Source organism: Spinacia oleracea, chromosome 5 (assembly GCF_020520425.1).
Source record: "Spinacia oleracea cultivar Varoflay chromosome 5, BTI_SOV_V1, whole genome shotgun sequence".
In the NCBI taxonomy this organism is placed as follows: domain Eukaryota; kingdom Viridiplantae; phylum Streptophyta; class Magnoliopsida; order Caryophyllales; family Amaranthaceae; genus Spinacia; species Spinacia oleracea.
The window spans coordinates 99,267,758-99,339,846 of record NC_079491.1 but is presented as its reverse complement, the minus strand read 5'-3'; the positions used below and the strand labels follow the sequence as shown (position 1 = coordinate 99,339,846).

The 72,089-nt window shown below is 40.4% G+C and overlaps 3 protein-coding genes and 1 long non-coding RNA gene across 4 annotated transcripts; 2 read left to right on the top strand and 2 right to left on the bottom strand.

Moving 5' to 3' along the window:
• The first annotated feature begins 16,852 nt into the window (after positions 1-16,852).
• Positions 16,853-17,988, top strand: LOC130460710 (uncharacterized). Its single transcript, XM_056828174.1, has 2 exons — positions 16,853-17,379; positions 17,472-17,988. The coding sequence occupies exons 1-2, from the start codon at positions 16,899-16,901 to the stop codon at positions 17,741-17,743; spliced, it is 753 nt and encodes a 250-aa protein (XP_056684152.1). The 5' UTR covers positions 16,853-16,898; the 3' UTR covers positions 17,744-17,988.
• A 16-nt stretch (positions 17,989-18,004) lies between these two features.
• Positions 18,005-22,003, top strand: LOC130461732 (uncharacterized). The gene is made up of 4 exons (XM_056829915.1): positions 18,005-18,060; positions 18,139-18,837; positions 18,919-19,444; positions 21,987-22,003. Exons 2-4 carry the CDS (start codon positions 18,157-18,159, stop codon positions 22,001-22,003), a joined length of 1,224 nt encoding a protein of 407 aa, XP_056685893.1. The 5' UTR covers positions 18,005-18,060; positions 18,139-18,156.
• Positions 22,004-27,660: 5,657 nt separating this feature from the next.
• LOC110790606 (probable alpha-amylase 2) lies at positions 27,661-35,781 on the bottom strand. Its single transcript, XM_021995391.2, has 13 exons — positions 35,408-35,781; positions 34,699-34,764; positions 34,495-34,528; positions 33,867-33,904; positions 33,202-33,328; positions 32,873-33,099; positions 31,976-32,121; positions 31,775-31,887; positions 29,833-29,921; positions 29,453-29,575; positions 28,665-28,700; positions 28,133-28,231; positions 27,661-28,053 (listed from the first exon to the last, which is right to left on the bottom strand). The coding sequence occupies exons 2-13, from the start codon at positions 34,711-34,713 to the stop codon at positions 27,859-27,861; spliced, it is 1,242 nt and encodes a 413-aa protein (XP_021851083.2). The 5' UTR covers positions 34,714-34,764; positions 35,408-35,781; the 3' UTR covers positions 27,661-27,858.
• Positions 35,782-49,634: 13,853 nt separating this feature from the next.
• On the bottom strand, positions 49,635-51,480 carry LOC130460709 (uncharacterized). Its single transcript, XR_008920774.1, has 3 exons — positions 51,259-51,480; positions 51,094-51,150; positions 49,635-49,899 (listed from the first exon to the last, which is right to left on the bottom strand). It is a non-coding gene; the product is annotated as an uncharacterized lncRNA (long non-coding RNA).
• Between the last annotated feature and the right edge of the window lie 20,609 nt (positions 51,481-72,089).

Sequence of the window (72,089 nt, the reverse complement as noted above, 5' to 3'; positions counted from 1 at the left end):
ATGGCAGATGGATGTCAAAACTGCTTTCTTAAACGGCGTTTTAACAGAAACTGTGTTTATGACACAGCCTGAAGGTTTTGAGGATCCAAAGAATGCTAAAAAGGTATGCAAGCTAAAGAAGTCAATCTACGGATTGAAGCAGGCATCCAGGAGCTGGAATATACGTTTTGATGAAGCAGTCAGTGACTTTGGTTTCATCAAGAACGCAGACGAATCTTGTGTATACAAGAAAGTCAGTGGGAGCAAAATTGCTTTCCTAGTATTATATGTCGACGACATATTACTTATCGGAAATGACATTCCTATGTTGAACTCTGTCAAGATTTGGCTTGGGAAATGTTTTTCGATGAAGGATCTAGGAGAAGCACAGTACATATTGGGCATCAAGATTTACAGAGATAGATCTAAAAGGATGATTGGACTTAGTCAAAGCACTTATATCAATAAGGTGCTTGATAGGTTCAAGATGGCGGACTCCAAGCGAGGCTACCTACCCATGTCTCATGGAATGACTCTAAGCAAGACTCAGTGCCCAAAAACACTTGATGAGCGTAGACGAATGAATGGGATTCCATATGCATCATTGATTGGTTCAATAATGTATGCTATGATATGTACACGCCCGGATGTTGCGTACGCACTCAGTGCTACCAGCAGATACCAGTCAGACCCAGGAGAGGCGCATTGGACTGCTGCCAAGAATATTCTGAAGTACCTGAAAAGGCACAAAGATGACTTCCTGGTCTATGGTGGAGATGATGAATTAATTGTTAAAGGCTATACGGACGCAAGTTTCCAAACCGACAAAGATGATTTCAGATCACAGTCTGGGTTTGTCTTCTGCCTCAACGGAGGAGCAGTAAGCTGGAAAAGTGCTAAGCAAAGCACCATTGCGGATTCTACAACTGAAGCGGAGTACATTGCTGCACATGAAGCAGCAAAGGAAGCTATATGGCTAAGGAAGTTCATAGGTGAACTTGGTGTAGTCCCCTCCATTAAAGGACCAATAGCCCTGTATTGTGATAATAACGGAGCTATTGCACAGGCAAAAGAGCCTAGACACCACCAGAGAGTCAAGCATGTACTTCGTAGATTTCACCTTCTACGAGAGTTCGTTGAAAGAAAAGAAGTCGAGATAAGCAAAATTGGAACTGATGACAACATATCAGATCCATTAACTAAACCTCTGCCGCAAGCGAAGCACAACTCGCACACTGCAGCTATGGGAATCAAGCATATTGGAGAATGACTTTGATGTCTCTGTTTAATGTTTTAAAGTTTTAGAGTTTAAATCTTTGTAAAACATTATTGGTTAATCATTCACAATAAATGAAAAGAATTCATTTTTCCATTTAATTTGTGGTTTATTAAATGATGAGTCCCTTCAATTTGACGATATATTCAAGATAGACTGTCAGGACCAGTCCTGTGACTAAGAAATGTCTATCAAGTGAACTTGAATGTCAAAGGTTGAAAATGGTCCCTAATCGGAGTTTTCTATAAAATTGGACGCATAGAAAACGTTAGACGATTAGAATGCAAGATGACTAGTAGTTCTGTTTCTTGAACTATGTGGACATGGCAATGTCATAATCATTTGCATAGATACTTACTTTGTGAAGACTAGTATCGGACAAGACCTATGAAACTTTACTGTAAGAGATGAAAATCTGTCATAAGTAAATTTCATTAAAATTATTAGACACTAAATCCTCAAATACCTGAGTGATTTGAGATTACTTGTTTGAGAACTGGTTTCTTTGACGTTGACCAACCGTCGCACCGTAAAAGGAGGCTATAAAGGCAACGCTCAGGTAATCACCTATCAAACGAAGTCTAATCTCAAGATCGCAAGATTGGGATTGTCCTCCCATAAATCGGGATGAGATGCTTAAAAGTTGTACAAGGCCACTCGGAGAGCTAGAAACTGTGAAATGCATGGCCGTGCTCGGATGAATCATAGGCTATGATTATCTGTTTATTTGATCAGTTGAACTCTGAAACCGAGAAACACCTCCGGACATAATAAGGATGACAACTCTTACCTTATGTTCAAGAGCAAGCATCGAGCGACAAAGGAATTAGGAAATGCACACTTGTCCCTAAGGACAAGTGGGAGACTGAAGGAAATAATGCCCTTGGTCCAAGTATGCATATAATATTAAGTCTAATAAATGCGGTTCAGTATTAATTAACAAGTTAATAATTCAGTGAGATCAAGTGAGCTGAATGCCTAGCTAGAGGCCGCTTTAGTTCAAGTGGAATTAATGATATTAATCCACAGCTTACTCTTGACTGAACCCGTAGGGTCACACAAATAGTACGTAAACGGATCAAGTATTTAATGGCATTAAATACTCCATCTATGGATATTCGGAATCGACGGATCTTGGTTTCAGTGGGAGCTGAGATCGTCACAAGCAAGAAATGAATACTCCGGAAACGATGATATTGCCGGAAACGGAAATATGGATCGTATCGGAAATATAAATATTATCCAAGTCGTAGATGTTGCCGGAAACGGAAACATGGTACGTATCGGAAAATATTATCGGAAATGGAAATATTGCCGGAATCGGAAATATTGCCGGAAACGGAAATATTGTCAGAATCGGAAATATTATCGTAATCGGAAAATAATTCCGGAAACGGAAATATTAAATATTTGTTCGAAACGGAAATTAATTCCGGAATCGGAAATGTTAAATATTGTTCGTATCGGAAATGAATTCCGGAATCGGAAATTTAATCGGAAGCGTATCGTACGAATAAGCATCGGACTAGGCCTGCCGGACGAGGCCCAGCACGAAGCCAGGCCATCGCCCAGCAAGCCAAGCGCGCCGCACAAACAGCCACGCCAGGCCCAGCGCAAGGCCAGGCCCAGCAGGCCGTGGCAGCGCGCACAGCGCGCGCGGGAGCTGCGTGGGCTTGCAGCTCGCGCAGGCCTCGCTGCGTGGGCTGCTGCTCGTGCGCACGCATGGGCGCCCCATCGTGGCTGCCGTGTGTGCGTGTGTAAGTGTTTGTGTTCGTGCACGTTTCCTAAAACGTGCAGAGTTCGGTTAATGATTAAATTCCTAATTCTATTTGATAAATTAATTAAATTAGAGTTCTTGTAGGATTCTAGGTTTAATCAATTTGTATCTGAATAGGATTCCAATTCCCTTTCCATACCCCTATAAATATGTGGCCTAGGTTCACAATTTATAACGAGTTTAAAAGTATTCAAAGTGAGTTTTTGAGAGAAAAATTCAGCCACACATCTTGCTCAAAAGTGCCGAAAATTCTAGTACCTTAAGGGCGATTCTAGTTGGTCAATCTTAAGGCGGATCCGGACGTGCTGTGGACTATCTACGGAGGGACGACACTTGGAGTCCTAAAGACTTGTTCTTGTTCGGTTCGGGCGCAGCTAGGGAGGGCACGCAACAAAGAGTATGCATCTAAATTATGCTATATGATTATGTGTAAATAATATGTAATCCTGGGTTAATGGTTGTTTCCGCATGATTTATGTAATATCATATGTATCATAACCTAACACTCACTGCGGCCATGACCATCATGCAAAACTTCCTCTTCAATGAGAAGCAGCAAGGATTGGCAAAAGACCGCAGAGAAGAGAGGAGGACCAGGCGAAGGCTGAACGAGCAGCCCAGTGTAGAAGTGTCCAGACCCGAACGAGAGCTCCTTCCCTTGACAGGAACACACATGACGTCGAGATGGATGGAAAGCACGTGGGACACCCAAAAAAGGGCACAACAACAACCAGATTGGTTTGCAAAACCATCGCCTACTCCAACAACTCTCCAAAGCGAATCGACTACTCATAATACTCGGATCCGAAGCTCGGTGCTCAGCAGGTTGAGGCCCTCGGTCCACTCAAGGTTAAGACCCTCGATCCATACGAGACTCGGGGTAGGCGAATCAAGCAGATCTGGCGAACGACCCGAGGTCAGTAGCCGAGAAAGAAGAAGAGACAGGAGGCATGATCGAACCCCTAGCCCCCATCGTACGCCCGAACGTTCTAATCACAGAACCTCGGCGAACGAAGGCATCAGGGCTAGACTCGGGAAAAGAATCATGACTCCCACGTCATCCCCTTTCTCGGACGAACTGATCAGGGAAGAGATACCAAAGGTAAGACTGCCAGCACACCTGACATATAGCGGAATCACGGATCCGAGGGATCATGTCATCTCCTACGAGCAGCAAATGTTCTTGAGTCCCTACTCCGAAGCATGTTGGTGTAAATATTTCCCAACCACGCTAACCGGTGTGGCGGGAGAGTGGTTTAGATCGCTGCCGAAGGGATCGATCAAAAGCTGGAAGAAGCTGAAAAAGAGATTCTGCACACAGTTCGTGAGCAACAATCGCCCCGAGCGAACCACGGCAGAACTGACCTCAATCCAACAAGAAAGAGACGAAAGTCTAAGAGAGTTCATGGCCAGATTCATGAAGGAATCAACAAACATACCAAACTTGCAGCCAGATGTGGCCATCTTCGCCTTGAAGCACGCGCTCCAGGAAGGGAAATTCCGTGATAAGCTCTCGATGAAAAACCCCTCCAAAATAGCCGACGTGCTCCAAATGGCTGATGCGTTCATCAGAACCGAAGAGTTCAACAAAGCCGCTGCAAGGTTGAAAGGATCGTCGGATCCGAGAGACACAAAAAATGCCCAGAGCAAGCCCGAGGGCGGCTCAAGGAAAGGGAAGGAGAAAGTAGGAGTTAGAGAGATGAGCCCGAAGAAAGACGGGAGAAGGGGTGAACTTCAACCCAGATACACTAACTACACTCCACTAACTCTGCCCCGAAAAGAAATCTTTAGCCTCAACAGAAATGATGAAAAGTGGAAACTACCTGGGAAGCTCAAGTCCAACCCAGCTCGGAGAAACAAGAACAAATGGTGCGAGTTTCATAATGACTTCGGTCACCACACCGAAGAATGCAACTCGCTGAAAGACAACGAGGACCTCGTTCGTCGAGGCTACCTGAAACAATACTTGTTAGACCGAAGGGAGGAAAAAGAAAAGGCCGCAAGTGGCAAACAACACGAGCAACCCCAGAAAAGGGTCTACGAAGCAACAGGGCACAAGAAGAATGACATCCTAGTGGTGTTCGGGGGACAGAAGTCTGGCCAGGCCAGCAAGAAACACCTAACAGCTCTCACCCATCGAGTCAACTTCAGCGCAGTGGGAGACAACCAACCACACCCCCCGAACATGACCTTCACTGCCGATGATTGCTTCGGAGTCCAGTACAAACATGACGATCCTCTAGTCATTTCCATGGACCTCAATAACCACAACGTACACCGAGTGTTGGTCGACGGAGGAAGTGCCGTCAACATCATCTTCAGAAACTGCTTCGAGCAACTGATCCTCGAAGAGTCAGAGGAAGCATTGACGAAAGTCAGTTACCCCCTGATCGGATTCAACGGATCCGCAGCTATCCCTCGAGGAAAGATCACCGTGCCAGTCACAGTGGGCGAAGGCCAAGCAGCAAAAACCCTTCGGGACGAATTTCTGGTGATGGACTGCGACTCCGTATACAACGTAATCATGGGAAGAACCATGATTCACAAGATGCAGGCAGTCCCCTCCACATACCATCAGCTGATGATATACGTCTCGGACGCAGGATTCGCCGAACGAATTAGAGGTGATCAAGAGGTTGCAAGAAGAACCTGCCACACCGCCGTCCGAAAGCCCAAATTAGGAGACGGTTCGGAGGCGGAGAAAGATGCTCCAGGAGAGGAGAGTGAGGCAAAAAGGAGAAAAGCAGGCACGAGCAGCTTATCTCCCGCAGAGGTCGATGCCCGCCCCGAAACCCTGTCTCCTGAACCAGATCAGGAAATGGAGGATATCTTCCTCGAAGAAGGTTCAGACAGGAGCGTCCGAATAGGCAAGGGCCTAAGCTCGGGGCTCCGAATCGATTTGATCCAACTGCTCAGGGATCACAAAGACATTTTTGCATGGTCAGCAGCAGATATGCCAGGGATAAATCCGAAGCTGATTTGTCACAAGCTGGACGTCAACGTTGAAGCTCGGCCAATCAAACAAAAGAAGAGGAATTACTCCTCGGAGAAAAACAGAGCCATCGCCGAAGAGGTGAAAAAGTTGCAGGAGGCCGGATTCATCGAGCCATGCATGTACCCAAAATGGTTGGCCAACGTGGTGATGGTCAAGAAAGCGAACGGCTCTTGGCGAATGTGCGTGGATTTCACAGATCTGAACCGAGCCTGCCCCAAGGACTGCTATCCCTTGCCGAGGATAGATCAATTGGTTGACTCCACCAGCGGCCATGCACTGCTCAGCTTCATGGATGCCTTTTCAGGCTACCATCAAGTGTTCATGCACCCCGACGACAGAGCAAAGACAACATTCATCACGAGCGCAGGAGTGTTCAACTACAAAATGATGCCCTTCGGCTTGAAAAATGCCGGCGCTACATACCAGAGGCTAGTTGATCACGTATTCGCCGACCAGAAAGGGAGGAACGTCGAGGTCTATGTGGATGACTCCATCGTAAAAAGCATTAAGGAGGAAGACCATGTCAAAGACTTGGCAAAGACCTTCGAAAATCTGAGGAAATACAGCATGAAGCTGAACCCAAAAAAATGTGTCTTCGGGGTGAAGTCAGGGAAGTTCCTCGGATTCATGGTGAGCGAAAGAGGAATCGATGCGAACCTGGACAAAGTCCAAGCAGCGTTGGATTTACCCGAGCCGAGGACCAAGAGAGACGTGCAGAGGCTAACCGGCAGGTTAGCCGCACTAACAAGATTCATATCAAAAGCCTCGGACAAGGGAGCCCCTTTCTTCAAAGCACTAAAACCAAAGAGCCTCCCCGGGGGAGAAGCAGAACCAGTCAAGAAAAAGGGGGTCCCGAGGAAAGTGGATCCCGAACTTATATGGGAGCAGGAGCAAAAAGAGGCTTTTCAGCAACTCAGAGCCCACCTAGCTCAACTGCCGACACTGGCCAGACCAAAGGAGGGGGAAACCCTGTACCTATATGTCGCAGTCAGCCCTGGAACCGTCAGCGCAGTGCTTCTTCGGGAAGAAGAGAAGAAGCAACAGCCAATCTACTTCACCAGCCGAACACTCACAGGGGCCGAAACTCGGTACCCGCTCATCGAGAAAGTTGCATATGCAGTGGTGGTAGCTGCACGAAAACTGAGGCCATACTTCGACTCCCACCAGATCACAGTACTAACTGACCAACCGCTCGAGAAAGTACTCGACAAAATAGAGAGGTCAGGAAGATTGGCTGCCTGGGCCTTCGAACTATCAGAGTTCGGCATCAAATATCAGCCGAGGACCGCCATCAAAGCACAGGCGTTGGCAGACTTCTTGGCCGAGTGCTCATACCAGGAAATGCTGGATGATACGAAAAGCACTTGGGAGGTCTTCACTGACGGATCTTCCACAGTAAACGGCTCAGGAGCAGGAGTTGTACTAATCCCCCCAACGGGGAAAAGCATAGAGTATGCATTGAAGTTCGGATTCAAAGCAACTAACAACGAGGCCGAATATGAGGCCGCAATCGCAGGGATAGAGCTTTGCTTATCCCTAGAGGCCGAGCATGTTTGCCTCAAAACTGATTCCCAGCTTGTAGCCAACCAAATCCGAGGGGAGTATGAGGCCAAGTGGCCCAGCATGACAGCTTACTTAGCAAAAATTAAATCCTTAACGTCAAAGTTAAGATCTTTTGAAGTCATTCTCATCCCCCGAGGACAAAACACGCAAGCAGACGCACTGTCAAAACTCGCAAGCTCAACACTCATCGACTTAAACAGGTCGGTCCACGTGGAAGTTCACCAAGAGAGAAGCATTGACTTGCTACCCACCACAGTATGCAGTTTACCTACCGAACCCAGCTGGATGGACGCAGTAATTGCATACAAAGAAAGGGGAGAACTTCCCGAAGATAAGCTACAGGCGAGAAAGCTGAAAAGATTCAACAAGTGGTTCATCATCAGCGCCGAGGGAGAGCTCACGAGGAAATCATTCTCCGCTCCACTGCTAAAATGTGTGGGTCCAACAGACGCTGACTATATCCTAAGAGAAATCCATCTCGGGATATGCGGAAACCACATCGGAGGCAGAACATTGGCACACAAAGCCCTTCGGGCCGGATACTGGTGGCCCACTATGGTTTCCGAGGCAAAGCAGATGGCAAGGAAATGCGAGAAATGCCAAAAGTTCGCACCAGCTATCCATCAACCAGCTCAAACCTTACAATCAACACTGTATCCCTTACCATTCGCACAGTGGGGGTTAGACATCATTGGTCCCTTCCCCTCAGCTACGAACCAGAAGAAGTGGTTGATTGTAGGAGTCGACTATTTTAGCAAATGGATCGAAGCTGAAGCTGTCTCCTCCATCCCCGAACCTCAGGTCCGCAAGTTCATATGGAAGAACATCATCACAAGGTTCGGCATACCAAGACTGATGGTCTTCGACCACGGGAAACAGTTCGACAACACCCCACTACAAAAGTGGTGCAAACAGTTCGGCATACACCTAGCTTACTCGGCAGTTTGCCACCCACAAAGCAACGGGCAAGCCGAAGCTGCTAACAAACTCATCCTCAACGCACTCAAGAAAAGAGTCGAGGATAACAAAAACAAGTGGTTAGAAGAGCTACCCAGAACGCTATGGTCCCTTCGGACCACCGAGAAAGAAGCTACTGGGCAAACACCGTTCCACCTTGTATACGGATCCGAAGCTGTCATCCCTGTGGAAATCGGAACAGAAAGCTTGAGGATCGAGGCATACAACAGGTATGATGGACTCCAAGGAGAAAGCAACAACCAACTTCTGTCCGAAGCTCTCGACCTACTAGACGAAGCTCGGAACGATGCGAGGACACTCAACGCAGCTTATTTGCAGAGGGTCAACAAGCATTACAATCGAAGAGTCAACGCCAGACCCCTAAAAGTCGGTGATCTAGTACTCAGAAACGCCGCCTCGGTTCAGAAAGGACGGATCCATGGCAAACTCTCAGCCACCTGGGAAGGACCATACATCATCCATTCCGAAAAAAGGCCAGGCACGTTTATGCTGAAACAGTTGGATGGAACAATCTTGAAGAACCATTGGAATACCGATGTTCTCAAGAAATATTTTGTATGATCTCTGTCTGTAAACCAAGTAAGTTGTTTAATGAGAAGAGGAAAGCCGTTTGGCACCATGTGTTTCATTAAACCTATCTCTATATTTCATTGTCCCTTTATATATATACATGCAGCCTCGGATCTGATCAATCCGAGACTAAAAGCAGGTTGACTTTGCCCATTCCTTGATAAAATGCAAGAAATGACCAAATCATACACTTCGGGGAATCGTCCAGAATCCTCGGATTCGCGATACCCAGATAAACCTTGTTCGCAACAACCAGTCGCTCGAATCAAGTTATAAAACTTCGGCTCAGATCCACGGATCGCCAAAGTCATAACTAAGAGGCAGACTAGCGATCTCTTGCCCAGGTTTCCGAACCACAAGAGATCGGAAGAACAATCCAGACCTCTGAGCAGATCGACGGATTTGAAGAGTCTGGAAATTAAAGAGTCTCTTAGCAGATCTACGGATTTGAAGAACTCGCAAAATTAAAGAGTCTCTTAGCAGATCTACGGATTTGAAGAACTCGCAAAATTAAAGAGTCTCTTAGCAGATCTACGGATTTGAAGAACTCGCAAAATTAAAGAGTCTCTTAGCAGATCTACGGATTTGAAGAACTCGCAAAATTAAAGAGTCTCTTAGCAGATCTACGGATTTGAAGAACTCGCAAAATTAAAGAGTCTCTTAGCAGATCTACGGATTTGAAGAACTCGCAAAATTAAAGAGTCTCTTAACAGATCTACGGATTTGAAGAACTCGCAAAATCAAAGGGTTTCTTAGCAAGTCTACAAAAAGAAGAGCTCGAAAATCTACGGATTCAAAGACTTAAAACTTCGGAAGTGCAAAAAATTGAAAAGAGGCAGCCAAGTAACAAACATTCATTTTTCATTCAATATTTGGGGGAAGTACAAATACATCAAACAGCTCGGTACATACCCGAGGACCCTCAAAAATTGAAAACAAAATGAAACAGTTAAAATCGGCAGCCATCAACAGACAATACCGGCCTACCGAAGTACTAAGAAAGCAAAAAGAAACAAGTACAACGCAGCGCCGAGGCAAAAGGGGGAAAGGCAAGCACACATTCGGAAGTCCTCAACTGGAACCGACCGACTCTGAAGAAGACGACTGCCCGAATCCCTAACTCTTGGGAGTCTCAGGAGCAGCCCCTAGGGGAGCATCCTTCGAAGAACCCCCAGCAGTAGTGTCACCTTCGGAATTCGCCTTCTGGGCCCGAGCCTCTGCAAGAGCAGCTTGGCGTTCAGCTTCAGCTTCGTCTCGATCAGCTTGGCACTCCACCAAGTGATCCTGGGCCTGCATCCAGAGAGGAACTTTCTCATTCCAAGGGAAATGAGGCATATGCTTCGCAAACATGCGCCGAGCACCCAGGATGCCATTCCAATACTGCTCTCTACACTGATCAGCAGTGTAGAGGTCAACTCGCTCTTGCTCCAACTTCCGAATGGCCGCATCCTTCTCTCGGATCTTCAGCTGGAGAACAGGCACCTTGTCGGCTTGGTTCTGAATAATCTCCCGATGCTTGACAAACTGCTGAAGCCTCGCCTCCGCATCCTGGCTCTGCTTAACGGCCGCCTCAAATTTAGACGTCATCTCCTTGAGAAGTCTGTCTTTTTCTTCAAGTTCGCTCGCAAACTTGGCGGCCATATCTTTCCTCTCCTTGTCGAAGGAAGCTATTTTTTCAGCATCCTCTTCGACTCGGAAGGTGAGCTTTCCAACTTCGGCCCCGATCTGCTCAGCAGAAGCTCTAGCCTCACGACTGTACTGAAGGTACAGCTGCTTGACCTCCACAAGCTCGGAGAAGAGCTGCCCAACCTTCTGGTCCAAGATAGGAATATCACGAGCATAAGCCTCCTGATATCTCCTCAGTTGTCTCTCCTCAACCGAGCTGCACTCGGAAGCGAACGAGGACCAGAAAACAGCCTGGGAGCGAAGGAAAGATGAGCAGAAGTAGGAAAAACATAAAACAAAAACACAACTCAAAGAGAAAATCCAACACTTACCTCATTCAGGTAGTACTGGGCCATCATAGCCGGGTTCCTCTCTTCAGCTCCAGGAACCCTCCACTGCGGGTTGGCCCGAAGAAGATTCTCCCGAGCAGCTTCGGGACCCACCAAAGATCCCACGTGAGCCATGGGATTCTCTCCCAAAACCGGAGCCCTAGCATATCGAGCCATCGCCTCCCTTACTTCCTCGGGGATCCGCTTCAGCGGAACATCCGAGCAAGGGTCAGCATGGATCAATCTATCCAGGGCCGAGGTCGAAGTAGAACCCAAAGTCGAGTGGCGCCTCTTCCTCGTCAAACCCTGTTCGGGCTGCTCCTCCTCAGCAGAGGGAACATCCTTCTCAGCCTCGGGAACCTCAACATAGGGGCCTGTGAGATCCACCATCTCCTTATCTGGACTTCTCTCTCTTTCGAGAGAAACGTCAGCAGATTCCTTCTTCTCCTCGGCCACGATAGGGGCATCCGAGCCAGGAACAAAGTCGGCTTCAATCGCCTCCATCACCTTGGTGATATCCTGGATCTCGATCCCTAAAGCAATAGACGGCTTCAGCGGAGAGGGGATGGTATCTTCCTCGGCCAACGGTTGATCTACGGGCGGCGGTTCCGCAACCACCACACTCTTTAACTTCTGCCCTGGCAAGGGCATGAAGTGAAGGAGATTCTTGGGAGGAGGCATGTCTTCCGAAACCGTTTCCTACAAAACAAGCGTTCAAAGATCAGCTTCGAAAAAGGGAAAGACGGACTACAAGAAAACCTCCAAGTCAGAGCAAATACCTTCTCCGAGGACTGAGAAGCCTTCGCCTTCTTCGGATGCGCGGAAGACCTCAGGAGAGTGCTACCCTTCCTTTTCCTTTGATCCTAAAAAGGGAGACCAAGGGTCAATAAATTTAGAGGAAGACAAAGGAGGAAATAAAGAAAAAAGGTGAAGTACCCGGTTCCTAGATAAAGAGATATCTATCCGAGCCGGAGATGAAACCGAAGGAGCGGCACGCGGCACAGCGTCAGTCCCAGGACCCTAGAAAGATGGTCCAGGACCAAGACGTTAGTCGACGGCCAACCAAAGAGAAAGAAAAGACAAACAAAAACCGAGCCTATAGAAACACTCACCGGATCTGAAGTTGTCCTCAAATCAGGAAGCACGACCTTCACTGGAACAGCTTCGGGAGAGGAGGCAGAATCCCACGGATCAGCTCGAACTTCGGATATCCGGGCAACACCCGAAGGAGACAACACGTAATCCTTCAAACGAGGATTACGAGGATTCTCTTTCCCGAACTTGTAATCAGGAGCCGAGTCGTGAATAGTCTTCAGATCCAAAGAGATGCCCAAAATCGCAGGATCAAGACAGCTAAAGCCGTACTCTGCAAAAACAAAGCACAAAAACGAGTCAGTAAAACGAGGGAAGAAGGAGGAGGACAAACTCACTGAAACACGGTCCCAGCCGAAAGACACCTACCCCTGTCAAAAATCCTGCTGAGACGGGCGACAGCAAGAATGTCCTCCCGCAAGATGTAGTTGAGGTTCGGGAGCCAGCTAGACGGCAGTTTATAGTTATCCTCCCGAGCCAAAAACCACTGGAGGAGATCCACGTAGTGGTGATGGTTCCGATCCGGAGCAGCCACGCCTCCCATATCAGGATCAGGAGTCACAAACCACTTCGGAGGGCGATAAAAATTGGGATGCTTCGGATCCGTCGGCACGCGAACAAGCAACCACTCCGTATTCCAATTATGGTCAGAACTGAGGTAAGGGTATGCCGTAATATAGTTCGGCTCCCCTCTCCTTCGGGACTTTTTGTTGATGATGGTCCACCAACCATACCCATCACCCTTGGAAGCATGATTGAAAGACAGATCGTGGAGATCCCGAAAAACGGCGACAGAGCAGGGGAAGTTAACAAAGTCGCACACCCATCTAAATCCGATGATGTGCCTCATAGATTTGGGTGTAAGTTGGGCCAAACTGATGTTGTACGACACCAGGAGCTCGGAAATGAATGGATCCAAGGGAAAACGGAGACCGTTCTCCAAGTGATGAGTGTACACAGAGATGAACCCCCTCGGTGGATGAGTCACCCGAGGATGCTCCTGATCGGGAAGCTCACACCAGTACCCCAAGGCGTGCTGGATTCCGTATAGCTCCTCGGCCCTCCGATGGTAGTTCCCCAGCTTCGCCTCCACCAACCAGTCACCACTGACCGATTTCTCCAACGGACCATCGATCTTGGTGGTCTCATGCAAGATCGGGGCATACTTGCCCTTCGGATCAGCTTCAGTCCAATGAACTGGAAACTCAGGGTAAGAACGGCGTACACCCGAAGAACCAACTTTCTTACCAGAAGTAGCACGTTCAGACACACCAGACCTGCCAACAGCACCATCTTTGGAAGCATCCCAACCAGTCGAACGTTTCTCCACCGGCCTCTCCGAGGGTCCACCCCTTGAATTCTTCTGTACCCTTCCCGAGGGCACATCCTCCCTCTCACTAGAGGAACCAACGACGAACTTACTTTTTCCTTTATTCTTTGCCATGATCGCGAATTCTCGGTCTAGGGTTTAGATTGAGGAGTAGAGGAAAGAGCGAAAAAGCAAGGAAAATTCAGAAGCAAGTTACCTTTTTTCGAAGCGGAATTCGCCGACAAAGCGAACGACACAAGTTCCCGAAGTCCAGAACTGACCGAATTCCGTAGATCTGAAGAAACTCGAAAACTGCGATCGCCAGAAAAAGAGAGGAAATGTGTTTGAAAGAGAGAGAAAGTAAAGTTTGAAGAGAGCTAAGCGCCCAGTATTTATAGAAAAAAAGGAGGCGCATCAACTTCTTTTCAAACCCACGATCTCCACGACACAATACAAGTCCCAACACTTGTCATCAATGCAAATCATCCCTTTTCAAAAAAAAAGAGGGAACTTTTGGACTTCTGACAACTGGAAAACCCACCCATTTAATTCTAAATGGACCGGGTCTGGGGGGCATGTTGTTTGGGCTCCCAATTGATATTCAATTGGGCCACTAAGTCCAAAGCCCAATGGCTCTAAACAACAGCATCAAACCTTACCACTATGGCTATTCAGCCATCCATTAAGGCCCAAGGCCCAATAGCAATAAATGACCTATGGGCATTTATTATGCAAACACTATAAATAGGCCACCAAGGCTCACACCTCAAGGTACGTCCAATTTATCGCCTTAAGACTACTCTTCTAGAGAACTTCTCTCTAGAATCCGAGCATCGTTCTTACTTAGGCATCGGAGGGGCTTTCCTCGGAAACACCCCCGAGGCTAGTGACTTTGCTCTTGTGCAGGTGAATTCGGACTCGACTCATTCAAGCAAGCAAGATCTTCAACACATACGAAAGGGCCTTCATTCGAAACCCATTGTTTCCATCTTTACAACACCGGAACAACAACAATCTACCAATAACAACAACTAAGTCAACAACAAATAACAACAATATATAAACTGTTAACTCATGAACTAATTACTAATAATCCCCATTCCCTGGCCTGTTAACAAATAATAACAAGAAATTGAAAAATAAAAACAAACTCGTGAATACTTGATAATCTAATTCTTTAAACTTCTGTAATTTATGCCGATTCGTCCCAAGTCCGTTAAAGGAAAGGGCCCGTCAAACTTTCTAAGTGCTCCAATTTTGTAGCCACAAAATCATAGTAGCAACTAATACTTGAGAACTGTAATAGTTGACAAATCACTAAGTTTGACAGTTTGGCTTCTCAACTATAAATCAACCTCCTAAAACAAAATTCCAGAAAAGGCTTGTCATTTTTTTGCCGATATTAAAAAGCGTTTCTAACGAAGTTTACGTGACATGTGGCGCTCTGCTTATTAGACATTCACTCTATGCGATTTTCACTACATGAAAATAATATGAAATATGATTTGCATGGGGTTTGAACCCCTAACCTTGACTTTAAACGTGACATGTTTCATGTTATCATTGGAAATAAATACAAATGTTATTATTGTAGTAAATAAATACAAATGTTATCAATTCATTTGTTCTTTTGGCTGTGGAATGTAATGGACTAAATCAAAATGGCTCTTAAAACTTTTTCACTTCCTTTCCATGAAGTAGAAGATGGTCTTCTCGTTGTCGTCCTGTTATCGCTTTTGGGAAAATTGAAAACAACCCCTCTGCAATTGCAGGGGTAAGGTTGCGTATACCTGACCCCCCCTTACCCCGCTTCTTGCGGGAGCCTCTTTGAGGCAATGGGGTAATGATAATGATGATGTTATTAATGTAGTAACACGGGGCAACGCCCGGGCCCAAAAACTAGTTGAATTATTAAAACATACTCATACAACTTGTTCCGGTGTTGTAAAGATGGAAACAATGGGCTTCGAATGAAGGCCCTTTTGTATGTGTTGAAGATCTTGCTTGTTTGAATGAGTGGAGTCCGAATTCACCTGCACAAGAGCAAAGTCACTGGCCTCGGGGGTGTTTCCGAGGAAAGCCCCTCCGATGCCTAAGTAAGAATGATGCTCGGATTCTAGAGAGAAGTTCTCTAGAAGAGTAGTCTTAAGGCGATAAATTGGACGTACCTTGAGGTGTGAGCCTTGGCGGCCTATTTATAGTGTTTGCATAATAAATGCCCATAGGTCACTTATTGTTATTGGGCCTTGGGCCTTAATGGATGGCTGAATAGCCATTGGTAGGTTTGATGTTGTTGTTTAGAGCCATTGGGCTTTGGACTTAGTGGCCCAATTGAGAATCAATTGGGAGCCCAAACAACATGCCCCCCAGACCCGGTCCATTTAGAATTAAATGGGTGGGTTTCCAGCTGTCAGAAGTCCGAAAGTTCCCTCTCTTTTTTGAAAAGGGATGATTTGCATTGATGACAAGTGTTGGGAATTGTACTGTGTCGTGGAGATCGTGGGTTTGAGGAAGTTGATGCGCCCTTTCTCTTCTCTATAAATACTGGGTGCCTTGCTCCTTTTAAACTTTTTACTCCTTATTTCAAACCCATTCTCTCTCTAAATTCCGGCGATCGCAGTGCAATTTGCTTCTTCAGATCTACGAAACTCGGCCAACTTTAGACTTCGGGAACTTGTGTTGTTCGCTTTATCGGCGAATTCCGCTTCGGAAAAAGGTAATTTGTTTCTGAGTTCTCCTTTTTTCTTCGTTCTTCCTTCTACCCCTCAATCTAAACCCTAGATCGAGATTTCGCGACCATGGCAAAGAATAGGGGCAAAAACAAGTTCGTTGTTGGCTCCTCTAGTGAGAGAGAGAACGTGCCTTCGGGGAGGTTACCGAAATCTTCGAGGGGTCGACCTTCGGAGAGGCCGTTGGAGAAGAGTTCGATTGGTTGGGATGCTTCCGAAGATGAACGTGCAACCTCTGGTGAGAGAGCTGGTTTTTCGGGTGTTCGTCGTCGTTACTCCGAGTTTCCAGTTCATTGGTCGGAAGCTGATCCGAAGGGCAAGTATGCCTCAATTTTGCATGAGACCACGCAGATCGACGGTCCGTTGGAGAAATCGGTCAGCGGTGACTGGTTGGTGGAAGCGAAGTTAGGGAATTATCATCGGAAGGCCGAGGAGCTATACGGAATTCAGCATGCCTTGGGGTACTGGTGCGAGCTTCCTGAACAAGAGCGTCCTCGGGTGACTCATCCACCGAGGGGGTTCATTTCCGTGTATACTCACCATTTGGAGAATGGTCTCCGCTTTCCTTTGGATCCGTTCGTTTCCGAGGTTTTGGTGTCGTACAACATTAGTTTGGCCCAGCTCACACCCAAATCTATGAGGCACATAATCGGATTTAGATGGGTGTGTGACTTCGTCAATTTCCCTTGCTCTGTCGCTATTTTTCGGGATCTTCACGATCTGGTTCTCAACCATGCTTCCAAGGGTGATGGGTATGGTTGGTGGACCATTGTCAACAAGAAGTCCCGAAAGAGGGGGGATCCGAACTACATCACGGCGTACCCCTACCTTAGCTCTGACCACAATTGGAAGACGGAGTGGTTGCTCGTCCGTGTGCCGACGGATCCGAAGCATCCCAACTTTTATCGTCCTCCGAAGTGGTTCGTGGCTCCTGATCCTGATATGAGGGGTGTGGCGGCTCCAGATCGGAACCATCGCCACTATGTGGACCTCCTCCAGTGGTTCTTGGCTCAAGAGGATAACCACCGACTGCCGTCTAGCTGGCTCCCGAATCTCAATTACATTCTGAGGGAGGACATTCTTGCTGTTGCCGGTCTCAGCAGGATTTTTGACAGGGGTAGGTGTCTTTCGGCTGAGACCGTTTTTTCAGTGAGTTTGTCCTCTTTCCTGTTTCGTTTTGCTGACATGTTTTGTGCTTTGTCTTTGCAGAGTACGGCTTTAGCTGCATTGATCCTAAGAAGTTGGGCATTTCTTTGGATTTGAAGACTATTCACGACCCGGCTCCCGAGTACAAGTTCGGAAAAGATAACCCTCGTAATCCTCGTCTGAAGGATTACGTGTTGTCTCCTTTGGGGGTTGCTCGGATATCCGAAGTTCGAGCTGATCCGTGGGATTCCGCCTCTTCTGTTGAAGCTGTTCCTGTGAAGGTTGTGCTTCCTGAGTTGAAGACGACTTCGGATCCGGTGAGTGTTCATTTATAGGCTCGATTTTCTGTTTATCTTTTTCTTTTCGGTTGGCCGTCGGCTAACGTCTTGGTCCTGGACCATCTTTTTAGGGTCCTGGGACTGACGCTGTGCCGCGTGCCGTTCCTTCGGTTTCATCTCCGGCTCGGATAGATATCTCTTTATCTAGGAACCGGGTATTTCCCGCTTTTTTCTCTATTTCTTCCTTTTTCTTCTTTTACATTCGTTGACCCTTGGTCTCCCCTTTTTAGGATCAACGCAAAAGGAAGGGTGGCACTCTTTTGAGGCCTTCCACGCATCCGAAGAAAGCGAAGGCTTCTCAGCCCTCGGAGAAGGTATTTGTTCTGACTTGGAGTTTTTGTAGTTCGTTTCTCCCCTTTTCGGAAACTAATCTTTGAATGCTTGCTATGCAGGAAGCAGTTTCGGAAGTCATGCCTCCTCCTAAGAATCTTCTTCACTTCATGCCCTTGCCAGGGCAGAAGTTAAAGAGTGTGGTGGTTGCTGAACCGCCGGCCGTGGATCAGCCGCTGATCGAGGAAGATATCATCCCTTCTCCCCTTAAACCATCTGCTGCTTTGGGGATCGAAATCCAGGATATCACCGAGGTGATGGAGGCGATTGAAGCCGATTTTGTTCCTGGTTCGGATGTCCCTGAGGTAGCTGGGGAGAAGAAGGAGTCTGCTGATCTTCCCTTCGAGAGGGAGAAGAGTCCAGACAAGGAGATGATAGATCTCTCGGGCCCCGAAGCTGCGGTCCCCGAGGTTCAGAAGGAGGTTCCCTCTGCTGGAGAGGAGGAGCAGCCCGAGCAAGGTTTGACGAGGAAGAGGCGCCACTCAACTTTGGGTTCTACTTCTACCTCGGCCCTGGATAGGCTGATCCATGCTGATCCCTGTTCGGATGTTCCGCTAAAACGGATCCCCGAAGAAGTAAGGGAGGCGATGGCTCGATATGCCAGGGCTCCGATTTTGGGAGAGGACCCTTTGGCTCACGTGGGATCCTTGGTGGGCCCCGAGGCTGCTCGGGAGAATCTGCTTCGTGCTAACCCGCAGTGGAGGGTTCCTGGGGCCGAAGAGAGGAATCCGGCAATGATGGCCCAGTACTATCTGAACGAGGTAATTTGCTAGATTTTTCTCTTTGAGTTGTGTTTTTGTTTTATGTTTTTCCTATTTTGCTCATCTTTCTCTCGTTCCCAGGCTGTTTTCTGGTCTTCGTTCGCTTCCGAGTGTAGCTCGGTTGAGGAGAAACAACTGAGGAAATATCGTGAGGCTTATGCTCGTGATATTCCCATTTTGGACCAGAAGGCTGGGCAACTCCTCTCCGAGCTTACGGAACTCAAGCAGCTGTACCTTCACTATAGTCGCGAGGCTAGAGAGTCTGCTGAGAAGATCGGGACCGAGGTTGGCCAGCTCATCTTCCGAGTTGAAGAGGATGCTGAGAAGATCGCTTCCTTTGCTGAGGAGAAGAAGGATATGGCCGCTAAGTTCGCTAGCGAACTTGAGGAAAAAGATAGACTCTTCCAGGAGATGAAGTCTAAATTTGAAGCGGCCGACAAGGAGCGTAAAGAGGCGGAGTTAAGGCTCCACCATTTTGTCCAGCATCGGGAGCTGATCCAGCAGCAAGCTGATAAGGTGCCTGTCCTTCGGCTGAAGCTTCGGGAAAAAGATGACTATATTCGGAAGCTGGAGCAGGAGCGAGTCAACCTCTGCACTGCTGATCAGTGTAGAGAGCAGTACTGGAACGGCATCCTGGGTGCTCGGCGCATGTTTGCGAAGCACATGCCTCACTTCCCTTGGAACGAGAAAGTTCCTCTATGGATGCAGGCCGAGGACCACTTGGTGGAATGCCAAGCTGATCGAGATGAAGCTGAAGCTGAACGCCAAGCTGCTCTTGCAGAGGCTCGGGCCCAGAAGGCAACTTCCGAAGGTGATACCACTGCTGGGGGTTCTTCGAAGGATGCTCCCCTAGGGGCCGCTTCTGAGACTCCCAAGAGTTAGGGATTCGGGCAGTCGTCTTCTTCAGAGTCGGTCGGTTCCAGTTGAGGACTTCCGAATATGTGCTTGCTTTTCCCCCTTTTGCCTCGGCGCTGCGTTGTACTCATTTCTTTTTGCTTTCTTTAGTACTTCGGTAGGCCGGTATTGTCTGTTGATGGCTGCCGATTTTAACTTGTTTCATTTTGTTTTCAATTTTTGAGGTTTTCGATGTGTTTGTACTTCCCCCAAATATTGAATAAAAAATGAATGTTTGTTACTTGGCTGCTTCTTTTCAACTTGTTCTTTCGCAATTTTTAGGTCTTTAAATCCGTAGATTTCTCGAGCTCCTCTTTCTGTAGACTTGCTAAAAACCTTTTGATCTTGCGAGCTCTTTAAATCCGTAGATCTGCTAAGAGACTCTTTAGTTTTGCGAGTTCTTCAAATCCGTAGATCTGCTAAGAGACTCTTTGACTTTGTGAGTTCTTCAAATCCGTAGATCTGCTAAGAGACTCTTTAGTTTTGCGAGTTCTTCAAATCCGTAGATCTGCTAAGAGACTCTTTAGTTTTGCGAGTTCTTCAAATCCGTAGATCTGCTAAGAGACTCTTTAGTTTCCAGACTCTTCAAATCCGTCGATCTGCTCAGAGGTTTGGATTGTTCTTCCGATCTCTTGTGGTTCGGAAACCTGGGCAAGAGATCGCTAGTCTGCCTCTTTAGTTATGCCTTCGGCGATCCGTGGATCTGAGCCGGAGTTTTATAACTTGATTCGAGCGACTGTTTGTTGCGAACAAATTTTATTAGGGTACCGCGAATCCGAGGATTCTGGACGGTTCCCTGAAGTGTATGATTTGGTCATTTCTTGCATTTTATCAAGGAATGGGCAAAGTCAACCTGTTTTTGGTCTCGGATTGATCAGATCCGAGGCTGCATATATATATAAAGGGACAATAAATGTAGAGATAAGTTTAATGAAACACATGGTGCCAATGGCTTTCCTCTTCTCATTAAACAACTTACTTGGTTTACAGACAGAGATCATACAAAATATTTCTTGAGAACATCGGTATTCCAATGGTTCTTCAGAATTGTTCCATCTAACTGTTTCAGCATATACGTGCCTGGCCTTTTTTCGGAATGGATGATGTATGGTCCTTCCCAAGTGGCTGAGAGTTTGCCATGGATCCGTCCTTTCTGAACCGAGGCGGCGTTTCTGAGTACTAGATCACCGACTTTTAGGGGTCTGGCGTTGACTCTTCGGTTGTAATGCTTGTTGACCCTCTGCAAATAGGCTGCGTTGAGTGTCCTTGCATCGTTCCGAGCTTCATCCAGTAGATCGAGAGCTTCGGATAGAAGCTGGTTGTTGCTTTCTCCTTGGAGCCCATCATACCTGTTGTATGCCTGGATCCTCAGGCTTTCTGTTCCGATTTCCACAGGAATTACAGCTTCGGATCCGTATACAAGGTGGAACGGTGTTTGTCCGGTAGCTTCTTTTTCAGTGGTCCGAAGGGACCATAGCGTTCCGGGTAGCTCTTCTAACCATTTGTTTTTGTCATCCTCGACTCTTTTCTTGAGTGCGTTGAGGATGAGTTTGTTAGCGGCTTCGGCTTGCCCGTTGCTTTGTGGGTGACAGACTGCCGAGTATGCTAGGTGTATGCCGAACTGTTTGCACCACTTTTGCAACGGGGTGTTGTCGAACTGTTTCCCGTGGTCGAAGACCATCAGTCTTGGTATGCCGAACCTTGTGATGATGTTCTGCCATATGAACTTGCGGACCTGAGGTTCGGTGATGGAGGAGACAGCTTCGGCTTCGATCCATTTGCTAAAATAGTCGACTCCTACAATCAACCACTTCTTCTGGTTCGTCGCTGAGGGGAAGGGACCAATGATGTCTAACCCCCACTGTGCGAATGGTAAGGGATACAGTGTTGATTGTAGGGCTTGAGCTGGTTGATGGATGGCTGGTGCGAACTTTTGGCATTTCTCGCATTTCCTTGCCATCTGCTTTGCCTCGGAAACCATAGTGGGCCACCAGTACCCAGCCCGAAGGGCTTTATGTGCTAATGTCCTACCTCCAATGTGGTTTCCGCATATCCCGAGGTGGATTTCCCTTAGGATGTAGTCAGCGTCTGTTGGACCCACACATTTTAGCAGCGGAGCAGAGAATGATTTCCTCATGAGCTCTCCTTCGGCGCTGATGATGAACCATCTGTTGAATCTTTTCAGTTTTCTCGCTTGCAGCTTATCTTCAGGAAGTTCTCCCCTTTCTTTGTATGCAACTACTGCGTCCATCCAGCTCGGTTCGGTGCGTAAGCTGCATACTGTGGTGGGTAGCAAGTCGATGCTTCTCTCCTGGTGAACTTCCACGTGGACCGACCTGTTTAGGTCGATGAGTGTCGAGCTTGCGAGTTTTGACAGTGCGTCTGCTTGCGCGTTCTGTCCTCGGGGAATGAGGATGACTTCAAAGGATCTTAACTTTGACGTTAAGGATTTAATCTTTGCTAAATAGGCTGTCATGCTGGGCCATTTGGCCTCATACTCTCCTCGGATCTGGTTGGCTACAAGCTGGGAATCAGTTTTGAGGCGAACATGTTCGGCCTCCAGGGATAAACAAAGCTCTATCCCTGCGATTGCGGCCTCGTATTCGGCCTCGTTGTTGGTTGCTTTGAAGCCGAACTTCAATGCATACTCTATGCTTTTCCCCGTCGGGGGGATTAGTACAACTCCTGCCCCTGAGCCGTTTACTGTGGAAGATCCGTCAGTGAAGACCTCCCAAGTGCTTTTCGTATCATCCAACATTTCCTGGTATGAGCACTCGGCCAAGAAGTCTGCCAATGCTTGTGCTTTGATTGCTGTCCTCGGCTGATATTTGATGCCGAACTCTGATAGTTCGAAGGCCCAGGCAGCCAATCTTCCTGACCTCTCTATTTTGTCGAGTACTTTTTCGAGCGGTTGGTCAGTTAGCACTGTGATCTGGTGGGAGTCGAAGTATGGCCTCAGTTTTCGTGCAGCTACCACTACTGCATATGCGACTTTCTCGATGAGTGGGTACCGGGTTTCGGCTCCTGTAAGTGTTCGGCTGGTGAAGTAGATTGGCTGTTGCTTCTTTTCTTCTTCCCGAAGAAGCACTGCGCTGACGGTTCCAGGGCTAACTGCGACATATAGGTATAGGGTTTCCCCCTCCTTTGGTCTGGCCAGTGTCGGCAGTTGAGCTAGGTGGGCTCTGAGTTGCTGAAAAGCTTCTTTTTGCTCCTGTTCCCATATCAGTTCGGGATCCACTTTCCTCGGGACCCCCTTTTTCTTGACTGGTTCTGCTTCTCCTCCGGGGAGGTTCTTTGGTTTCAGTGCCTTGAAGAAGGGGGCTCCCTTGTCCGAGGCTTTTGATATGAACCTTGTTAGTGCGGCTAACCTGCCGGTTAGCCTCTGCACATCTCTCTTGGTCTTCGGCTCGGGTAAATCCAATGCCGCTTGGACTTTGTCTGGGTTCGCATCAATTCCTCTTTCGCTCACCATGAATCCGAGGAATTTCCCTGACTTCACCCCGAAGACGCATTTTTTTGGGTTCAGCTTCATGCTGTATTTCCTCAGATTTCCGAAGGTCTCTGCCAAGTCTTTGACATGGTCTTCCTCCTTGATGCTTTTTACGATGGAGTCATCCACGTAGACCTCCACGTTCCTCCCTTTCTGGTCGGCGAAGACGTGGTCAACTAACCTCTGGTAGGTGGCTCCGGCATTTTTTAAGCCGAAAGGCATCATTTTGTAGTTGAACACTCCTGCGCTTGTGATGAACGCTGTCTTTGCCCTGTCATCGGGGTGCATGAATACTTGGTGGTAGCATGAAAAGGCATCCATGAAGCTGAGCAGTGCATGGCCGCTGGTGGAGTCAACCAGTTGATCTATCCTTGGCAGGGGATAGCAGTCTTTGGGGCAGGCTCGGTTCAGATCTGTGAAATCTACGCACATTCGCCATGAGCCGTTCGCTTTCTTGACCATCACCACGTTGGCCAGCCACTTCGGATACATGCATGGTTCGATGAATCCGGCCTCTTGCAACTTTTTAACCTCCTCGGCGATGGCTTTGTTTTTCTCCGAGGAGTAATTTCTCTTTTTTTGCTTGATTGGCCGAGCTTCAGCGTTGACATCCAGCTTGTGACAAATCAGCTTCGGATTTATCCCTGGCATATCTGCTGCTGACCATGCGAAGATGTCTTTGTGATCCCTGAGTAGTCGGATCAAATCGATTCGGAGCCCCGAGCTTAGGCCCTTGCCTATTCGGACGCTCCTGTCTGAATTATCTTCGAGGAAGATATCCTCCATTTCTTGATCTGGTTCGGGAGATAGGGTTTCGGGGCGAGCATCAACTTCTGCGGGAGACAAGCTGCTCGTGCTTGCTCTTCTTCTTTTTGCCTCGCTTTCTTCTCCCTTAGCTCCTTTTTCTTCCTCGGGGCCGTCCTCTAGTTTGGGCTTTCGGACAGCAGTGTGGCAGGTTCTTCTCGCCACTTCTTGATCACCCCTGATTCGTTCGGCGAATCCTGCATCCGAGACGTATATCATCAGCTGGTGGTATGTGGAGGGGACTGCTTGCATCTTGTGAATCATGGTTCTCCCCATGATTACGTTGTATACGGAGTCGCAGTCCATCACCAAAAATTCGTCCCGAAGGGTTTTTGCTGCCTGGCCTTCGCCTACTGTGACTGGCAGGGTGATCTTTCCTCGAGGGATAGCTGCGGATCCGTTGAATCCGATCAGAGGATAACTGACTTTCGTCAGTGCTTCCTCTGGCTCTTCGAGGATCAGCTGCTCGAAGCAGTTTCTGAAGATGATATTGACGGCACTTCCTCCGTCGACTAATACTCGATGTACGTTGTGGTTATTGAGGTCCATGGAGATGACCAGAGGATCATCATGCTTGTACTGGACTCCGAAGCAATCATCAGCAGTGAAGGTCATGTTCGGGGGGTGTGGCTGGTTGTCTCCCACCGCGCTGAAGTTGACCCGATGGGAGAGGGCTCTTAGGTGTTTTTTGCTGGCCTGGCCAGACTTCTGTCCCCCGAACACCACTAGGATGTCATTTTTCTTGTGCCCTGTTGCTTCGTAGACCCTTTTCTGGGGTTGCTCGTGTTGTTTGCCGCTTGCGGCCTTTTCTTTTTCCTCCCTTCGGTCTAACAAGTACTGTTTCAGGTAGCCTCGGCGAACGAGGTCCTCAATGTTGTCTTTCAGCGAGTTGCATTCTTCGGTATGGTGACCGAAGTCATCATGGAACTCGCACCATTTGTTCTTGTTTCTCCGAGCTGGGTTGGACTTGAGCTTCCCAGGTAGTTTCCACTTTTCGTCATTTCTGTTGAGGCTGAATATCTCCTTTCGGGGCAGAGCTAGTGGAGTGTAGTTGGTGTACTTGGGTTGAAGTTCACCCCTTCTCCCGTCTTTCTTCGGGCTCATCTCTCTAGCTCCTACTTTCTCTTTCCCCTTCCTTGAGCTACCCTCGGGCTTGCTCTGGGTATTCTTTGTGTCTCTCGGATCCGACGATCCTTTCAGTCTTGCAGCGGCCTTGTTGAACTCCTCGGTTCTGATGAACGCGTCAGCCATTTGGAGCACGTCAGCTATTCTGGAGGGGTTCTTCATTGAGAGTTCGTCACGGAACTTCCCTTCCTGGAGCGCGTGCTTCAAGGCGAAGATGGCCACGTCTGGCTGCAAGTTTGGTATGTTTGTTGATTCCTTCATGAATCTGGCCATGAATTCTCTCAGACTTTCGTCTCTTTCTTGTTGGATTGAGGTCAGTTCTGCTGTGGTTCGCTCGGGGCGATTGTTGCTCACGAACTGTGTGCAGAATCTCTTTTTCAGCTTTTTCCAGCTCTTGATCGATCCCTTCGGCAGCGATCTAAACCACTCTCCCGCCACTCCGGTTAGCGTGGTTGGGAAGTATTTACACCAGCATGCTTCGGAGTAGGGACTCAAGAACATTTGCTGCTCGTAGGAGATGACATGATCCCTCGGATCTGTGATTCCGCTGTAGGTTAGGTGAGCTGGCAGTCTTACCTTCGGTATTTCTTCCATAATCAGCTCGTCCGAGAAAGGGGATGACGTAGGAGTCATGATTCTTTTCCCGAGTCTAGCCCTGATGCCTTCGTTTGCCGAGGTTCTATGATTAGAACGTTCGGGCGTACGATGGGGGCTAGGGGTTCGATCATGCCTCCTGTCTCTTCTTCTTTCTCGGCTACTGACCTCGGGTCGTTCGCCAGATCTGCTCGACTCACCTACCCCGAGTCTCGTGTGGATCGAAGGTCTTAACCTTGAGTGGACCGAGGGCCTCAACCTGCTGAGCACCGAGCTTCGGATCCGAGTGTTACGAGTAGTTGATTCGCTTTGGAGAGCTGTTGGAGTAGGCGATGGTCTCGCAAACCAATCTGGTTGCTGTTGTGCCCTTTTTTGGGTGTCCCACGTGCTTTCCGTCCACCTCGACGTCAAGTGTGTTCCTGTCAAGGGAAGGAGTTCTCGTTCGGGTCTGGACACTTCCGCACTGGGTGGCTCGTTCAGCCTTCGCCTGGTCCTCCTCTCTTCTCTGCGGTCGTTTGCCAGTCCTTGCTGCTTCTCATTGAAGAGGAAGTTTTGCATGATGGTCATGGCCGCAGTGAGCTCTTCCCTAGTTGGAATCGGAGGTCCTGCATTTGTGGCGGTCGTAGCTCTGCTTGGCTGTGACCTCGCCATCGATTGAGGGTGCCCCTCTTGGTCAGATTCTGAATCTGACCGCACCATCATATCGTCGTCATTGTTAACAACATCATTCACCATTTTCGCGGAAAGAGGTGGTTGATGTCTTCCAAAGGCTTTGAAGTGTTCTTCCCCACAGACGGCGCCAAATTGTTCCGGTGTTGTAAAGATGGAAACAATGGGCTTCGAATGAAGGCCCTTTTGTATGTGTTGAAGATCTTGCTTGTTTGAATGAGTGGAGTCCGAATTCACCTGCACAAGAGCAAAGTCACTGGCCTCGGGGGTGTTTCCGAGGAAAGCCCCTCCGATGCCTAAGTAAGAATGATGCTCGGATTCTAGAGAGAAGTTCTCTAGAAGAGTAGTCTTAAGGCGATAAATTGGACGTACCTTGAGGTGTGAGCCTTGGCGGCCTATTTATAGTGTTTGCATAATAAATGCCCATAGGTCACTTATTGTTATTGGGCCTTGGGCCTTAATGGATGGCTGAATAGCCATTGGTAGGTTTGATGTTGTTGTTTAGAGCCATTGGGCTTTGGACTTAGTGGCCCAATTGAGAATCAATTGGGAGCCCAAACACAACTCATTACTCATGAATTAAAACAGTTAAACTAAGCAAACAATTAATCAAAAATTAATTTCAGATTCACAATTACTCATACTCAAGAAACTAAGCACTCGTGAATGGTGAGGGGCATACCTTTCAGCTTCTTGTGGTGGGCGCGCAACACGATGATCGTGGGGGACCTGTGGCCTGTGGGCCGACCGCCGATGTCGCCTATCGGTGAGGGAAGAGCGCTAGGTGAATGGGTGGCGCTGTGGTAAGATGGGGAGGAGAGAAATAGCTTTTCGGGAAATATGTCCAATTATGTCTACGTTTTCGACAAAAAAATTTAATTTAATTTTTTTCAAAAATTCGCTGTGTCACGTGACCCTCTATAGTCCCGTCAACAACAACAATAGTCCCAAAATGATTTGGGGGTCACTGCCCATTATAACTGTTATTTAAGTCTCAAGTCCAACAAGTTCAGATGAGTTCAAATAAGTTATGATATTAATTAATAATATCTTTAATTACCAATAAATACAAATTATAAATTATTAATATTTGGAATCAATATTGTGAGATGAATATAATTTCCTTAAACTAATAATTTAAGACAAATTTAACAAAATATCATGACTATGTTTTTCCTTAAGTAAAAACTGAAATTGCACAAGATGAAATGTATAAATAGCCCGTACTTCAATGGAGACATTGGATATAGGTAAATGAGCAACATTATTTCACACACATAAAGGTAAATGAAATACATAGCATTATACGAAGTATTAACAATTCTAAACTACGTTCCTTTTTATACCCACTTACTATTCATATGGTTATTTTGATCAAGTCTAAAGGTGAGATTTAATGTGTGATATTTAAAAGGTCAAATTGTTCATGTTAATTTTCCGGTTAGTTATTCCTTTTGCCACACAGCATATCTATGACCAGAAGTTGCCAGCTTCCACTCCTTGCCTGTTGGGCACCATGAACCATCACCAATCTTCATGCTTATCTTCTCCCCTACGATTGCAGAGTAGAGATTCGGTTGAGCTTCAAGTATCTTAATAGAAGATCTACTGTGAATATCCTGCTGCTTTCGGATGTCAATCTGTACAAGTAGATTAAAAATAAATTATGAATTCCTCAATCATGTTGCTGTTCAAAATGGCTAAAAACTAGTAAAATACCAGCTTCACAATTTGGTCATGAATGGAGGTCTCCCTGCCATAGAAATGGTCATAGAACACTGCTGGTGTTCCAGGATGTGTGAGGATGTATGCATAGCCCTGAAACAGATTCACAATATGTAAACAAAACTCCACAAATTCAGTGTGCAACAACAATACTCAAAAACTAAAAATGACAGTCCTACTCAATGGAGTATCTTAATCGGAATCCGGCCATCAATAGTTGAACAACACCAGGGTGAGATGGTGGGTGCAGGACAAGATAAAAATGAAAAAGGCTAATTCAATGTTCTGTTTCAGTTTGGGATCAGTTGCATGATTATGATTTATGCATATATATATACAAGATACTCTCTTAACTTGCTCTATCTTTCTTTAGTCCAATATACTATCTGGTGAATGGTTCAGAATTTTAGATGGACAGCCCCAAAATATGTTACAGGGAAAAAAAGTATCAGACCTGACTCAATGCAAATCCAAATAGTATACGCAGTATTTATTGGATTAGAAATAGATAAAACAAAACTGATACCTCCATAATGTGATTTTCTGGGAAGGGCCAGTGAGCCTGCAGCAAGAAATTTAACCAGTGAATAGCATGTTTGCTGATGATAATAGTAAAATACTTCATGAGAAATAATAGTTGACCACTTGATCAGCATAGTATTAGCTGATAAATATGATAACAAAAGAAACATAATGAACATGATTTGGTCATGAAGGCACTATCAAGTTCTGCTTTTAAGTATAAATCAAAATTTGATACTCCGTATCATATAAGGGTAAGAGAAAGACCGGCTGCACAAATTCCCAAGACTACTCTCCAATAGTCCAATCTTGAATATATTCTCTGAGTCTATGACCCAAAATACTCAATATGCTCTTCCAGTAGAAAAAAAAAATGCTGGAAGTAGTGCACAAGTGACTTTGTTGCAGACATAGGTACATAAAAGGTTACACAGCTATGTTCACACAGACTTTTCCAAGCACGGTTCATTTAACTCAACCTGTTTAACAAGTCTTACTCTAATTTGTAACCTTCTCCCTCTATAGTCAGATTATCTTTGTTCTCCAAATAGAAACTTTATGCTCACATTGTTTGCTTATGTGTAGTCGGAGTACTCCTAGTTCCAATTACAGTAAAAATGAAAAAGAAAATGAGAAGCTGCTTGAACTAAACTTATAGTCCAATTACTTTCGTGGCTTGTCTTCCACATATTATTCCATCTATGGTCCAACAGTCCAACTTACTTCATGCAGGAATTTTCCAGAATATATACATTTGACTTATTATTGGATCAATATACAGTGAGTAAGTACCTGTGTTGAGCCAGTGTCATGATTGTCAAGAAATGTAACAGACCTTGAAGGCCACAAACCCATTACACCAGGTGGCTTCCCCTGGGAATCTCGAAGACGCCAGTATTCTCCCTTAACAGCTTCCTAATATTCAAGGCAAGTCAGAAAGAAAAAAAAAACCCTTAAATAACAGCGCGATAGTGTGATTTTGTCTAATATCTAAACTCAATTTACAAGGAAGGCATAAGATGCGATGATGGTCTGATTTTGTCAACTAACTATGATATATAGCAAGATAATAAAAAACTAGTTTTTGATGTAAAGTTTCCCATCAGAGAAAGATATGCTTATCCGTTCAGAAAAATCAGCATTCAGGATATCCAACAGTAACTTGTGAATACCTGCAAAATTCCTTTGGTTGTGAAGTCAAACGCAGTTGCTAGTTGTCCTGCAGCGTCGATCCAATTGATGATCTGTTGTCTGTGACTGTCTGTGGAAATAAGATTACGAAGATGCTGAAATGATCCTCCCTCAAGAAAATGTGTACAAAGCTCATCTTTTTATTAGAATCAATGAATATTCTAGAAGATATTGTTGACTACTCAAGGCACAAGTTTGCGCATGCATAGTTACACAAACTAATTAGTAATAGAAAATATGATACGCCATATACAATCGGGTCCTCAGCTATATTAGAGATTCAAAATTCTGTTTGTACAAAATACCCTCATCCTCAAATTTTAGGGAAGAAGGTGACCCTCAGAAATCAATCCCCTTAGAGGAAAGTCAAGATAGGGCATGGAGTTTGGCTTAGCGCATAATGTTGCGATGGCAAAGAAAGAAATATTTGGGTGAACAGCAGTTTCCATTCATCCAATACTTCACGCAGAGCCTGCAGCTTGGCCTAGTACATAATTTGCAGTAGTAAAGGAAGAAAGCTTAGGGTAAAGCAGCACGTTCCATGCAACACTTTACATAGAGCTCTGTTTTTCTCCAAGAATGCTAAAAGTAGGCAAATAAGAAACTCCCGCTAGAATTTCAAACTCAAAATCTCTCTACGCATCCCACTCTTTACCTTCACGTGTCTGAAATATTGTCCATTGTGGCAACTCATCTAATATATCAAATTCCTGTCTACTTTCAATTCAAAGTGCTATGTACATTATGTTATTAACCCTTAGTGGTGGGATATTCAAATCAATATAACATCAATGCATATGTCACTTAAAAGGGAAACACCTCTAAGTCTAGCAAACAGGTCAATTCCTGCTATAATTCTATATTATCTATATGTATTTCACCAGACATCAGCTATCAAGTAGAAGAAAATAGCCTAAGATAATATATTTTTATAGCATAACCTGAAGTTTTTGGAAATCTACACAGCTATATATTCAACACAACTTGTTACTCCCTCCGTCCTTTTTGTTTGCCCCATTTTCCTCTTTGGGATGTCCTTTTGAGATTGATCATACCTTAAATGGTAAGCTTTCTTGCTTACTTTCCTTTATCTCTCTCCTCGTGGGACCACTTTACTAACCCATGTGCATTATTTAGACTCACTTCTTAATAACGTGAAGTTTCTTCCATGGAGGAATAAAAAGGGGATGGAGAGAGTAGTTCTTTACGGCACTCAGTAGAGGGAAAGTTAGAAGTTAGTATTGTTTGTCGTATCTTGGACGGTCCTTTTATCCTTTCAGAAACAAGTTTTCTTTGTTGAGGGGTAAGTGGTAGACAGTATCAGCAATGAACTTCAAAAGCTGGTTATATTATTTAATTGCATGTTCATCCCTTTTCCCTACCACCAACAGTGCCTTCTATAAGTCTTTTCTAGAAGCTATTAACAGGTACAAGCTCTAATCTCTTTCTCATATCCGGATGGTTAGTTTCCCATTCCTTTGGACAAAGGTTCCATTACTTGTAACTAGAATCATGTCGCTTACTTTAACAAGATGGCTAGGTATCAGCGTTAGGTTGGGTTCTAACAATCCCTGAATAAACTCTCACTGCTAATATGTACCTGATTTCCTAAAACCTGATCCCCTTCGTGATTTAAGGTAATTCCCTCTCGATTGTCTCTTGACTCCTTGTGTAGTTGTGTGTCATCTTACTCGTCTAACTTGCAAATTCTTCCTACTACAGCTTCACAACCGTTTTTGTTTTACTGTTTCCAGCCTTTTCTTTGTATTACCTACTTTTTTCTTCTATTATTCCAAAATAGTCCACATACTTCGAATTATGTAAGATGAAACAGTGTTCATATAGTTGTATAGATGATTAAATTGCTAGAGATGTTTCATAATTCCAAATATAAAAGAAACTTTACATTGAGCTTATATGTACCTTGGTTGTAGGCCAAATGACCATTATCGTAATTACAAGAGTCCCAATATTCTCCAATACAAAACACTGGTTTTGCACCTTCAATGTATTCCTTCACGTATTTTGCTGCATAACTAACAAAGAATTGAAAAATTATGCTCAATCCTGGACAAAATTAAAAATCTAGTGACAAGTGTACAGCGTTTCAAGATGACATGTTACCCTTTTGCAAAATCGAATCGAAAGTCTTGGAAGCCGACCTTATTCCGCAGCCACCTCAGCCATTCTGTAATATCTTTTCTAACAAAGGATTGTGTATGATCAACGTTTGGTACACCATCAAAATTGTCACCAGTACTTCTATTTCCCTGAAGTCAAACATGTAAATGTTATACTTCGTAGTTTAATGTAACACATAATCAAAATTTAACAACAGAATAATGACATACGGAGTATATGGCAATGAATAATTAAACCAGACCAAAAAAGTATAGTTTAACACTTTTAACGTATCAGTGTATAAAGAATGTTTGATTTCTTTGTTTCCTTTATGAGTTAACCAGCCAAAAATATTAGAAAGTCTTGAACAGATTTGTTTGCCAGTTATGTCACCGATTACCTCATGCGGGAGAGACAATTACTCTAGCTCATGATTCATTGTATTCATCTCTGTATTTTAGTTAAGGCCAAGTCTAATGGGTTAAACATTTACCATATGTACTTTCGAACTCACCTCACAAGCAAAAGATCTTCATCTAATTACAAAATTATGTTAGTTTACAATGAATCTTCCTATATTTTTACAAACAGGCCCCACAGAAATGGGATGCATACTGAGTTGTCAGTGTAATTTTCCTAGTACATTCTCTTATTAAGTCCACTATCTATTCTCTGATGCCATGGTGAGGTTCCGCTAATTCCATGATGAGGTCTAACTAATGAAGCTCTCTATAGTGTTACCCAAGCTGTAAAAGAAACATGATGTAACTGCAAAATCTCTATGCGGCAGAAACACAGAACAAAAAATGTGCAAAACAAAGTTAATTCAAAGTCCGCAGAAAATCTTCTGAAGAATTGATCAACATTAACCATCCAGTGATTGACTTAAGTATAACTTACTAATCCACCAGTACACGATGTAACAGCATGTTCATCCCATGGTAATGAAATTCCGTCATAGCGGTTGTACATCCCTCCATGGCCTTTCGTAGTCCCAACACGATGATTAATTACTATGTCAGCCATGGGTCTCACTTTGTGCTGCTTCATTTTCTGTAGTAAATCTTTCAGTAAGTCCTCAGAACCATATGCGGAATCAAGTGAATATAGATCCTGCGGAAGGTAGCCTACAAATAGAAAATCCATAAAAATGGACTCACAAATCACCATAAAATAGATACATGGAATATTTTTCTGAACTCAGTGAAGGGAAGTGTCTTTCCTCTCACCTTCAGGAGACAAAGATTGAGATACAGGTGGCAACCACGCAGATGTGAACCCAGATTTGGCGATATCAGACATCTTTTTCTCTAAGTTTCTCCACCAGTCAGATTTGTGAGACTCCCAATTGAAAGCCTGTTGACCATATAGTAAATAAAATAATAAGGCCAATGGTGATCAACATCCATAACCTTTGAAGGGGAAACAGGCCAGTGACTTGAAAAAAAATAAATTTGCCTTAGAAAGATTGGGGGCACTGGAGCATGGGAATCAGCCATTAGCTGTTTTGAGTACCCACTCCAGTCCTCCACTCACAAATATTAAAGGAGGAATTCTCAAATAAGTATCACTTAAAGGAGAAATTGTCAAATATGACTTAAGCAACCTTATCAAAATGTATAACGAATACAAAGTTTATCTTATTCCAATTAGTCATCTATAATTAGAATGAGTTGCTTTTACTAGAATTAACAAACATAAGAGTGCTGTAGTCATTTTTGGGGAATATTGTGATAACTTTAAGTAATGTGTACCTATCAGTCCTGTCTTAAGATATATGGATTATATATCTGTGAACAAGGAAGTACATTGCTAAATGGAAAGAAGCAAACTGTCATCTTCGTATTCCTCTTATAAGTCTATATAACATAGCAAGAGAACTTTTGGCAAATACCTGAAGAAGGATTTCTCTTCCTTTTCTGGTTGCTGCACCTGAAAATGATCCAACATGACTTTGCTCACAACTAACAGAACTGATTTTGAAAGAAGGGAAATTATTCTCATAAATATAGCAAGGGATATTTACGAGTGATGGCCACTTAGAAAATTTAATGCTTCTTAGATGATGAAATTAAGGACAAAGTCTTTTAAGTTACATTTCAAATTTCCAATGACTAATCAAAGATTACCACATCAATGCAAGTTATCAGTATTTACTTCGTAATATAAATCAAGAGCCGTCCCTTCATTTGAAAGCAATCACAACCAAACCACTTGAATATATAAGAAATCATTTTAAACTAAAAACATCATTCTAATTAAACTAGAAAGAAAAAAGTAAAAAATAAAACTGAAACATAGAAGTTCCCATTCAGATGATGAAATCTTAATCGAGTGCTTGATCTATACGGCCAGAAATAATGATAAATTGACAATTAGTACTGGCATGTTAAATGAAAATTGTTCTACACTGTCCTTGAAGAATTTGGGTTCTAACTAAGGCAATGTTACCATCACTACTTGCAGCGTGCACAAAATTTTAGGAGGTGAATAAAAGACAATCAGTGTGACAGTGTTCATACCAACATCAGTCTGCTCGACATTTTCATCAAAGCCCTGCAAATTAGAAAGAATAAGGAATTGCAGAGTTTTAGTCAAAATTGTGTTCGACGAATAAGCAAATACATCCCAATAAAGACAAACATGAGTAATTCAGATATAAAACGATAATTGGTAAGCGCTGAACCTAGAAATTCTCAAAAATTCAATATAACAAAAAGACGTACATGTATGTAACCCATGTTGGATCAAAATTTGGTGTAGCTTGAATGCTAAATTCTCAACCAGTAATCCTGTAAGCAAAGTCATACCAAAAAAGCACCCAGTTAGTAGGGATATTAAGAATGGACCAAATAGAACATCAGAGCACTGAAATAGGTTCATGCTTGAGTCCTATTATGCTACCACACATGTATCACCGAACATGCTAGCAGAAAACAGCAGAGATTATGCTACCACATTTATTGCTTATTTACTTAGCATTGCAGTAATGAAATCAACGTTAAATTCCGTTTCAATTCATAATTCCTCATTTCCTTTTTCGCGGTCTCTAATGCAAACTTCTGGTTCAAGTAACCAACTTTTAGACATCATCGGATTACATGATCAGAGACTCATCTAGCCCTTATTAGTTTCAACTAATGTCGAAAATCTAACCACTAACCTAATACCAAAGAAAACTAGATTAGTACTCGTATAAAAAATAAAAAATAAAAAATAAAAAATAAAAAATCAAGAAGACACAGCTACACTTTTCTCATCTTCTAGCCATCTCTCAACAAAAAAAATAAAAAACACAGCTACCAGATAATAACAAAAATATTCAAAATTAAGAAGAAGAAAAAAAAACCAAAGGTTTGAATTGAAAATCAAAATTCAAAACAGTGGATGAATGGAATTCAAAGAGAATCCAGAAATGGGCAACTGGGTATTTACTTTTCAGAGAGGGATTTCGTCGAACAGTTGGCGGGCGATGATAGTAAGAGGATTCCAGGAAGATGTTGGCTTCAATTTGATCAACTTTCTTCAATTGCTAACAACAACTTTAACGTAATGCATATTCACGATTTAAGGACAAATGCGCAGAGAGGATTGGGTTTGGTGATGATGATGTTTGATCTGATGGTGAAATTAGGGATTTGGATGATGAAGTTGATTGATGAGGAAGCAATAAAGACATGGTGTTCGTTGTCGACCAGGAATTCCAATAATTATGGCGCGTAGGACAACATTCTATGCCAAAACAAAGTTTTTGAGTCGACTGCATCAAGACAATTAAACAAATTGAGTTGGGAACGACTTTAAAGATTTTGATAACTTTTTGGGTTGAAAAACTCGAACTCTTGAGATAGCAGACCTCAACTGGCTCAACTCGATCTTTAAGGAAAAGTCGTGTCATGTCATATGGTATCATATACGTGCCTATTTTCCATAAATGTGCATGACCGATTAACATTCAAAATCAGCATACCCTCATTATAATATTCTGATATTTTTATTGACGGTTTAAAAATAAGCAGGCTAGTGTGCTTCTCGTATCCGAGGAAGTCAAAATGACAGTCTATTATATTTTTGTAAAAATATAACAGCAAAAAATTCAATGAAATGGTACATGTTTTAATCGAAATGGTACTCCGTTTTTAATGAAATGGTACTTTTTTTAACAAAATGATAGGCTAGTGTGCCTCTCGCATCCGAGGAAGTTAAAACGGCAGTCTATTATATTTTTGTAAAAACATAAGTACATGTTCTAAACGAAATGGTACTCCGTTTTTAATGAAATTGTACTCTTTTTAACGAAATGATACATCTTTTTATCGAAATGGTACTTTGTTTAACGAAATGGTAATTTTTAAAAATGAAATGATACTCTTTTTTAAAAAAATGGTACATTTTATTATCGAAATTGCGTTGTGATGTGTTTGCTCACACATCACAACATGCTGCCTCGCCGAGCTCCTCGCATCCTGCCTTATTTTGTTGGACAAAGTTTTAAACTCAAAAGACTCACGTGTCGGCCAGCCCATCAGCTCTAGACCTCTAGTGAAATGGAACTCATGAGTCGTGTCTCTCAATTGAAATTTACACTTGGTTTGGAGGGGAGGGAAAGGGAACAAACTTCGTTATTAACCAAATTAGTTTGGTCGAACGGGCTGGCTATATGTTGGTCGGGTAATGGAATTTAGAAGTTATGTTGTTCTTAAGTAGGTGTTAGAAGGTGTTTAAACCAAATGACAATAATTAAAACTTTAACATATGAAGTCTTGTCTTTTTAATCATTACATTTTTCTACCAAACAAATTAATTTGCATCTGTTACATTTTGCAACTGTTACACTTTACGACTATACTTATGTTATCCAATTAAGGGAAAGACTTAACAAAGTCTAACTATTGAACTATATATACTGACAAAAAATTTCTTATAGGAGAACTAAAACTAATTGTAAGTTCCTCTAACAACAAAAATATACAAATAAAACCCACCTAAAAATCTCAAAATGTCGATGACGATTTACCTACCTTTAATCATTTGCATAGAAACCATACATTATAAGATTATCCTTCTCTGCAAAATGAATTGCAACTAATTAAGCAAGAAAAATAAACAACATACTTCCAATGTGCTTAAGAAAAATCAAGAACAACGTGCTTAGAGAGAGATAGAGGGGGGAGGTGGTATTACAGCTTGAATTGCATGCATGAAAATAAACAATAGAAATGTTGAATTAAAGCACCCTATAATCTCCTACCGTTTCAAAACGGATCAGTCAAAAAGTCTATTAGTGAGGTTAAATTTTGCACTAGTGCTACAGGAAAAGGGGAGAAGATTTGGGGATTGAATTAAATTGACATTGAAAATAATTAAGCTTGGAGAGTTAATGGGAAGGTGATGAATGGGGAAGATGAAGTAGGGGACGGTAGTTTAGGCATAATCAAGTTGAGTATCGATCCTAATTTTTGGTAAGCCCTCTGTCCCGTTTTTGTAGTCCTGATTCTATTTTAAGCGTCCCAAAATTATAATCATGTTTCTATTTCTGGCCATTGAGTTTCCCACTTTTCCATGTACTATATTAATTAAAAATGCACTGAAAATCCAACCCAACTTCTCCATGTACTCTATTCCTTTATCCATGTATTATATTCCACTTTCTCATACAAATCAATTATCAATGTACTATATTCTAAATTTCCGTGTACTATATTACACTTTTCTTAAAACTCGTGTTTTTAATCAAATAATACTATAAATATGGGATGGATGCAGTACAATTCTAGTAAATTAAAGAGACGGAGATTAGTAGTATACTACGTAATAACTAATGACAATAAATTAGAATAATGAATGACCATTATTTTTTTTATAACAAAAAATAAATAGAAAGATTAATAAGATTGAGACACGTATCATCAAAATAGTATTGCTTACGTGTCATTGAAATGGTGATGGTTATGCTTTTTAAATACTAGGTATTGATTTGGTATTGATGGTGGATAGATGCAAAGGGAATGAAAATACGGGTGATGCCTAACTCAATCCAACCCGAGCAGTTTACATCGATCCCTTGATCGACATACACAATGACTCCTAGGGTCGGAGGGAAAATGTAAGGTTATTATCCTTTGATCGACATGGACCAAATTTGTGTATCTTAATTGTTAAGGACGAGGGGTCATAATCAGTTGTTCAATTCGTAAATTAATACAATTAACCATGGACCACTTCATAGCTCGTAAGAGAACAACCACTAGTTATGCATTAAAAAAAATCCACTATTACAAGTACTACCTCCGTTTTATAATAAGGCAAATAAGATTGAGTGGGTAAAATGTTATACAAACTTTTATATAGGGTGGTTTTACACAAAAGGCTGTATAGGTATCATAAAAGTTAAGCAATGAGAACCATTAGTTATGCAGTGAAACCAATTAGTTAAGCATTATAACCAATTAGTTAAGCATTAAAATTAATTAGTTGAGCACTGTAACTAATTAGTTAAGCACGATAACAAATTAGTTGACCATTGGACTAATTAGTTAAGCACATGAACTAGTTAGTTAAACAATAGAACCAATTAGTTAATGTAATACCCCAAAATTTTTAAACTTTATTTGTTAAAATTAAAAATATTTATTAGCTTGATTTCGTTTTAAATAAATTACGAATAATCGAATTTCATTATTTTAAATGTTTTTACGATTTATTTTAAACGATAATTTATAAACGGAAATTTATTTATTTATTTTCGTTAATGATATTTTACAAAGAATTATTTTATTAAGCATTTCTATTTTTTTCCCCAAAAATAGCAATAGAATTTCTGAAAACTTATCAACATTTCTAAACTACAGAAATTAGCCTAACACCAAAAATAAGAAACCAAAACCCAGTTTTCTCTTCTTCCTCTTTGGCGTGTGAACCAGCATACCTGGCAAGCACCATGCTTGCCAGACAATCCCACTTTTTGACTTCCCTTTTCCCTCTTCCTTTGCTCTCCACGTATGTTCACTCCCCTTCCCTCAATTCAGTCCAAATTCAATCCTTGGACCCCAAGTATATATCCTTGTTCTTTACTCCACCTACTTACAAAATTCAGAAACTTTAGATGGAATTTCAACACATCCAAATTCAATTTCATTCTCAAACTCACTTCCCTTGTTCTCTTTGATTCGGACCACTAACCACCTTACCACCACCGTGGAAACCACCGGCTTCCACCACCATAATCACCATTGTTGACCACCACCAACCACCCAGAACCACTCGACTGCCGCAACCACCACCGTCGACCACCACCACATACCCCCATCTCTTCCCCTGCACTCCTCCCTCGCATACCCCTGCTTCCTCTTTCCCCTCCTTCGGTGCGCCACCAACGTCGCAGCCACCACACCAGCCCACTCCCCTCGCCTGGTCAACCCATTTCCCCCACACTTCCCGGCGAGCTACACGGCCACCGATCGAAACACCCCTTCTCAAAACTCTCATGCTTCCCTCTCCCCTGTTCGCACACTCCTCCTTTTTCTTCCTCTTATTCGCGAGCCGCAGCCGGCACCGCCCAGCCACGCCAGCGTTTCCCCGTCGCCAACCACCGAGCCCAGCCACCCCAGCTCCCTTCCTCCTCCCCGTACCCTCCACTGTTTCGGCTCCCCTGCTTCCAAATCGTGCCCCCTTTCTTTTTTTACCAGAAACCCAAAACAACCAAAATTAGATTTTTAAAGCTTTGATTTTATTTTCCTCCAACCCATATTAAATTGGGCCAACTAACTATTTGGGCTTTAGGTAAGACCAATCTGAATTTTCAGATTTTCAATTTAACAATATTTATGTTTTCAAATTTTTATGATATAATTATTTACTAATAATTGTTATTATATTTCAGGTTTAATTTTCGATTTTACAAAAATAAATTACTAACTTTAATTAATAAATTTAAATAATATTTTCATTGAAATCGATTTATGAAAACTAAATATATATATATATATATATATATATATGTGTATATGTATATTATATATATATATTATATGTATATTATATATATATATATATATAATATACATATATTATATATATATAATATATGTATATTATATATATATAATATACATATAATATATATATGTATATAATATACATATACACATATATATATAATTTAATGAAAATATACATATACACACACACATATATATATATATATATATATATATATATATATATATATATATATATATATATATATATATATATATATATATATATATATATATATATATATATATATATATATATATATATATATATTTCGATTTAAATTTCGATTATTAATATTTTCATTAAATTATGAAATGGTATTTTTATTAAAATTCATTATTTATTCATTACTTATAAATTCATTACTTATAAATTCATTATTTATAAAATATTGATTTTAGACTATTTATCAATTTAATACTAATTCAATGATTTAATATTTTGAAAGAAATTGGACTCGGAGCTCAGGACGAACGAACCAAGGAAAAATCCGTAGCAAAATCGCGGAAGTGAGGTAACGGCTATTGCTAGTACCCGCAATTCCCTTCTAAATGTGTTTATGAAATCATGACAATATGATTGAATTTATGATCTGAATGATTTGACATGTTTTATTGAATTGCGGGAAATGAATTATGTTTTGATTGAATAATTTATTATAATATGATTTGATGGAATTATTCCTTATATTATGATTAATTGAATTTTTTATAAAATGATATTATGATTGATTGAATTTATTATAAAATGATATTATGATTGATTGAATTTCTTATAAAATGATGTTTATAAGAAACCATGAAAGAAAGGATGTTTGATCATATGATCCAAAGGAAATATGTTACTTCAACTGAAGTAAAAGGCTAAAATGTAAAATTAAATGAAACATGATAAATGAAAGTGAAAGACCTAGTCCGTTTGGCAGTATATGTTCACAGGTTACGATTCTCGGTCATGCATGTACCCATGGGGCATCCGCCCATTGAGCCAAGGCTCTCATGTTTTCGGGCCAAGGCCCCATGTTTATGGACAACGGTCCATCGTGGAAGACGTTCCACCATGTCATACTTGCCACGGCTAGCATGTGCACCATAAAGTTATTGAATGAATTAAATAAAGGACTTTATGAAATGTTTTACATTATTCTATTCTCCCTGTGTTATTAAATAAAATGAATTGAGATGAATTTACGTTGCTAGAATAGTTCGTTACTGAGTCTTCGGCTCACCGTTTTTGTTTTCTGTTTTAGGTACTGCGGGGAACGATGGAAACGATTAGTGGCGAGGAATTTCACTTTGATAATTTCCACCTAGTTTATGTTTTAAGTTTTAATAGTTTAATTAAATATTTTTAGTAAGTTATGTACTTTTACTTTGGGAATATAAAGGATTATTATATTAATTTTGGAGGATTTAATAGCTTATGATTGATGGTTGCCTTGTAATTCCCAAGAGGGAGTTACGGCAGGTAATGTCCTGACTAAATTAGGTTATTTCCGCTGCTAATTATGCTTTATTAATTGAATTAGAGGTCGGGGCGTTACAGTTTGGTATCAGAGCGAAGGTTCTGGACCATAAGTGCTAAACCTTACGGGTTTTCGCACGAATAGAATTCATTAGGCTTTAAGTAAAGAGTTTTAAGGAATGATTTAAAAAGAATTTTCTAAAATCATGTTACTTAAGTTAAAATGAAAATGAGTGTGAGTGTAGGGAATGGGATGAACGAGTTTATTTTCTATGATTTATTTGCTTCCATTTGTTGAGACATGTTATGTTGAATATTTTTTATCGAGGCTATGAATGATGTCCCCAAGGGCTCGCAACGAGCATCATGATAACCACATTATGCACGAGGATTATGCCATATCGATGCAATTATGAGTGTTTTATTTCCTAGTGATTGTGAATTAGAAATTGTCATATGATGTTAGAGAAAGTTGAGTTTTAGTATCCTTTGATCTATCTAGATCTGATGTAATTTTGGGAATAAATTGGTTGAATATGAAGCTAACATTAATTGTTTAAAGCATAGTGTGACCAAAATGCCAGATGAGGATAGGATTGCATTCCATAAGTTAGTAAGAAAACCAACGATGCAAATTGTCACTGGTTTGAAAGCTCCGGTGGTGATTTTTTCTGGTTATCCTTGTAGTGTTGTCGATCACCACTCACTGACACAACTATTGTTTGTGAATATGTTTCCCAGAAAAGAAACCTTGTATGCCTCCACCGAGAGAATTAAACTATACCTTGATGAGTTTGTAGTTGTTTCCATTTATGATATTTTTAGTACATTCTAAGAATAATGAGGAAAACAAGGAGCATCTGAGAAAAGTGTTAGATATGAAAACCAGTTATGTGTTAGCTTAAGGAAATATCGTTTTTAGGTCATATTATTTCTGAGAAAGGTGTATCTGTTGATCATGAGAAAGTAAAAGCAATCGTGGAATACCCTAGACCAACTAATGTTCCTGAAGTATGAAATTTTATGGGTTTAGCTGAAGATTATAGAAGATTTATTTAAGATTTCTCTAAGGTTCCTTACCTACAATCCGATTGGTTAGGAAGAATATCAAATTTATGGGGAATGATGATTGTGAATCTGCAATTCGAGAACTTGAGAGACGTATCACAAATGCCTATATCCTTGTCTTCCATCCGGAACTGAGAGATTTGTTATTTATAGTAATACTTCTAAACATGGAATATGATGTGTAAAAATGGAATAGGAAGGTCATAGATGATTCTCTCGCCAACTCCAAGTCCCTGAATAGAACTACCTTACTTATGATCTTGATATACAATACCCTACTAGAAAAGCCAATGTTATTGTAGATGCTTGAGTCAAAATCTTACCTAAATTCGATCCTACCTTTCTACGAGCCAACCGAGATGATCTGTAAAACCTAGAAGTTAAGTTGTTAAGAATAAAGGAAATGTTTGTTTAAATGCGTTAAGTCAGTACCGAGACCAACTTTGATTGATGAGACTAAGGAAATATTTGTTATAGAAGTCAAGTTCCTTAAGGATAAAGGAAAAGTTTGCTTGAATGCGAGGCCAACGTTGAATTATGAGATTAAGGAAGTACGAATTAAGGATTTGCGCTAAGAACAAATGATCGTTGTGGAAGTTATGACATTAGGTTCAGGATTATTCTGAGTTATTACCGTCAGCCACACGTACTAAAAGATCGTCTATTGACAATGAACATAGAACCAATGACATTGTTAGCATGCCTCAGAAACCCATGACTGAAGTAGATCCTATGACGAAACTACATGAGAAAGGCAGAAATGATACCAATGGTCCTTGTAATTCTCTTTTCTAATTATTCTATACTAATTGATATTCCTTCATTCATTTATTGTTTGTCATGTATGTTCGGAGTTTGTACCAAATTGGTTGATATGTTTAGGTTGTTGAGTACTAGGTAACCTAAAGAGATTCAGGCATGTTGGAATGATGTGATGCAAGGATGATAGGTTCACAAATATGAGAAAGATTGATAGTTAATCGTTGAAAAAGGAGGGTAGATTTCTACAATAACTAAGAGACAAAAGATTGAAGTTGGAAGTTTATCAGACAGGTATGGAAGAAAATTTTCTTGCCTAAGTGCCTAAGTGTATTTCAAGAAGGAAACATGATAGACCTCTAATAGGAGAGCAAGATTTTAGATTCCAATGAGATGATATGAGTTAATCTGGGGGAAATTATTTTAAGAATGATAAAATGAAAATGTTACCTTGGGAACCCCGATCTTATGTGCAAGAAACGATAATGTATGAGTATTATAGAGGATCAAGATAAGTTACCATTATGCGTCATATATCTGGTATCAATGGAATTAGTGCAAGAGTATTTTTGAAGGTTCGTTGAACTATTAAGGATATACTAGAGGTTGTAAACCAAATACCATAAAGTTAGCTGGAATTATTTGGGATTATCAGTTGTATGTGAGATCTTGATGAATCATAATTAAGACCCGTGCTTTGATACATTTAGTAAACCTACCTATGGATCATTTAAGAATTTTGGTGAATTCTAAAGGAACAATTTTGAGGAAAATACAAGAGTTCATGAAGTTTTGAAATATGCCAAGTTGGCAAGAAAGTAGTTTCGAAGGCTATGAAACGACAATCTAGAGTGAACAACATAGACTAATCTATGCTAAAGTATCTACCGTATATTTTGAGTATATGTAGAGATCTCAACTAGGCTATGTTCAAGGATCGAGTCACGTAATTTGGGTTGAGCCCTCCATTGTTGAAAGAATTTGACTTAGGAAAGAATATGTTGAACACCATTGTGTTAAAGTGAAATCAAAGAAACGCATGCTGAAGGTGTTAGGTTATGATACATCTGAATAAACATAAATCATGCGGAAAAACCATAAAGCCAGGAAACATATTATTAACACATAATCATTTAGCATAATTCAGATGCATACACTTTGTAGCGTGCCCTCCCTAGCTGCGCCCGAACCGAACAAGAACAAGTCTTTAGGACTCCAAGTGTCGTCCCTCCGTAGATAGTCCACATCACGTCCGGATCCGCCTTAAGATTGACCAACTAGAATCGCCCTTAAGGAACTATATATTTTCGGCTAATAGGGAAGGAATATGGCTGATTTTTCTACTTAAAAATCTTAGCTTTTTATTGTTTGAATACTTGAAATTGTGTCTCATAAATTGTGACCCTAGGCACCTATTTATAAAGTTATGGAAAAGGACTTGGAATCCTATTAGGATACAAATTTGTTTAATTAGAATCTTATTAAAACTCTATTAAACAAATTCTATCTTTATTAGGATTAGGATTTAATCATAGAATAAATTCCATTAGCTTTAGGATTTGTATTGAAACACAAACGTTGCACGAGTACGAGCATCGCACAAACCCGCGCAGGCCTTGCGGCCCACACGAGCTGGCGCTGCTCGCAGCCCACGAGCATCAGCCCGCGTGCGCGCGCCATGCCTTGCTGGGCCTGGCCTTGCGCTGGGCCTGACGCGGTTTGGCAGCGTGTGTTTGGGCGCTCGGCTTGCTGGGCGTAGGCCTGGCTTCGTGCTGGGCCTTCGTCTAGCAAGTCTCGTCCGATGCTAATTCGTACGACGCGCTTCCGATTAAATTCCCGATTCCGGAATTCATTTCTGATACGAACAATATTTAATATTTTTGACTCCGGAATTAATTTCCGTTTCGAACAAATATTTAATATTTCCGTTTCCGGAATTATTTTCCGATTCCGATAATATTTCCGATTCTGACAATATTTCCGTTTCCGGCAATATTTCCGATTCCGGCAATATTTCCATTTCCGATAATATTTTTCGATACGTACCATGTTTCCGTTTCCGGCAACATCTACGACTTGGATAATATTTATATTTCCGATATGATCCATATTTCCGTTTCCGGCAATATCATCGTTTCCGGAGTATTCATTTCTTGCCTTTGACGATCTCAACTCCCACTGAAACCAAGATCCGTCGATTCCGAATATCCATAGATGGAGTATTTAATTCCATTAAATACTTGATCCATTTACGTACTATTTGTGTGACCCTACGGGTTTAGCCTAGAGTAAGCTGTGGATTAATATCATTAATTCCACTTGAACTGAAGCGGCCTCTAGCTAGGCATTCAGCTCACTTGATCTCACTGAATTATCAACTTGTTAATTAATACTGAACCGCATTTATTAGACTTATCATTAAATGCATACTTGGACCAAGGGCATTATTTCCTTCAGTCTCCCACTTGTCCTTAGGGACAAGTGTGCATTTCCTAATTCCTTTGTCGCTCGATGCTTGCTCTGGAACATAAGGTAAGAGTTGTCATCCTTATTATGTCCAGAGGTGTTTCTCGGTTTCAGAGTTCAACTGATTAAATAAACAGATAATCATAGCCTATGATTCATCCGAGCACGGCCATGCATTTTACAGTTTCTAGCTCTCCGAGTGGCCTTGTACAACTTTTAAGCATCTTATCCCGATTTATGGGAGGACAATCCCAATCTTGCGATCTTGAGATTAGACTTCGTTTGATAGGTGATTACCTGAGCGTTGCCTTTATAGCCTCCTTTTACGGTGCGACGATTGGTCAACGTTAAAGTAAGCAGTTCTCAAACATGTAATCTCAAATCACTCAGGTATTGAGGATTTAGTGTCTAATAATTTTAATGAAATTTACTTATGACAGATTTTCATCTCTTATAGTAAAGTTTCGGTCTGTCCGATACTAGTCTTCCCAAAGTAAGTATCTATGCAAATGATTACGACATTGCCATGTCCACATAGTTCAAGAAACATAACTACTAGTCATCTTTCATTCTAGTCGTCTAATGTTTTCTAGGCGTCCATCTTTATAGAAAACTCCGACCAGGGACCTTTTTTCAACTTTTGACATTCAAGTTCACTTGATAGACATTTCTTAGTCACAGGACTGGTCTTGACAGTCTATCTTGAATATTTCGTCAAATTGAAGGGACTCATCATTTAATAAACCACAAATTAAATGGAAAAATGAATTCTATTCATTTATTGTGAATGATTAACCAATGATGTTTTACAAAGAATTAAACTCTAAAACTTTAAAACATTAAACAAGGACATCAAAGCCATTCTCCAATATGCTTGATTCCCATAGCTGCAGTGTGCGAGTTGTGCTTCGCCTGCGGCAGAGGTTTAGTCAATGGATCTGATATGTTGTCACCAGTTCCAATCTTGCTTATCTCGACTTCTTTTCTTTCAACGAACTCTCGTAGAAGGTGAAATCTACGAAGTACATGCTTGACTCTTTGGTGGTGTCTAGGCTCCTTTGCCTGTGCAATAGATCCGTTATTATCACAATATAGGGCTATTGGTCCTTTAATCGAGGGGACTACACTAAGTTCACCTATGAACTTCCTTAGCCATATAGCTTCCTTTGCTGCTTCATGTGCAACAATGTACTCCGCTTCAGTTGTAGAATCCGCAATGGTGCTTTGCTTAGCACTTTTCCAGCTTACTGCACCTCCGTTGAGGCAGAAGACAAACCCATACCGTGATCTGAAATCATCTTTGTCGGTTTGGAAACTTGCGTCCATATAGCCTTTAACAATTAATTCATCATCTCCACCATATACCAGGAATCATCTTTGTGCCTTTTCAGGTACTTCAGAATATTCTTGGCAGCAATCCAATGTGCCTCTCCTGGGTCTGACTGGTATCTGCTCGTAGCACTGAGTGCGTACGCAACATCCGGGCGTGTACATATCATAGCATACAGTATTGAACCAATCAATGATGCATATGGAATCCCACTCATTCGTCTACGCTCATCAAGTGTTTTTGGGCACTGAGTCTTGCTTAGAGTCATTCCATGAGACATGGGTAGGTAGCCTCACTTGGAGTCTGCCATCTTGAACCTTTCAAGCACCTTATTGATATAAGTGCTTTAACTAAGTCCAATCATCCTTTTAGATCTATCTCTGTAAATCTTGATGCCCAATATGTACTGTGCTTCTCCTAGATCCTTCATCGAAAAACATTTCCCAAGCCAAATCTTGACAGAGTTCAACATAGGAATGTCATTTCCGATAAGTAATATGTTGTCGACATATAATACTAGAAAATCAATTTTGCTCCCACTGACCTTCTTGTATACACAAGATTCGTCTGCGTTCTTGATGAAACCAAAGTCACTGACTGCTTCATCAAAACGTATATTCCAGCTCCTGGATGCCTGCTTCAATCCGTAGATTGATTTCTTTAGCTTGCATACCTTTTTAGCATTCTTTGGATCCTCAAAACCCTCAGGCTGTGTCATAAACACAGTTTCTGTTAAAACGCCGTTTAAGAAAGCGGTTTTGACATCCATCTGCCATATTTCGTAATCGTAATATGCAGCGATTGCTAACATTATCCGAATAGACTTTAGCATTGCAACTGGTGAAAAGGTTTCTCGTAATCCACACCGTGGACTTGCCTGTAACCTTTTGCAACCAATCTAGCTTTGAAAACTTCAAGTTTCCCATCCTTGTCCTTTTTTAGTTTGAAAACCCATTTGCTTCCAATGGCTTGGTAGCCATCTGGCAAATCGACCAAATCCCATACTTGGTTTTCAGACATGGAGTCTAATTCAGATTGCATGGCTTCATGCCATTTCTTGGAGCTAGGGCTCGTCATAGCTTGTTTGAAAGTCGCAGGTTCATCACTTTCAAGTAATAGAACGTCATAGCTCTCGTTCGTCAAAATACCTAAGTACCTTTCCGGTTGAGATTTATATCTCTGCGATCTAGGCGGGGTTACATTTCTAGATTGACCATGATTCTCACCAGATACTTCTAAAGATATCTGAGTTTCATCCTGAATGTCGTCTTGAGCATTCTCTAGAGTTTGTTGTTCGACTCGAATTTCTTCGAGGTCTACTTTTCTCCCACTTGTCATTTTGGAAATGTGATCCTTTTCCAAAAAGATACCATCTCGAGCAACAAACACCTTGTTCTCAGATGTATTGTAGAAGTAATACCCCTTTGTTTCCTTTGGATAGCCCACAAGGATACATTTGTCAGATTTCGGATGAAGTTTGTCTAAAATTAATCGTTTGACGTATACTTCACATCCCCAAATCTTGAGAAAAGACACTTTTGGAGGCTTTCCAAACCATAACTCATATGGAGTCTTTTCAACAGCTTTAGACGGAGCTCTATTTATAGTGAGTGCAGCTGTATTTAGTGCATATCCCCAAAATTCTATTGGAAGTTCGGCCTTACCCATCATTGATCTAACCATGTCTAGCAAGGTTCTGTTCCTCCGTTTCGACACATCGTTCCATTATGGTGTTCCAGGAGGAGCCAATTCTGATAGAATTCCACATTCTTTCAGATGGTCATCAAATTCATAGCTCAGATATTCACTGCCTCTATCAGACTGCAGTGCCTTAATCTTCTTGCCTAATTGATTCTCTACTTCACTCTGAAATTCCTTGAATTTGTCAAAGGATTCAGACTTATGCTTCATTAGGTAGACATAACCATATCTACTGAAGTCATCAGTGAAAGTGATAAAGTAGCTGAAACCACCTCTAGCATTTGTACTAATTGGTCCACATACATCTGTATGGATTAAACCCAATAGTTCAGTTGCTCTTTCTCCAACTTTAGAGAAAGGTTGCTTTGTCATTTTGCCAAGTAAACATGATTCGCACTTACCATCACTAGTAGAAAAAACCCATTTTGCAGCGGGCTTTTAGACCCCTGTTGCAGCGTACATCGTATGCTGCAACTGGGGGGCCTGCAACAAGTCTGAACTTGTTGCAGCGTACAATGTTCGCTGCAAAATGTGGTTTTTTGCAGCGTACATATATATGTACGCTGCAACAAGTGTCAAAAAATTGGCAAATTTTTTGACTTGTTGCAGCGTACATAGTCGTGTACGCTGCAAAAAACTCCACTTTTTGCAGGGTACATTTATTTGTACGCTGCAACAAGTCTGAAATTTTGCCAAATTTTACACCCTTGTTGCAGCGTACACATATATATGTATGCTGCAACAAAGCACTTTTGGCGGGAAAATTTTAATTTTGTTTAGGGATACCTAGAGTGCCTTGCACCAAAATATAGAAACCTGTCACAACAATAATAGAATATCGCAACCTGTATAACAAATATAAAAACAATAATTGTTGTTTTGTATACATGAAACCAAAGTGCACGTACATTTAAATATATGTTCCAATTTCAACGTACGCATACATTTTAATATAAAAGATTGTTCTATAACATCTAAACCAACTCGATCAAGCGCGCTCAGGCCAATAATAAATATTTGCTGGTAAAAAAGTAGCCCATTGATCACGAACCACATCAATTTCCTCACTAGCATAAGGCGCATTCCTCAGAGTATAGACCTTTACAAAAAAAAAAGTTCAATTAAGCATCAGATTAAATGCAAATTAAATATCACATTTTAACATTAAAGCAACTAATGACAATGTCCTAATAGTCTAGAATACGAGTCAAGAGTAAGGAAAATGTCATTTTAGCCTAAATATGACCTATAACGATCCAATGACCCTTAAATGTGCACAAATATATTGGAATGAGTTTAATAAAGTTCAAACTATGCATATTAATCATGTAATAAGAATAAAATGAGTCCATAGGTTCTTTAGTTCAAAGTTGGGAGCGTAAATATCATTTTTGCTCTAAATATGACCTATAACGACCCAATGAGCCTTAAATGTGCATACACAGATTAGAATGATTTTTAGAAAGTAAAACAATGCATATTAATCATTTTATAAGAATCAAATGAGTCCTTAGGTTCTTTAGTTCAAAGTTGGGAGCGGAAATGTCATTCTAGCTCTAAATATGACCAATAACGATCAATTGAGCCTTAAATGTGCATAAATAGTTTGGAATGTGTTTTAGAAAGTTAATACTATGTATATTAATCATGTAATAAGAATAAAATGAGTTCTTAGGTTCTTTAGTTCAAAGTTGGGAGCGTAAATGTCATTTAAGCTATAAATATGACCTAATAGCGATCTAATGAGCCTTAAATGTGCATAAATAGATTTGAATTAGTTTAAGAAAGTTAAACCTATGCATATTAAAACTATGCATATTAGTTTAAGAAAGTTAAAACTATGCATATTAATCTTTTCTAATAAACAGACCCCAACACCAAGAATGTCATGTATTAAAGTTTGAAATGAGTTTTTAGGTTCGTTAGTTCAAAGTTGGGAGCGAAAATGTCATTTTAGCCTAAATATGACCTATAACGGCCTAATGAGCCTTAAAAGTGCAAAGACATATTGGAATGAGCCTTAAAAGTGCAAATAGATTGGATTGAGTCTTGGAAACTTAAAACTAATCATATGAATCAGTCCTTCCAGCAAGCCATGAATCTCAAATAATAGCTATTGACATAACAACAATAGTAAAAAAAAAAGAGTTTGAATCGAGTGAACACAATTAAGGAAGACTATAGAGACATTGAGCCAAAGAATTAACTGAGGAAAGCGCTACAGCAGCATAAGAGAACATTAATAAGATCAGTGGGCCTGATATTAGAGAGGAGCAACAGAACAAAGTCCTACCTCACACATGATGAGTTGATCAAGTTGATAAGACCCATGTAGATGCAACAATCTAACCTGCAAGAAGCAATTAAGAGCTTAAAATATAGGACCCACAAGACTACTGGAGTATTTTTCAAATTTAGCAGGGTTAATTAATCAAGAGAACTAGGGTTAAGTGCCTACATTCAACCCTCTCTGCTTCTGACATTCGAAGTTCTGCAGGAATTTCCTGAAATTGAGCAGCAAGTGACTGGTCTCCAAGAGATAAATTAACAGAGACAAAGGCTTTTATGGTTGCCTCTCCATTTCTGAATGTAGTGTCCACTGGTACATGGAAAGGATTTGCAACCTCTCTAGAGTAGAATTCATGGATCAAAGCAGAACCTCTCGTAACACCAAATCCGGTTGAATACCTGCAGCACAAAAATTGGGGAGATGAGACACCAAGATCAAAGTAAATTGGTAGGCAAGCGTGTATTAGCTATGTACCATCTTGTGAATATCACGACCTTGGCAGCACTATTTATTCCAAAATTTGAAGGTTTTTATGATTCAAAATTTAACAAAACTCATGAAGTAACAAGATATATTTAGATTGTATAAGTTCCAACGCAAAAGGATTAAGAAGCATATCCTCCAAATCTATCCAGCAAAGTAATTAAAGTGCAAGGCTTATCCTCCAAATCTATCCAACAGTCAAAACCACATAAGAAGCATATGCGTAATCGGATGCTTTAACAGCAGAAGCATCTTTTACACTGTGTGCAAACTACAAACTGTACATTGTAGCAATATTCAGATAGATAGCCACCCTACTTCAGATATATGACATGACATGACAACCTAATGGAAGGATCCGAGATAATACAGGAGTTGAGTTAGAGCATACCATCATTAGTTTATATCACTTGCTTCTATAGCATACGCACATGATGCAACCGGAAGAACACTTAATCATGTTTCTTCGTTCTTTAAAGTTCTTAAACTATTGTGCTACCTCCGTTCTTTATCGTTACACTTAATCAATAACGAGCAAGAGACTGTTCTGTTAGATACCTGCGAAAATCAAAGTATTTCTCATTACTAAGATGTACAATTACATGACAGCAAAATCAGAGTATTTCCAATTAGTAAGATGTACATGACAACAAAATTAGAGTATTTGGTATTTCCCATTAGGGAATCATCCATCACTACAAACATTTACTGTTACATTGGTGTACAATCAATTTCCCTTTTATATCATTTGGGAACCAGTTATCTGTTATCCTGTAGAACCAATGTAAGCAAAACTTCCACTGTTTCTAAAGTTATAAACATACGGAGGTAGATATAGACAAATTGAATCAGCTCACACCATACAGCTACAATCAGCTGCAATGGGGACAATTGCTCGTTATTGAAGCTGGTCACAACTCTTAATAAAGTACGAACTACGAAGTGACTTTAACTCAGCCCCACTAATGAGTTTATTTTTCAAATCAACTAAATGTCTAAATGCCTTAAACTAATTGAACCCTTATTAGCAGCTATATTGTTAAGAAGAGAAGAACCTTATAAAGAAGAGATTGAGAATCATAAAGAAAGCAGATAATTGTACATCACTAAAGACAAGGAAAGGGAAAGGGAATGGATCAGGTTTCTCCAAACTTTGAGAACAAAGAAGCTATTCATATAAGTACTTACTTGCCGGTGTAAAATCCTGCTGAGTACCACGCATTAAGGACTATGCTTAGATCTGTTCCAGAGGTTGCACTCTGTTCTGCTGTGTCGTTGATTTTGTTTTCCTTTTTGGAGTCTGCATTACATAAATAAGGCATAAGAAAACAAAGCAACAAACACCTTAGCTTCTCTGCCCTCGACATATGTATGAGAATGCATAAAGAAAAAAGAAAAGGCAAAGCCTAGCTAGACATCATTTATACCAAGAAATGGAGTTCTGCGTCTAAGAAACTGCTCAACATATTCTTTTAGTTCCCTTAGCAGAGAGATAATCTTTGGTCGAAAACTTAAGCTGACGAGGGTAGAAGTCTCAAGTGCAACTAGTACCTTTACTCATTCTGCAATGCTTAAATGCAGCTTCTCCTTTACATTGAAATACCAGGATTCAGGAGGTTCCACCATAAAAACACCTCCCTTATGGATTATGCTATATAGTCACATGCACTTCCATGGCCATATTTACGTAACTTCAGATTCAGGATCATAGCAGCAATGTCCATATACAATGGAAACAAAACCCTGCTTTTAGGACTGCAAGAAACCGAAGAGCTTAACAAGGGATATCTATATACCTTTGCTATCTGATAAAAAGGCCAGCTAATAATACTATATCCAACCATATGGTAACAGAGATAAAGATTTCTTCCATCTTACTTAGATTAAAGGGGGTCAAAGAGAGTAAAGACTGAACTGAAGAAAATTAAAACTAAAAAGATGCAAAGTATAGCCGGCCAGAAACACATTCAACTTCTTCCCCTCCCCCCAAATTGAGGTAGTAGAATTAGAAGGTACTCCGTACTTTATTAATCACGACACTGAAAAATAGAATAAAATTTTCTTGACTACGCAAGAAGAAAGCTCACGAAATTTAAATTTCAAGAGTTGCACTTTAATTAGGACTCTGGGAGACCAAACAATGAGAATGGTATCCTTGCTGAACTTTTTGTCACTGGTAAGGTTCAAAGACTCAAAACCTTTTGGCTAATTAAGGGTATAGAACACCAGGATTTAACTGCTCCAAGCCTAAATACTTCATCAATTCTTCTATAATTAAATCACTTCAAAATTCTCCATACAACAACTACCCTTTGATAGGGTTCGTTAAAGGATTTCCTTTTTATACCTGAATTGAACAATTCATCTAGGTTCAAAAGGGAGTCCAGAACAGAAAAAAGGGGGTTTGTAATCAGGAATTTGCATATGTAATTGGGTTGATCACTTGAGCTATGAGAACTAAGTTGACAATGCAACAAACTAAATACAAAAATCTCACAACTTTGCATTCAAATTCTTCCAAAAACAACAATCAACAAGCATACTAAACCTGAATACAAAATTAATAAGAATAAATTAAAAATAGCTGAAACAATAAACTAAAACCCTTCAATTAATCAACCCAAATCATCATTCTCAATGTAAATCAAAAACCCAATTGGCAAACTATCAATTTTTCACTAAAAACAAATTTCAGAATTCCCAAATTGATGAAATTTGACCTAAAAATCCAACATTTTACTCCAAAAAGAAAGAAACGAGATAAACAAACTCACACTGTGGATGCCGGAGGCGTTAAGGGCGGCAAAGAAGGCGGTAGCGGCGGCTCAAACGAAGAGAGAGGCGACCCCGAGTTCCCTGGCGGGCATAAAATTGGAATCTCCGACAAAGCCTTTCTTGCAAGATCTAATCCCCCACCCTAATTGGGCGGCGCTAGCTAGTAGTCACCCAACAACCAGAACGGGCGGCGCAAGCAAGGGGGAAAAGAACATTGAATCGATTAGTTAGGGTTTTGGGATTTTAAATCAAGAACTTATTAAAACAATTGAGGGAAAAATTGAAATCAATTTACCAATTAGTTATAAATGATGTTGTGTTGGTAGGCCACCATTATTGGCGGCGACAAGCAGAGGAAAGCCGAGCACGGAGGCAGGACAACACCATCAACCACAACAACACAATAACCATCGCAACCACCGCACCAGCAGCGTCGGCATGAAGGAGGTGGTGGCCGGCGATGCAGAGGAACGAAGAGAAAGAGTGTTCGAAATGAGGAGAGGAGAATAGGACGCGAACAACAGAACTGAAATTTTGAGATGCGGCTTAGGTTTTGTCTTTAGGGGACGACGCAGGGAAAGGTAAGGGAAGAAGAAAGGAGTTGACCGCGAGAAATGAAAATTTGAGATGCGGCTTAATTTGTTTTGAAATTTTTTTACCCGGTTATTGCAAGGGGCTTTTAAATTGTACGCTGCAACAAAAAGGGTTATTGCAGGGAGCTTTTAAAATGTACGCTGCAACAAACTTTTTTGCAGGGAACAATTAAATTGTACGCTGCAACAACCCTTTTAATGGTTTGACCCGCGTTGACCGACTGGTTGTTGAAGCGTATTAATACATGTACGCTGCAACAAGGGGGGTGCAACAGGGGTTTTTTCTACTAGTGCATAATCCTCTAAGTTAAATGGTTCTAGAATTCCTACCTTTTGAAGTCTTTCCATGCGTTTCAAGTTAATATGGCCTAATCGACAATGCCACAGATAAGTGAGATCTGAATCATCCTTTTTGGCCTTTTTGGTATTTATGTTATAAACTTGTTTGTCGTGATCTAATAAATAGAGTCCATTGACTAATCTAGCAGATCCATAAAACATCTCTTTAAAATAAAACGAACAACTATTGTCTTTTATTAAAAAGGAAAATCCCTTAGCATCTAAGCAAGAAACAGAAATGATGTTTTTAGTAAGACTTGGAACATGGAAACACTCTTCCAGTTCCAATACTAGCCCAGAGGGCAACGACAAATAATAAGTTCCTACAGCTAATGCAGCAATCCGTGCTCCATTTCCCACTCGTAGGTCGACTTCACCCTTGCTTAACCTTCTACTTCTTCTTAGTCCCTGTGGATTGGAACATAAGTGTGAGCCACAACCTGTATCTAATACCCAAGAAGTTGAATTAGCAAGTATACAGTCTATAACGAAAATACCTGAAGATGAAACGACTGTTCTGTTCTTCTAATCTTCCTTTAGCTTCAAGCAATCTCTCTTCCAATGCCCCTTCTTCTTGTAGTAGAATCATTCGGATTCAGAAGTGGGTTGACTGACCTTCCTCTTTTCAGACTTGGCGCCAGTTTGCTTAGTTGGGATGGCCTTCTTGCCACCTTTCTTAGCATTCCTCTTCTTTCCAGATTTCTTGAACTTGCCCCCACGCACCATAAGCACATCTTGCTTATCACTTTTGAGCGTCTTTTCAGCGGTCTTCAGCATACCGTGAAGCTCAGTGAGCGTTTTTTCCAGACTATTCATACTGTTGTTCAGCTTGAACTGATCATACCCGTTATGAAGAGAATGGAGGATGGTGTCTACAGCCATTTCTTGAGAGAACTGCTGATCCAGCCGACTTATATTCTCAATGAGTTCAATCATTTTGAGAACATGTGGACTTACGGGCTCGCCTTTCTTAAGTTTGGTCTCAAGAATTTTCCTATGAGTCTCGAATCTTTCGACCCGAGCCAGATCTTGGAACATGTTCTTTAACTCACTGATGATTGTGAAAGCATCTGAGTTGATGAACGTTTTCTGTAGATCTGCACTCATGGTTGCAAGCATTAGACATTTCACATCCTTGTTGGCATCAATCCAACGATTGAGGGCTGCCTGAGTGACCCCTTCGCCTGCGGCTTTGGGCATCGCCTCTTCCAGGACATACTCCTTTTCTTCCTGCATAAGAACTATTTGCAAGTTCCTTTGCCAGTCAAGGAATTTTTTCCCGTTCAACTTCTCCTTTTCGAGAATTGATCGAATGTTGAATGAATTGTTATTTGCCATAATTAAAACTACAATTGAAAAAGAATAAACAAATAAATAATCATTCACAGTTTCTCTTAATAAACTTAAATTCTAGCATACATGCATAATTTAATGTTCATTAAGCATTTTATTCAAGTTATGTGTTCCGGCAGGTGTGAATAAAATGATTCCAAGATCCTAAAACCCATTGAAGAATTAAGCACATTATGTATTTAGACTCAATTCTAAAATCTTTTAGGTAAGCAAAAGCCTTTTGCTAATAGTCTAGAAACTACTCTTGGTTGATAGGTACGTCTAAGAGCTTATTAGGTAAACCTATCAATTTTTCCATGACATAAAAGGACTCCTTACTTATATCGTTGAGTTTCACCAAAACTAACATGTACTCACAATTATTTGTGTACCTTACCCCTTTAGGATCAATAAGTAACACCTCGCTGAGCGTAATCTATTACTAGATTGACGTAAAGGTTATCCAAGTAAGTGTTATTTTGGCATGGCACCTTTTAACTCAATTTTTAAGTTTGGAACTTAAGGCTCTTACTATGTTGGTTAGATTTTAAGTGAACTAAAATCCTTAATCATGCAACATAATCAAGCTTCGATCTCATGCATATTTAAGACATATTTAAAAGCAATAAATAACTTAAAGCATGCATAAGATAAATGTGATCTAGTATGGCCCGACTTCATCTTGAAGCTTCGACTTCAAATTCCGTCTTAAAATGGATGGAAACTTCGTCTTGAATTTCACCGTGGGAGGCTCCATTTTCTTTAAACACGATCAGCTATAATTAAACTAATTACAACTATTTGATGGTACGCAGACCATATTTGAATTGAAAAATAAATTTGGTGCATTAGACCAATTACATTCAAATTAATGGTACGCAGACCATATTTTCTATCCTATTTGGGCCATACTAGTCACTTCATAACCTGCAAAACAGTACATATAGAATATATACCATTCACCCATTCATTATCATGAATGGCCCAATAATTGGTTAGTAAAAACACATTGTATGCATCACATAAATATTTGCAGCAATTAATCAAGGGCACCAATAATCTACCAATTATTCAGTCCTTATTAACTCTAATCAAGTTGTTTAACCTTAAAGAATTTGTAGACCTAATCAAGAGTTTATGACTAAAATTGCTCCCACTTAAACCAATAAATTCATATGCTTTACTAATTTTAAACATAAAAATGTATTTCTAGTCTAACCGGAAACATACAAATTTAAAGCTCATATAAATTTATAATTGAATCCATTTTATTTAATTTATATTTCAGTTGAATTAAATGAATTTAAATTAATTCAAGGTTTAATTTTAGTAAAATAATTAGTATAAATAAAATTTATAATAATTATAATATTCAAAATTAAAATCCAAGAAAACAATTTAAATTATTAATTTTAAAAACAATTAAAATTATTTCCGAACTAAAAATCTCAAATTAAATTCAAAACGCGTCAATCGTAACACGACGAGGCACTTGGGCTTGCGCCCAAGCCCCATCGAGTCATGAGGCAGCCGCGCTCCATCGACTGATTGATAGGCGCGCACGAGCTGGCCACACGCATCGCAGCCATGCCAGGCCACGCTGCGCGCAGCCCGCATAGCACGACGCTACTGCTTTGCTCGCTGGGCGAGGCAGCGCGCGCTGTGGCGCAGCTCACTTGCTGCCCACACGCGACTGCTCGCCTTGCACACGCCACACCCTCCGCCCATCGCCCATTGAGTCGCACACGCCCAGCTCCCTTGCTTCGCGCGCGTGCCTCTTACTTGTTGCTCGTTGCGTTCGTACCGCATGGGCGACGAGCTCCCTTGCTCGTCGTCGCATGCCCGCAATATACAACACCCCTTAAGGGTAACACGTAGCTTCCTTTGATTTGTGAGTGCAACATTTATGAGCGTTTTCATAAAAATTTAAAATTTTTAATTTAAAATTAACGACAAATTAATAGATCATATTAATTTCATAATTTTAGGGCGAAAAATAAAAAATTTATTAATTAATTAATTTCCGATTAACATGGATTCAAATCTAGGTCATAAAAATTTAAAATTTAACGTAAATTAACAATTTTTATGGTGGATTTTAATCATGGATACCTAATTAAATTATTAATTAATTATGAAAAACAAATCAATTCTAAATTATTCGAATTTCAACAAATTAATCATAATTACAAATTAGGTTGTATAATTAACAAGTCTAGGCATTCATAATTGTTAAACATATACTGTAGGTCAATCAAAAACTCAAGATTTATCAACAAGAATCGCAAATATTTAATTTAACATCTTAAATTTACAAACTTTTGCGTTCGAAAAACTTAAACCTCCGAAAAGTCATAGTTAGGCTTCGAATTTGGGAATTCTGGGTTCGGCCGAAAAATACTTTTTTGTCAAAATTTTAGAATGCTTTTTACATGCGAAATTGATACAAAAATCACTCGATTTGGTTGAATAACGAATATTCTGCCGAAAAACTGCGTACATATAATTACATAAACGCAATTTGCAATTAATTACGAAAACTAATCACCCCTTTAATTCCTTGCAAATTTGTAAAATTTAATCATGTTCATGCAATTTAGATTATGAAAATAATAAGAGGCTCGTGATACCACTGTGAGGTTATGATACATATGAATAAACATAAATCATGCGGAAAAACCATAAAGCCAGGAAACATATTATTAACACATAATCATTTAGCATAATTCAGATGCATACACTTTGTAGCGTGCCCTCCCTAGCTGTGCCCGAACCGAACAAGAACAAGTCTTTAGGACTCCAAGTGTCGTCCCTCCGTAGATAGTCCACAGCACGTCCGGATCCGCCTTAAGATTGACCAACTAGAATCGCCCTTAAGGTACTATATATTTTCGGCTAATAGGGCAAGAATATGGCTGATTTTTCTACTTAAAAATCTCAGCTTTTTATTGTTTGAATACTTGAAATTGTGTCTCATAAATTGTGACCCTAGGCACCTATTTATAGAGTTATGGAAAAGGACTTGGAATCCTATTAGGATACCAATTTGTTTAATTAGAATCTTATTAAAACTCTATTAAACAAATTCTATCTTTATTAGGATTAGGATTTAATCATAGAACAAATTCCATTAGCTTTAGGATTTGTATTGAAACACAAACGTTGCACGAGCACGAGCATCGCACAAACCCGCGCAGGCCTTGCGGCCCACACGAGCTGGCGCTGCTTGCAGCCCACGAGCATCAGCCCGCGTGCGCGCGCCATGCCTTGCTGGGCCTGGCGCGGTTTGGCAGCGTGTGTTTGGGCGCTCGGCTTGCTGGGCGTAGACCTGGCTTCGTGCTGGGCCTTCGTCTAGCAAGTCTCGTCCGATGCTAATTCGTATGACGCGCTTCCGATTAAATTCCCGATTCCGGAATTCATTTCCGATACGAACAATATTTAATATTTTCGACTCCGGAATTAATTTCCGTTTGAACAAATATGTAATATTTCCGTTTCCGGAATTATTTTCCGATTCCGATAATATTTCCGATTCTGACAATATTTCCGATTCTGGCAATATTTCCATTTCCGATAATATTTTCCGATACGTACCATGTTTCCGTTTGCGGCAACATCTACGACTTGGATAATATTTATATTTCCGATACGATCCATATTTCTGTTTCCGGCAATATCATCGTTTCCGGAGTATTCATTTCTTCCCTTTGACGATCTCAGCTCCCACTGAAACCAAGATCCGTCGATTCCGAATATCCATAGATGGAGTATTTAATTCCATTAAATACTTGATCCGTTTACGTAGTATTTGTGTGACCCTACGGGTTTAGTCAAGAGTAAGCTGTGGATTAATATCATTAATTCCACTTGAACTGAAGCGCCTCTAGCTAGGCATTCAGCTCACTTGATCTCACTGAATTATTAACTTGTTAATTAATACTGAACCGCATTTATTAGACTTATCATTAAATGCATATTTGGACCAAGGGCATTACTCACGGCAACACCACTGCCTTGGAAGTAACTGAAGGAAATAATGCCCTTGGTCCAAGTATGCATTTAATGTTAAGTCTAATAAATGCGGTTCAGTATTAATTAACAAGTTAATGATTCAGTGAGATCAAGTGAGCTGAATGCCTAGCTAGAGGCCGCTTCAGTTCAAGTGGAATTAATGATATTAATCCACAGCTTACTCTTGACTGAACCCGTAGGGTCACACAAATAGTACGTAAACGGATCAAGTATTTAATGGCATTAAATACTCCATCTATGGATATTCGGAATCGACGGATCTTGGTTTCAGTGGGAGCTGAGATCGTCACAAGCAAGAAATGAATACTCCGGAAACGATGATATTGCCGGAAACGGAAATATGGATCGTATCGGAAATATAAATATTATCCAAGTCGTAGATGTTGCCGGAAACGGAAACATGGTACGTATCGGAAAATATTATCGGAAATGGAAATATTGCCGGAATCGGAAATAATGTCGGAAACGGAAATATTGTCAGAATCGGAAATATTATCGGAATCGGAAAATAATTCCGGAAACGGAAATATTAAATATTTGTTCGAAACGGAAATTAATTCCGGAATCGGAAATATTAAATATTGTTCATATCGGAAATGAATTCCGGAACCGGGAATTTAATCGGAAGCGTATCGTACGAATAAGCATCGGACGAGGCCTGCCGGACGAAGGCCCATCACGAAGCCGGGCCATCGCCCAGCAAGCCAAACGCGCGCCACACACCAAGCCAAGGCAGCGCCCAGGCCCACCGCAAGGCAGGCCCAGCGCGCGCCAAGGCCATGGCTGCGTTGCGGGCCTCGTGGCGTGGGCTGAGCGCGCGCGCGCATAGGCGCCCCTTGTGGGATGCCGTGCGTGTGTGTGTTTGTGTTCATGCACGATTCCTAAAGCTATTAGGATTTGGTATATGATTAAATTCCTAATCCTAAAAGGATAAATTAATTAATTAGAGTTCTTATAGGATTCTAGTTTAATTAATTCGTATCCTAGTAGGATTCCAATTCCCTTTCCATATCTCTATAAATAAGAGCCTAGGGTTATAATTTATAGAGACAATTGAAGTATTCTAAAGATAAGTTTTTGAAAGAAAAATTCAGCCATACACTTGCTACACAATAGCCGAAAATTCCTAGTAACCTTAAGGGCGATTCTAGTTGGTCAAACTTGAGGCGGATCCGGACGTACTGTGGACTATCTACGGAGGGACGACACTTGGAGTCCTGAAGACTTGTTCTTGTTCGGTTCGGGCGCAGCTAGGGAGGGCACGCTACAAAGTGTATGCACCTAAATTATGCTAAATGATTATGTGTAAATAATATGTTTCCTGGCATTAAGGTTTTTCCGCATGATTTATGTTTTGTCATATGTATCATAACCTAACAGTGGTATCACGAGCCTCTTATTATTTTCATAATCTAAATTGCATGAACATGGTTAAATTATACAAATTTGCAAGGAATCAAAAGGGGTGATTAATTTTCGTAATTGTTAATTAATTGCAAATTGCGTTTACTTAATTATATGCAAGCAGTTTTTCGGCAGAATGTTCGTTACTCAACCAAATCGAGTGATTTTTGTGTCAATTCCGCATGTAAAAGGCATTCTAAAAGTTTGACAAAAAGAGTATTTTTCGCCGAAATCCAGAATTCCCAAATTCGAAGCCTAACTATGACTTTTTGAAGGTTTTAGTTTTTCGAACGCAAAAATTTGTAAATTTAAGATGTTAAATTAAATATTTGCGATTCTTGTTGATAAATCTTGAATTTTTGATTGACCTACAGTATATGTTTAACAAGTTTGAATGCCTAGCCTTGTTAATTATACAACCTAATTTGTAATTATGATTAATTTGTTGAAATTCGAATAATTTAGAATTAATTTGATTTTCACAATTAATTAATAATTTAATTAGGTACCAATGATTAAAAACCACCATAAAAATTGTTAATTTGTGTTAAATTTTTAATTTTTATGACCTAGATTTGAATCCATGTTAATCGGAAATTAATTGATTAATAAATTTTCGATTTTCGCCCTAAAATTATGAAATTAATATGATTTATTAATTTGTCATTAATTTTGGAAATAAAAGTTTTAATTTTTATGCAATTCGCTCATAAAACTTGCACGCACAAAGCAATGGATGCTACGTGTTACCCTTAAGGGGTGTTGTATAGTGCGGGCATGCGACGACGAGCAAGAGAGATCGTCGCCCATGCGGTACGAATGCAACGAGCAAGGCGAGTAGCACGCGAGCACAAGGCAGCAGCCCTGCCTTGCGTCGAGTGCTGCGATGAAGCATGGGCGGATGGGCGAAGAAGCAAAGCGAGCGAGCATGGCATGCGCGTGCGCGCGGGCAACGAGGGGTGCCTCGTAGCACGAGCGCTGCCTCGCCCAGCCTCGCCAAGCAACTGCTGCGCTACGAAGCAGCGAGCGATGCTGCGCGCAAGCGTGGCTCGGCTTGCTGCGTTTGCGCGTGGCAGGTGCTCGTGCCTTGCTGTACGATCACTCGTGAGGGGCGATGCTGCCTCGTGGACTCGACGGGGCATGGGCGCAAGCCCATGGCCTCGTCTTGACCCGATTGATGCGTTTTGAATTTAATTTTTAATTTTCAGTTCGGAAACGATTTTAATTAATTTTAAAATTCGTAATTTAAATTGTTTTCTTGGATTTTAATTTTGAATATTATAATTATTATAAATTTTATTTATACTAATTATTTTACTAAAATTAAATCTTGAATTAATTTAAATTCGTTTAATTCAACTGAAATAAATTAAATTAATGGATTCAATTATAAATTTATATGAGCTTTAAATTTTAATTAAATTTGTATGTTTCCGGTTAGACTAGAAATACATTTTATGTTTAAAATTAGTAAAGCATATGAATTTATTGGTTTAAGTGGGAGTATTTTTAGTCATAAACTCTTGATTAGGTCTACAAATCCTTTAAGGTTAAACAACTTGATTAGAATTAATAAGGACTGAATAATTGGTAGATTATTGGTGCCCTTAATTAATTGCTGCAAATATTTATGTGATGCATAACGTGTTTTACTATCCAGCTATGTGGGCCATTCATGATAATGAATGGGTGAATGATATATATTTTATATGTACTGTTTTGCAGGTTATGGAGTGACTAGTATGGCCCAAATAGGATAGAAAATATGGTCTGCGTACCATTAATTTGAATGTAATTGGTCTAATGCACCAAATTTGTTTTTCAATTTAAATATGGTCTGCGTACCATCAAATAGTTGTAATTAGTTTAATTATAGCTTATCCTATTTGAAGAAAATGGCGCCTTCCACGGTGAAATTCAAGACGGAGTTTTTAATCCATTTTCATGACGGACTTTGAAGTTGAAGCTTCAAGATGAAGTCGGGCCATACTAGATCACATTTATCTTATGCATGCTTTAAGTTATTTATTGCTTTAAATAATTCTTAATTATGGATGAGATTGTGGCTTGATTATGTTGCATGATTAAGGATTGTAGTTCACTTAAAATCTAACCAACATAGTAAGAGCCTTAAGTTCCAAACTTAAAAATTGAGTTAAAAGGTGCCATGCCAAAATAAACACTTGCTTGGATATCCTTTACATCAATCTAGTAATAGTTTTCGCTCAGTGAGGTGTTACTTATTGGTCCTAAAGGGGCAAGGTACACAAATAATTGTGAGTATATGTTAGTTTTGGTGAAACTCAACGATATAAGAAAGGAGTCCTTTTATGTCGTGGCAAAATCGATAAGTTCTTAGACGTACCTATCAACCAAGAATAGTTTCTAGACTATTAGCAAAAGGCTTTTGCTTACCTAAAAGATTTTAAAATTGAGTCTAAATACATAATGTGCTTAATTCTTCAATGGATTTTAGGGTCTTGGAATCATTTTATTCACACCTGCCGGAACACATAACTCGAATAAAATGCTAATGACTTGTTTAAATTGCATGATTGCTTTAATTTTCAAGTTATTACTCATGATAAATGTTTAGACTTTGCATGCTTCAATGTATGTTTTAATTATTGTTTATAATTAAATATCTTGCACTGAAGTAAATCCTTTTAGAAAGGTAACAGTAAATTTCCTCGATTGGTAATGAATCCAAGAACGATTCACGAAAATGAGAGAAAATGAGCAATTTAAAATGTACGTTTCTTTTAGCGACTTTTATGGTTGTTTTCGAGTATCAAAGTCGAATGGCGAACCGATTGGTGCTTGTGAATTCAAAATACAATGTAGTTTTGAGATCATAAAGCATTGAGTTTAAACGCTCAGCTTTACCAATGGTTAACAACCTAAAATCCTTTTTCCATTTAATTCTTGAATGAGTCTAGTCCCTAGACATTCGAATAGATCGATGCTTAGAAAAATTTAGAAGCTTCTGGTAAGATCATCTAGTTGAAACAGAATATTCAACATAAATGGTAAGAACTTTGTTGGAGTGACATTGGACATGTCTAAACAAAGTATAAAAGTCAACACTAGAGAATTCAATTCTTAAGGCTATTAGAAAGGGTACGAGAAATAGGAAAACAAAGGAACAAATGAAAGGAATTTACAATTCCGTTTCTACCTATAAGTTTATGTTTAAAAGAGCAGTGACCTAGCAATCAAACTTCCTTGGTATCATATACCGCTTGAGGTTCTTACTTCGGTAATAACTCAAACAATGGAAGCTAGGATACACTAATGACCTACAAGTGGGAAATGAAGCATGACAATGCTACATTAATTGTAGGGTCATCTAGTTTGTTTTAAGTCCTTTCAAAGGCTGGAACTTAATGGCTATTTTGTTCCATAATCAGCATACCTAAATTTCTGTTTTCAAACACAGAAAGACTCACATTCAAGCAAAACAAAAACAATTTTTGTTTGTTTATTTGAATGAAATGGTCAATTACGGGTTGAGTCAATATGCTTGATTAAAACAAACAACTCTTTAACAATAAGAACTTTACTAGGTTCAAATCAATCTCTTGATTTGAGTTCCACTAACCTTTAGCATTGTTTCTTAGACCATATCAACAAGTTAACATTCAAAAGCTCTATTTTGATGGACTTTTGAAAGTTCATTGATTTCTAAATAAATTTAAGACAACTAGTCTTACTTGTTGAAAGTAACAAAAGATATGAACTATTGTTAGAACGCCTAGACAATAGAGTTCAAAGCTAAAGAAAGGTTTTATGACTTTATTATTTCACACAGATTTGAGTGAATATAGGTTTATTCTCAATGTGATATAAGTTTGAATCTGTTTGGCTAGTTCAAAGATTCAAAAGTATAAATCCCACTTGGTAAGAGATCATAAAGATCTAGGATAGATCATGTTAATGATTGCTTGAGACCAAAAATGATCATCAATGATTGTGTGTTGTAATTTCACAATCTAGCTCCATGAGATATGACATATCTAAGTGGAATGATCGAAGTCAATTAGTACTTGATTCGATCAATGATGAATCATAAAGACTTTTCCTATAATTTCTAAAACAAAATGCTCAACTACCACCAAACTAAACCAAATTCGTCAAAGCTATTGAAAAGTAATTTCAGGATATCTTTTCAATTATATATATCTAAAGAGTTGCTAAACTCAGTGGGAGCTTAGTGTTTGTTATTCAACAAACTAAGGCCCAAGTATAGATATATGTTTCATTGTGATTTATTCAAATGAGACACAAGGATATTGTTTCTACCACGAATTTTTGAGAACATAATGTTTGTTTGCTCGAAATAATGTCCTTTTGGAGATTCTTTCCAAAATGACAAGTGGGAGAAAATAGACCTCGAGAGTCTTCGAGGCGAACAACAAACATAAACGGACATTCCGGAGGCTTTTCGAAGTGCTTCAGAAAATCCAAACTTATTCTTTAAGGACTTTAGAAGTGGCTTTTAAAGAATAGACATCTCTTAGAAGACTTTACAAGTGCTTCAAGGAGAACAAATATTCAAAGGACTTTCAAGTGGCTATTGATATTCTATTGTTTGATGTTCTATACCCATGTAGGCATAGAGTTAAAGTCATTGAAACTATGAGATTCTTCTATTAGATAGTGAAGAAACATGGAGTTCAGGTCACTGAAGCTATGCGATTCTTCTATTAGATAGTGAAGAAACCTACAACTTGCAGTCAAACTATTATCGTGAGTTTGTGACCTGTGAGAAAGCTATAACGAAACCCAAATTCCCTAAAAAGGTTAGAGGCCATATATAGACTCAAATGTTTTAAATGGTTAGAGGCCATAAAACATACTCAATGTTTTGATGACAAAATTGAAATTTTGTTGATTTGCAAGAATAGTTTCACACCTATTGGTTGCAAGTTTGTTTTGAGGATAAAAACCATCAAATATGGAATTGTGTTCACACACAAAGCTAGATTAGTTGCTAAAGGTTACAAGCAAATTCACGGCGTGGATTGTGTTGAAGCCTCATGCATAATCGTAATGCTCAAGTCTATAATTCAAGCAATGATCGCATATTGGTACATATAGCAATTGGATGACAAAACGTATTCCTCAATCAAATGTTGGAATAAACTATGTACATGGTATGTCATAGGATTTGTGGATCCAAATAAATGCTTGAAAAAGAAAGCTAGCTTATAAAATCTAAGTACAGATTTAAGCAAGCAATTGGGAATTGGAATTGTATTTTAGTGAAGCTAATAAGTATTTTAGTTTCATAAAATGTACATGATTCTTATAGATATATAAGAAGTTTAGTGGGAGTACATAAAAACTTAATTGGTCCTATGTGTATCACACACATATCTCTCCATTGTGAAATAACATTCAAATGCTAATGACTTAGGTTTGAAATTATTCATCAATGATGGACCAAGGCGAAACTTAGTACATAATGGGTATTAAGATCTATTTACAAAGATCTTATGATATTGTTTTGGATTAAGTAATGGCATTTACTAAATCAAACACGAAAGTCTCCGTTGGAGATATTCGACCCATATAAATAAATCTAAGTAAAGGATGTTTGAACTATGTATAAGCATTTACTAAGTTAAACATCAAAGAGTCTAAATGAGATTTTTAACCTATATTATATGTCAAAGAATTTAGCTGGAATTAGTATCTACTAAAACTAGATGAGCTAAAGTTTCAAGAATAGAATTCAATTGGGAATTATTCTGCAAAATAATTTATCATGTACAATATAATATGAGGATCGCCAAAAACGTATCGTATGACTTTAGGCATGACGAACATATACCAATCTCTATTGATCTAAGTAAAGATTAACTAGATTGAGATCAAGAAAAACTAATGGTACTTGAAAAGGTACATAGGAATAGTTCTTGATTCAAGGAAATAAAGATATGCTAAATATTGGTGCTACACGCATAAACACTGGCAAAGGATCAAGCAAGGTTCCTTTGGAGTTAACCATTGACAAAGACGAGCTAAAGAGCATCGTGTTTTGAAATGGCAACATGGGTTGGAGACCATGAGTTGTTGCGTGGGAAATATTAATTTCTATGTTCTAAGATACAGCTGGAAAGTCTTCCACATATCTATGAACTGCTTGGATGAGCAAATCCAACCAAAGCATCACTAGCAACCTATACAGTTGAAGTAAAAATACTTATTGTCTAAGAAGCAATAAAACAGGGTTGTTTATGATAAAGAGTTCTTCACTGAACTTGGGTAGATCACATGTCTGCTGGCTTGATGGTTCTTCATTGAAAAATGCGTAGAACCACTCTTGAAGCAAGAAAAGACTAGATCACAAAATAAACATACTCAAAATATCTTATCATCTATCTCGAAGAACATTCGATGAAAAGGATATTAAGATTGGCAAAGCATGATAACTAAACCTATGCACCAAGTGAGAAGCAACACTCACATTGTAGCACTGGAAATCAAGCATAGCTTTGAATTCCATGAACTGTTTTAAAGATGGGTTTGAGGCCCATGGTTGTAAAACATAAGGGTTGAACATTTATCATATATGAAATGAATTTTAATACTCCATTTAATCTTGGTTTAGTATTAAATAATGAGTCCCTTCAATTTGACGATATATTCAAGATAGACTGTCAAGACCAGTCCTGTGACTAAGAAATGTCTATCAAGTGAACTTGAATGTCAAAAGTTGAAAATGGTCCCTGGTCGGAGTTTTCTATAAAATTGGACGCATAGAAAACGTTAGACGACTTGAATGCAAGATGACTAGTAGTTCTGTTTCTTGAACTATGTGGACATGGCAATGTCATAATCATTTGCATAGATACTTACTTTGGGAAGACTAGTATCGGACAGACCTATGAAACTTTACTGTAAGAGATGAAAATCTGTCATAAGTAAATTTCATTAAAATTATTAGACACTAAATCTTCAATACCTGAGTGATTTGAGATTACATGTTTGAGAACTGCTTACTTTAACGTTGACCAATCGTCGCACCGTAAAAGGAGGCTATAAAGGCAACGCTCAGGTAATCACCTATCAAACAAAGTCTAATCTCAAGATCGCAAGATTGGGATTGTCCTCCCATAAATCGGGATGAGATGCTTAAAAGTTGTACAAGGCCACTCGGAGAGCTAGAAACTGTAAAATGCATGGCCGTGCTCGGATGAATCATAGGCTATGATTATCTGTTTATTTAATCAGTTGAACTCTGAAACCGAGAAACACCTCTGGACATAATAAGGATGACAACTCTTACCTTATGTTCCAGAGCAAGCATCGAGCGACAAAGGAATTAGGAAATGCACACTTGTCCCTAAGGACAAGTGGGATACTGAAGGAAATAATGCCCTTGGTCCAAGTATGCATTTAATGATAAGTCTAATAAATGCGGTTCAGTATTAATTAACAAGTTGATAATTCAGTGAGATCAAGTGAGCTGAATGCCTAGCTAGAGGCCGCTTCAGTTCAAGTGGAATTAATGATATTAATCCACAGCTTACTCTAGGCTGAACCCGTAGGGTCACTCAAATAGTACGTAAACGGATCAAGTATTTAATGGAATTAAATACTCCATCTATGGATATTCGGAATCGACGGATCTTGGTTTCAGTGGGAGCTGAGATTGTCACAAGCAAGAAATGAATACTCCGGAAACGATGATATTGCCGGAAACGCAAATATGGATCGTATCGGAAATATAAATATTATCCAAGTCGTAGATGTTGCCGGAAACGGAAACATGGTACGTATCGGAAAATATTATCGGAAATGGAAATATTGCCGGAATCGGAAATATTGCCGGAAACGGAAATATTGTCAGAATCGGAAATATTATCGGAATCGGAAAATAATTCCGGAAACGGAAATATTAAATATTTGTTCGAAACGGAAATTAATTCCGGAATCGGAAATATTAAATATTGTTCGTATCGGAAATGAATTCCGGAACCGGGAATTTAATCGGAAGCGTATCGTACGAATAAGCATCGGACGAGGCCTGCCGGACGAAGGCCCAGCACGAAGCCGGGCCATCGCCCAACAAGCCAAACGCGCGCCACACACCAAGCCAAGGCAGCGCCCAGGCCCACCGCAATGCAGGCCCAGCGCGCGCCAAGGCCATGGCTGCGTTGCGGACCTCGTGGCGTGGGTTGAGCGCGCGCGCGCATAGGCGCCCCTCGTGGGCTGCCGTGCGTGTGTGTGTTTGTGTTCATGCACGATTCCTAAAGCTATTAGGATTTGGTATATGATTAAATTCCTAATCCTAAAAGGATAAATTAATTAATTAGATTTCTTATAGGATTCTAGTTTAATTAATTCGTATCTGTAGACACCTACTTTTGTCCCCATTCCCGAAAGGGAAGGTTCGATGATGAAATCATAAATCTTCACTTGACAACGCATCTCCTATAAAATAACGAATCTCAATTCCCCTTTTCATTTCACCCGAAACCTGCTATATATAGAAACATTTTATTTTGGAAACCTGCTAAAAATAGTAACTACCGTAATGGTAGTTGTTAAAAGGGGCAAGTCATAAAAGATAGAAACCTGTCAGAATTAGGTGTTGCACTCCAACATAAATCCTAAATGAGATAGAGATTATGAGAGAATCCTATTCCTAATATGATTCGAAAATAAGAGTCACGTATTAATTAAAATCCTAACGAGCCTAGAGTTCGTAACGGGCCCAGACGCATTCCGTCACAAGGTTAATACGCACTAAAAGACTCGATTAAGTCTCATACACTCCGGATTCTAGGAATCCGAATCTGACTAAGAAAACAGCCCAGATCCTATTTTGAACGCCTGGCTCTGGGCGCCGAAATCTTCGGCGCCCAGGCCTGGGCGCTGAAATTACATGGGACGTATTCTTTCCTAATTCCTCGTGGATTAGAGCTCTAAAATTCTATCTTTCCACGAATTCTTTTCTATAAATATAGCCCATGTTCGACGTGAAAAAAACACAGACACCAACACACAATTATTATTCTGAGTATTGACTCTAAACCCCTAAGCCTAAGTGTAACGCCCCGACCTCTAAATCACTTATTAAAGCATAATTAGCAGCGGAATTGACCTAATTTGGTCGGGACATTACCTGCCGTAATTCCCTCTTGGAAATTACAAGGCAACATCACACATAAGACATAAAAACCTCCAATTTAATATAATAATCAATTATATTCCCAAAATACAAGTACATAAATTACTAAAAGTCTTTAATTAAACTATTATAAACATTAAGCATAAACTAGGTGAATAATATTAAAGTGAAATTCCTCGCCACTACGCGTTTCCATCGATTCCCGCAGTACCTAAAACGGAAAACAAAACGGTGAGCCGAAGACTCAGTAACGACTACCCTAGCAACGTAAAATTCATTTCAACTCATTTTATTTAATAACACAGGGAGAATAGAATAGGTAAAATATTTAATAAAACATCATATTTAATTCATTAATAAACTTTTAATGAAAACGTCATTCATAAACTTTTAATTAACATGCTAGTTGTCGGCAAGTACGAACCGTGAAGGAATTCTCCACTGGGCCTGGGCCCATAAGAGCCTGGGCTCATCGTAACATGGGGCCTGGGCCCTGAGCCTAAGCTCATAAACCATGGGAGCCTGGGCTCGTAATCCATGGGTGGACAGGTGTCCGTGGTGCATGCGTGACCGGTAGATAGGAAGATGGTAGTTTATATACCGCCAGACAAACCATGTCTTTCACTTTCATTTATCATGTTGTATGTAATTTTACCAAGCCTTGGCTTGTATTTCAGTTGAAATAACATGACTCATTTTATATCATAAAACATCATTTAGATCCTGGGATCCATAAAACATCATTTCATTCAACGCATCATATAAACATCATTTTATGAGAAAACTCAATCATATCATATTATAAAGAATAATTCAAACAAATCATATTTCATTCCCACAATCCATAAAACATGACAAAACATTTAATTCATAAATCCAATCATAACGTCATAATTTCA

Bases quoted from the DNA above. Each gene is read 5' to 3' on its own strand.
- LOC130460710 (XM_056828174.1), top strand. From the start codon at position 16,899: ATGAGGCACATAATCGGATTTAGATGGGTGTGTGACTTCGTCAATTTC. The intron at 17,380-17,471 runs GTAGGTGTCTTT...TTGTCTTTGCAG, and splicing joins CAGCAGGATTTTTGACAGGG to AGTACGGCTTTAGCTGCATT.
- LOC130461732 (XM_056829915.1), top strand. From the start codon at position 18,157: ATGCCTCCTCCTAAGAATCTTCTTCACTTCATGCCCTTGCCAGGGCAG. The intron at 18,838-18,918 runs GTAATTTGCTAG...TCTCGTTCCCAG, and splicing joins CCCAGTACTATCTGAACGAG to GCTGTTTTCTGGTCTTCGTT.
- LOC110790606 (XM_021995391.2), bottom strand. The intron at 33,329-33,866 runs GTATTTGCCAAA...TATGGTCAACAG, and splicing joins GAAGAGAAATCCTTCTTCAG to GCTTTCAATTGGGAGTCTCA. The intron at 29,922-31,774 runs GTACATATAAGC...TTATTTCCACAG, and splicing joins TCATTTGGCCTACAACCAAG to ACAGTCACAGACAACAGATC.